At 42.7% G+C, this 72,089-nt stretch overlaps 6 protein-coding genes and 1 pseudogene across 7 annotated transcripts; 2 read left to right on the top strand and 5 right to left on the bottom strand.

Annotated features, from left to right (window-relative positions):
• Nucleotides 1-3,617: 3,617 nt before the first annotated feature.
• Nucleotides 3,618-4,397, bottom strand: LOC308310558 (THO complex subunit 4-A-like; the record flags this gene model as incomplete). Its single annotated transcript, XM_080756945.1, has 1 exon — nt 3,618-4,397. The coding sequence occupies one exon, from the start codon at nt 4,395-4,397 to the stop codon at nt 3,618-3,620; it is 780 nt and encodes a 259-aa protein (XP_080613071.1).
• Nucleotides 4,398-18,303: 13,906 nt separating this feature from the next.
• Nucleotides 18,304-18,710, bottom strand: LOC308311265 (histone H4). Its single transcript, XM_080757912.1, has one exon. The coding sequence runs from the start codon at nt 18,698-18,700 to the stop codon at nt 18,389-18,391; it is 312 nt and encodes a 103-aa protein (XP_080614038.1). The 5' UTR covers nt 18,701-18,710; the 3' UTR covers nt 18,304-18,388.
• A 1,333-nt stretch (nt 18,711-20,043) lies between these two features.
• LOC308311258 (histone H1-like) lies at nt 20,044-20,675 on the bottom strand (the record flags this gene model as incomplete). Its single annotated transcript, XM_080757905.1, has 1 exon — nt 20,044-20,675. One exon carries the CDS (start codon nt 20,673-20,675, stop codon nt 20,058-20,060), a length of 618 nt encoding a protein of 205 aa, XP_080614031.1. The 3' UTR covers nt 20,044-20,057.
• A 3,147-nt stretch (nt 20,676-23,822) lies between these two features.
• On the bottom strand, nt 23,823-24,233 carry LOC308311260 (histone H3.2; the record flags this gene model as incomplete). The annotated part of the gene is made up of 1 exon (XM_080757907.1): nt 23,823-24,233. One exon carries the CDS (start codon nt 24,231-24,233, stop codon nt 23,823-23,825), a length of 411 nt encoding a protein of 136 aa, XP_080614033.1.
• A 917-nt stretch (nt 24,234-25,150) lies between these two features.
• LOC308311262 (histone H2A-like) lies at nt 25,151-25,534 on the top strand (the record flags this gene model as incomplete). Its single annotated transcript, XM_080757909.1, has 1 exon — nt 25,151-25,534. One exon carries the CDS (start codon nt 25,151-25,153, stop codon nt 25,532-25,534), a length of 384 nt encoding a protein of 127 aa, XP_080614035.1.
• An 866-nt stretch (nt 25,535-26,400) lies between these two features.
• On the bottom strand, nt 26,401-26,778 carry LOC308311264 (histone H2B 1/2-like; the record flags this gene model as incomplete). Its single annotated transcript, XM_080757911.1, has 1 exon — nt 26,401-26,778. One exon carries the CDS (start codon nt 26,776-26,778, stop codon nt 26,401-26,403), a length of 378 nt encoding a protein of 125 aa, XP_080614037.1.
• A 14,486-nt stretch (nt 26,779-41,264) lies between these two features.
• On the top strand, nt 41,265-60,570 carry LOC308311158 (E3 ubiquitin-protein ligase rfwd3.L-like; annotated as a pseudogene). The gene is made up of 9 exons: nt 41,265-41,330; nt 42,632-43,399; nt 44,772-45,193; nt 45,234-45,387; nt 49,044-49,200; nt 51,631-51,807; nt 54,932-55,146; nt 56,581-56,804; nt 60,427-60,570. The product of its transcript is annotated as an E3 ubiquitin-protein ligase rfwd3.L-like (transcript).
• The last annotated feature ends 11,519 nt before the right edge of the window (nt 60,571-72,089 follow it).

Below are 72,089 nucleotides of genomic sequence, written 5' to 3'. Positions count from 1 at the left end.
AATGATAAACCTGCAATAACCACATGTTGGGAAAGCCTGCATGGGTATCGAGGCTATGTTGGGCAAAGCAGCCAAAAATCACCACAGGGAATGAACAGCGACGGTCCGACACACGCACGCACACACACACACACACACACACACACACACACACACACACACACACACACACACACACACACACACACACACACACACACACACACACACAGCAGAGAGTGGTGATCAAAGGATTAACTATACCATACCTGTGCCGTATCTCTTTTTTCGGGAGTCATTCATCCAAGGTAGGCCTACATTACGTGCTTTCATATTCAATGTTTTAATGTGATAACATTTGAAATGGAGAGGACGTAGAATACGCACATCGACAGGCTGGGTGCTGGGCTAAAGAAACTTCAGCAGATATTGGATGAAGGGTTAAACAGTCATGTTTCATTTAATTTAAATATTTTATCAATATTAATCTCATGCTTTTATATTCACTGAACTGAAATCAGACTTCTTCAAGAAAGTTTTGCATAATAACATAATCGACTCCTTATCCAGTTTTGTTTAGGGACGTTTAAGACACCCTTACATGTACAGTTTTTTGTCAACTTTCCTCTGTCAAAGCAGAGCGCGCAAGTAATCATTTCGCTTGGTCTCTTCAAAGTGACAGCCAAGTTTTTTTCAACCGTAAGTCTGTGCCTGGTTTGCTGGGACCAGTTACATACGTATACACACCATGTACTCTGGTCCCAGTTCTCAACGATGACGTAATGTGGTAACTGGTCCCAGCAAACCAGGCACAGACTTACGGTTGAAAAAAACTTGGCTGTCACTTTTTGGAACCAAGTAACCACAGTATACTGCTAATCAAATTACAACTACATACTCTGTATGTAGTTGTAATGTGATATGTAATTTGTAAATCTGTGCCTGGTCTGCTGGGACCAGACTACACAGATGACCATATCTCTTACGTCATCACTGAGAGCTAGTCATACATATACACACCGTGTATTCTGGTCCCAGCTCTCAACGATGACGTAATGTGGTATCTGGTGGGACCAGATTACACAGATGACCATTTCTCTTACGTCATCACTGAGAGCTAGTCATACATATACACACCATGTACTCTGGTCCCAGCTTTCAACGATGACGTAATGTGGTAACTGGTCCCAGCAAACCAGGCACAGACTTACGGTTGATAAAAACTTGGCTGTCACTTTTTGGAACCAAGTAACCACAGTATACTGCTAATCAAATTACAACTACATACTCTGTATGTACCTTTCGGAATTAAACACATTTCTCAAAAAAATGGTAAAGTATCTATCATCTCCGACTTCCACAATTATGATAATAGGAGATTTCAATGAAGACCATTATACTGAAAAATATATAAATATAAAGACCTTCATGTCAAGATTAGGCTTTAAACAATTAAATACAAATCCAACTACAAGTATTTTAGATCATATATTTCAACAAATTTGAAAGTATTATTACAGAAATTGAAGTTAGAGACACATATTACTCTGATCATGATTTAGTATTAATATCACTATAGTAGCCTACAAAATGAAATACATTTAAAACAATTGACAATTTACAATAAGTAATAAAATAATTATACTGTATAATATATTTTAATTCAGTTTATATACCTTTTTTTTCATCACATATCAATGATTCATTTTTCTGTAAAAAAGTAGTTAGGTTACGTAGCAAATAGTTACACGTAATGATTATACATTTCAAACGTTCCTTCACAGAGATACTGAGATGTGATAGTTTCCAGCGGTCGAAAGTACTTGCGCGCTCTGCTTGCGCACTAGAAGGCCATTTATGGCCTACTAGTGTGCAACAAGCAAGTATGCACTCGGCAGAGTGCAGTTCTAGTTTAAAATAGTTTTACCATATAATACCCTGTTTCATATTTGCTGCAGAGCCAGCAGAGATGTCTGGGTTTGGAATGAAAGTAAATCTAGTCGTTTGTGGTGAAGATTTCTTTTTTAAATGTACAACTTTCCAGTGTCTGCAAACACAGCTGTTGGCCCTGTGGAGACTTATCAGAGGGCACTTAATCTCACTCTGCTAAGCTCTTGTTTTGTGATGAGAAATCTGACATGTTTCAGGTAATTTCACACTCAAATGTATAATTCAATTCAATTCAATACCAATGGTGCCATTTACAAAAAATATGACATAGCTCAATAAAATGTAAAATAGATGAAACACCACACATTTGCAGGCAACTTATATAGCACAGTTATACTATATATATATATATATTTTTTTTTTGGACCACTTCTAAAATGTCTTATATATATTTTTTCCCTCAAGAAACATTGTGCCAGTATGTATATACATACTGTATCTGTTACGTTTATTTATTATCATATATCCCTAGTCCGGGTAGTCCCTACCCTAGTTATATTTTAGGGAGACAATTAGACCTAGAATGCCTGTGATCATTTAATTATACTTCGTAAATTTTCATGTATCACAGGCATAGATCGCTTGCACCCTTTCCCCCTCACTGTTTATTTTCCCTTTTTGCTTCCTTTACAGTATGATGAATTCCTGTTCTGTTCTTTAACTTTAGAAGTGTCTATTTGTACGTTTTGATTAATTGAACAAGGTGGACCCTGTTGTAAACAAGTGTAATGCTTAATTGGGTCGTCCACTCACTCACAATTAACAGTCTTTGTATTGAGTTTGTGCTTGAAATGCACTGTAATTCTGCAAACTGTTAATAAATATTTCAATCAATCAATCAATTAATCTGAACCTTGAATATAGGGCTTAAAGCCAATCCCAAGACTGAAAATGTTTTTTTGCAAATCTGCACTGATCTCATTAAATGACCCCTATGAAATCCTCAGGACTGAAATCAGTCCCCAGGACTGAGAACTTTAACCCCTTATGCACGTGACATCATCATACCCGGAAGTTATGCGGGAATGTCTACTGAGTGGCAAAAAACTTATTTCTGGCCTTGACAACCATACATCCAAACAGAGAAGTCCTGTTTGATTGCATTAAATTACTTTAAACAACATTTGTGTTTGATGAGGGGGGAAGGGCAGAACACCAACAACAATCAGCAATCAAACACAAATGTTTGGTCAACCCATGTGACTCCAATGAGTCACACTTTTCATTAAAAGCAAATGGCCCATTGTCATGTAAACTTGAGAGGTAAACTTGTTTAACCAAAAATAGTCACCCAATTTTATTCTAGTTTATGATGGAGTGATTTAAATCACACATTAAAATCTAGTTAATTCAGTTAGATGCATTATTATTACTGATTAGTAAATTAGATCAGTAAGACCAGATCCCAAAGCCTATGGTAATGAATAAAATTCAGTTTCTACATAACTGTGGATATGTTAATATAGCCTCTGAATATACACAATGCAAAAGGTTGGCTGTTCAATGCAGCACTATGATGTAATACATGTAAAGAGATTGTATTAGACCTAACCACTGTCAGTCCATGAATCATATAGCTCATATGCAAGCTTTAAGCACATGTTGCCTACTTTAATGGAATAAACTCTGTAAAGTGCATGTAGGTGGCTCTTAAAAGAGCCTTTGGGTTGTTGGTAGATCAATAAGCTCTACAAAGTGGTGTCCATCCTGGCATTGTATGCATCTAGCTGGGCATCAAGCTTCTCTGCAGAAAGCGGCTGTTTTTTGGCACCACCAGCACCGCGTCCGCCTCTCCCCCGGCCTCTGGCACCACCTGCTCCGCGGCCTCCACGTCCCTTCTGCTTGCCTCCAACGCCACCAACACGGGTATTCATACCTCCACCTCTGTTCAGACCCTGCATGGGAGGCCGTCGCTGGTTATCAATCTTTGAGGTGACGAGCTGTATGTTCATGGGGCACCCATCAAGTGGCATTCCGTTGTACTGTTTCATGGCCTTCAGGGCATCTGCCCTCCTTTCAAAGTGGACATCTGCAGTCCCCAAACCCCTTCCAGAGCGGTCATAATGGACAGCAGCCTTCTTCAGTGTACCAAACTCTGCAAAAAGTTCCTGGATATCTGCTTCAGAGACACCAAAGTCCAGGTTTGAGACAAGGAGCCTCCCTCCAGTTTCCACACCAGCTCCTCCACCACCAGCATTGTCGAACATGTCAAGCTGTTTAGGCCTGCTGTACGGCGTAGATCTGCCTCGACCCCGGTTGAGGTTGCCTCGGCTCTTCATGGGGCCGGAGCTGCCGGTGGCTCTCCCGGTGGCTCCCCCGGTGGCTCCCCCGGTGGCTCCCCCGGTGGCTCCTCCAAGACGGCCGCCACCACGGCCACCACTGCGGCCTCTGCCTCCGCGGCCTCCTCCTCTCTGCGACCTTTTCTGTTTGATAATGTCGTCTAAGGACATATCAATTTTATCTGCCATTATGCCCGAGCCTAATAACGCTAAACTTAGAATTAAATGGAAAATGGTAGTACAACCTAGACTTTAACTTGGTCCGAAACCCTGTCTCTCACTGAACGATCTTGCCTGGACAACGTTGAAGATTCTAAAGTGAATGAATGATGAGCTCAGATCCTCCTTGTTATAAGTGTGCTCTGAGGACCTAAGTGAGGACAGGCAGACTGCTCTGCAGTGCACTGGGCGGTGCCAAACCTGTTTTGCTGTCTTTGTTCTCACCAATGGTCTGAAACCGACATGGATTTAATTTGCACATTGACTGGTTGTAGCTGAAACCTTTACTATATATATATATATTATGTATGTTTGTTTGCAACATTCATGTTTTCACACTGTTTATTTGGTAATGTTGAACTATCAAGACTTGTAGCATCAGTTGACTGAGCCTTTTACATTGTCCACAGTGTTTACTGTGGCCTTTCCAGCCCTAGCCCTAGTGGAGTGAGGTATATTAATATTTATTATGTTTTCTGTTTTAGGTTTCATTCATGATTTACTTTAATTAATTGTATTTTGGGTTTGATGGTTCGTTTGGTTTGGTATATTTGGTTATGGACTTATGGTTTACTTGGTATTGTATTGGTCTTGTTTTGAAATGATTTGATTTATTGTATCACTCACACTGTATTATATTGACTATGAATTAACCATTGTATTGTTGATGGTAATCAATTGATGTATTTAATGCACAGATATTATTGTTAAACTATGAAATCATTGATTTGTAATATTTATTTTCTAATTTAGAGTTTTCACTGTGTTCCAATGAACACAGGGCCTTCTCCGTGGCCGCCCCTACCCTCTGGAACGCTCTCCCCAAACACATCCGAGATGCCCCCTCACTTCCTACCTTCAAATCTTCACTGAAAACCCACCTGTTCACAATCGCATTCCCATGCTATATTCCCATATTGTTATATGCACTGTTTTATTGGTTTAATTCTTTTAATTGTTTTTTCTAATAAAGTTGTCATTTTTTCTTGTCCCCCCATGGCCCCAACACATGTAAAGCGTATTTGAGTGTCATGAAAAGCGCTATATAAATCCCAGATATTATTAAACTGAAATAAAACCAAGGATTTAACGTGTGATCAACATGCAAATTATTTAAATCACCTCAATCACTCACTCAGACATTCCGCTGCACAGCTCTACCCTGTTGGGGAAGGGAGGCATTGTTTCATTGTATTGAACTCACACCAAAACCAGCAGTTGTTCACACTTCTGTACCAACTTACAAAGCAAGTCTAGAGTTTTGGTTTAAATCTAATCTCTATCCAGTAGCTTCTCAAAGCGCAGGTGGGGGTTGAGCATGTTTCTAGGCATCCGAATTTAGTGTAACAATTGTTATCAGACTAATCAGTAATTAATACATCACAGTACAATATAACAACCACATTAAGGTTTAAGGTTAACTCCCTCATGTATGGATTCTAAACATACATACTTGAGACAAACTGGCTTATATTTGAAATATTTCTGATATTACTAATAGTCCTACAACAAAACAAATGAATGAATGGCATTCCAATGTTGTCTATCTAACTTTATATATCACTATTACATATTACATTACCTATCCTTTCAAATGATACTGACAAGATGCTTACCATGATAGTGTGAGGATAGTGAATTTGTGATATCTAACCATGATGATGTGATACTGACCATGTGATTGCAATAATAACATATTTTGTCTCACACCAGCCTTTTTACAAGGTGGGACCGTATAAAATGTGTCGTTTTTTACAATATGTATACTGATCCTATCCTGAAGAAGGTCAGTAGACCGAAAGCTTGCTAAATAAATACATTGATTGTGCAACAGATCTGAGTGTGCAGAGCTTCCCTTTATTTTTTCTCATGTTCTCTTTGTGGCTCCAGCAAATCACTTAAGTTTTTTCAGCGGATGAGCGGTGGTTCTTTTTACAATATGTATACGTTTTTTCAGTGGATGAGCATGGTTCTTTTTACATTATGTATACTACAATAGCGTTGGCTACAAACTGAAACTGTATATCAACTATAAATATAATGTGTTAAAAAAACACTGATTAGTCAAATAATTCGTTCTGTATACACCATGTTATCACAATTGACTGATTACACATTATCAGTGGTACATGCAGGACTGTGTCAGTGAAAGCATAATCAGATCAGACACCAAAGTTTATTGAAGATTTAAACACGTTTTGTTTTCTGTAGTTGATCACAGTAAGTTATTTGTCCACAAATGGACCAAGTTTTCAGCTGACAATCTGTCATTGGAAGTCAGGATCATCTCCACCATCATGCTGACTTTAACTGGAATGTGTTTACTGGGGTCAGAAAACCTTTCATTTATATCAAAATTAAGGACAGAACAAGAGTAGCCTATAGTTTATTTATGGTATCAAGTCGCCATGAATGTCTGCCAAAGGGATTGTGAGTATTGTTGTTAATGTGACATAGTTTAAAATGGTTTAGAATAAATATAAAGGAGGAAACACTGCTCGGACTGTGGATGATGTTTTGAGCATATAACTTGAAAACCAGAGTGCTGTTTTTACCTAAGACATATTAATGAAAAAAATGCACGTGTGCATAACTGGTCAGCTCTTTGTTGCATTTCATAAAATAAAAGGTATAGTTTGTGATATGTTGTTTTAATCAAGGAGAAAAGTGGCACAGAGAGAAGATATTCTGTCTGTGTTGTCTGTTGTCTTTGTCACTTTATCCCCCATATATGGAAATTCCTGAATTTGCCCAAATTGTTGCGTCAGTCATAGTCTACCACATGACTGACGTAATAAATAGACTGTACCCCAAATACTGTGGCAATGGAATACTGCCATCATTATACCCAGAGCACTGATAACAGCTACTACACATGCATGTTGAGGCAATGTTTAGTTTTTAGACATTGTCAGGCAAAGTCATAATACAGTCATCGTATACGTGAGTGACCTAACGTGATCGACTGAGAGGCATAATCTATGTCATGCATTGGTGGACAGACTGTTCAAATTACGTAATACATGCTAGAAAACTAACAAAGTAATTCAACTACCCTTAGATTTTAACTTTTCAAATACAGATAACAACCCTATATATCGTCACCTTATTAAACTAATTGCCTAAATCATTTTTTCAAGGTTTTCAGGAAACACAAAAAACTGTGCCAAATGTAGAATATATTATATTTCTTAATTATTTCAATTCCAAAAACTATGAAAAAATATGACTATTGACATACAAATAAAGGTGTATGTCAATCATGTAACATGGAAGGATAAAATGACTTAGGCCAATATCTGAACATATCTATTTTAACTTAGGCAATTATAAACGTTATTTAGGCCAAATTACTTCTGCGGTAAGTGACTTAGGCAAAATGTTTTATTCCAATTATTTTTAATAGACCATGGTTTAGGGTCAGCCACAGAGTGTTTAAAATAATATCATAGCACAAAGACATTTGACACTGAAGGGGAGTGAATAGGAGTGAATGGGAGTGAATTTGGAGTGAATGGGAGTGAATTTGGAGTGAATGGGACTGAATGGGAGGTACTGTTACTATGGAACTGAATGGGAGTGAATGGGACTGTATGGGAGTGAATGGGAGGTACTGTTACTATGGGTCTGATACTATGGGACTGAATGGGAGTGAATGGGAGTGATTGGGACTGAATGGGACTGAATGGGAGGTACTGTTACTATGGGACTGATACTATGGGAGTGAACAGGACTGAATGGGAGTGACAGTCCCATAGTAAACAGTACCTCCCATTCACTCCCACTCACTCCCATTCCTCCCATTCAGTCCCATTCACTCACATTCAGTCACATTCACTCCCTTTCACTCTGAATGGGAGTGAATGGGAGTGACAGTCCCATAGTAACGCTACCTCCCATTCACTCCCTTTCACTCTGAATGGGAGTGAATGGGAGTGACAGTCCTATAGTAACAGTACCTCCCATTCACTCCGATTCTCACTTTTATTCACTCCCATTCAGTCACATAGTAACAGTACACCCCATTCACTCCCATCGTATCAGTCCCATAGTAACAGTACCTCCCATTCAGTCCCATAGTATCAGTCCCATAGTAACAATACCTCCCATTCACTCCCATGCACTCCCATAGTATCAGTCCCATAGTAACAGTACCTCCCATTCAGTCCCATTCACTCCCATAGTATCAGTAACTCCCATTCACTCCCATAGTAACAGTACCTCCCATGCACTCCCATGCACTCCCATAGTATCAGTCCCATAACTAAAAAACATTGCATGGATGCACCTGGGACGTATCCTCAGTGATGTATCCTGAGTTCAACAGGGTTTCGGGTCTCTCAACATCATACCCCTCACTCAGGTGACCCAGCCGGGGTTGATCAAGTCCCGACTTACGTCCCAGTAGCTACCCTCAATCAGTCCCACTAGGAAAAAACCAGGGGCACACAATCCGTTGGAACTATTCCAGAACTACTCTGCCAGGGCTGGGAGGTACACTTCTGGCACATGGAGGGACTAGGCTCTGTGGGTTGTCTCCTGGCCGGGCCCCTCCTACGTCTCACCAGGTCCACTCCTGCTCTCACCAGGAGTAGAGCGAGGACCTGTGCGTTGCACCAGAGTCCCAGCACCAGACAGTTCATTCAGGAGTGGTGGGCAATGGTTCCGCAGGGTCATGGTGCTGCGGTTCCGCTTGCTGCTTGCATGGCCCTCCCAAAGGCCTCAACGAGGGTTGTTGGACATCATCCTCACGGAGGACACAGGCTGGGGCGCAACCCATACTGCTCACCCGGGTGCTGTCTACATTCCGGCTGTCACCCGTCTCTCCGGTGTCACCAGACTATACCTGGTTGTCACATAGTCTATTCCTATGAGTCACTATAAATAGAAGAACTATAACTAAAAAACATCGCATGGATGCACCTGGGATGTATCCTCAGTGATGTATCCTGAGGTCAACAGGGTTTCAGGTCTCTCAACATCATACCCCTCACTTAGGCGACCCAGCCGGGAGTGATCAAGTCCCGACTTACGTCCCAGTAGCTACCCTCAATCAGTCCCACTAGGGAAAAACCAGTGGCACACAATCCGTTGGAACTACTCCAGAACTACTCTGCCAAGGCTGGGACGTACACTTCTGGCACATGGAGGGACTAGGCTCTGTGGGTTGTCTCCTGGCCGGGTACTGTTACCCATAGTAACAGTACCTCCCTTTCACTCCCATTCAGTCCCATTCACTCCCATAGTATCAGTCCCATAGTAACAGTACCTCCCATGCACTCCCATAGTATCAGTCCCATAGTAACAGTACCTCCCATTCACTCCCATTCAGTCCCATGCACTCCCATTCAGTCCCATTCACTCCCATAGTATCAGTCCCATAGTAACAGTACCTCCCTTTCACTCCCATTCAGTCCCATTCACTCCCATAGTATCAGTCCCATAGTAACAGTACCTCCCATTCACTCAAATTCAGTCCCATGCACTCCCATAGTATCAGTCCCATAGTAACAGTACCTCCCTTTCACTCCCATTCAGTCCCATGCACTCCCATAGTATCAGTCCCATAGTAACAGTACCTCCCTTTCACTCCCATTCACTCCCATTCTATCAGTCCCATAGTAACAGTAGGCCTACCTCCCATTCAGTCCCATTCACTCCCATTTTGAAAGGTGTGTTAAAATGGCCTAAGTCACATTTTATTATGACTTAGGCAAAATAATATGGCCTAAGTCTCCCTCTTGACATAGGCCATTGTTTTAATAGGGTGTAACAGGAAGGCCTTTTACATTAGGGCTTGGGCGAGTTTACCAGAGGTGGCCAGCATCACCAGGTGGTGATTTAGGCAAAAAAAAAAAATTGGCAAAAAATGACTTAGGCAATTAGTTTAATAAGGTGACGATATATATATATATATATATTGACATGAGGTGGGGTGACCAGAGTTTGAGGCGCATGTCGCTTTGAGGGAGTGAATCCTTAGCTTGTTAGCGATGTCCTTTAACCCTTGAATAATGTTTCCATCTGGTTTAATGTAACTCGCCATGGTATTATATATATATAAGACCATGGCGAGTTACATTAAACCATCTGTTGCAGTTTGTTATCTATATATCACATGAACAGTGGTCACTGGTAGCCGTTATGCCACCAACTGCCGTATTCATGTTTGAATACGGCCCCCTAAGATCTTCCACTGCTGGCCTGTTCGCTTTGCCTAAAAAAATGGCAACTAAAAAATACGGGAAGCAGCTTTTTGCTTCTACGGGCCGACGGCATGGAACAAACTCCCACTGTACCTTCAACAGGCAGTCTCTGTAGACATTTTTAAAGCACAGCTCAAGACCCACTTCTACACCCTTGCTTTTAATTGAACTTTTATTTTTTGTCCTCACTATATTGCATTAGGCCTACTGCTTGTTTTTTTTTAATGTTTATGCCTTGCTTTTCTTAATTTTTTTCTCCATTGCTCTGTAAAGCACTTTGAGCTGCATGTCATGAAAGGTGCTATACAAATAAAGTTGTATTATTATTATTACCTTACATACAAGTAATGCTTGCCTACAAAATGATTATGAACAGTGTATATGTGTGGCGAGAGACTTTGCTTTCTTTTAAATATACCCTTTACATTTTAGAATTATTGTCTGGTACTTTGCTGGGTATTTTATTGTATTTGTATATGTATGCATTGACCTGAGCAAAACAAATTTCCCTTGTGTATAATAAAGACTCTCTCTCTCTCTGAAAGAAACCGTCTCTGGTCAGGAACCTCCTTCCTTGGGAGGAGCTGTTCAGCCACTAGCACCGATTGGAGGGGAGCTCGTACACACTCAGCCCTCGCTCTCATTCATTGGTGGGGCGCACAGCCGCACATAGACAGTAGCAGTAGAACGTGTGCTGTTGAACATATAAAGGGTCTCGCGCGCCTCTCCACCAGCATATTTCTTCTATATTCAATTCCAGAAATAAACCTACACCAAAATGAGTGGCCGAGGAAAAACGGGAGGAAAGGCCAGGGCGAAGGCTAAGACCCGCTCATCCCGTGCCGGGCTCCAGTTCCCCGTGGGTCGTGTCCACAGGCTGCTGCGTAAAGGCAACTATGGCAAAAGAGTGGGCGCCGGAGCTCCAGTGTACCTCGCTGCGGTGCTCGAGTATCTGACCGCAGAGATCCTGGAGTTGGCTGGAAACGCTGCCCGTGACAACAAGAAGAGTGAGAAGCGTCTGACTGCAGGGCAGGATTGATCGATCAAGAAGTCTCTGCGAGGGGGGAGGGCATTGATCAGGAAGTATTGCAAGGGTGGGGGCGGTCCATGGGAGCTTGTTGTTGTCCGCATGCCATGTCCGCTTATTATAAGCGACTTGTATTATTATCGTTATTTGTATTATTATTAATATTATTATTAATTTAATATGCTGCTATGCTTCTAGCTCTGCTATTTTCAAACAGTTGATGAACATTAGATTTAAATGAGCTAATCTGTTGCAATTTGTTGAGTGGCTTCTTTTCAACATTTCTGTTGCAAAATCTGGCACCACTTACACTATTGGGTTACTTATATTACAGCCCGTTTGCTGCAGTTCTTTCCACTTTCCAGACTCTTCTCGTTCTTCCTCCGCAAGGTACGTAAACCAGCAAGACAATATTAATATTATAAGTATAACTTAATATAAATGTAAACGTTCTGCAGTGCAAACTATAGCCTTATGAACAGGAGTTAATGAGTTTGTTTTTCTTTTCTTTCTTGCCTGCTCGAGTAGCTTAGCCTCTAACCCTAACCCTAAATACCGGACAGATACAAAGGATACACCGGTAGCTAACACTCGAGTAATAACACAACAAGCAATATTCCGATTCTAACTTATGAAGCTAAACTACCATTAATGCACCTAGCGTTAGGAGTTAAACGGGTTCGTTTTCCCCCTTATATTCTGTTTTTGTAACATGCACTTGCATTATTTTGTTAGCTGTTATGTTCCATGAAATTAGTTAATGACACAGGAAAACTCTTCACATAGAGCATGTCTGACATAAATATGAAATAATTTCTTAAACATGTAGCCAAAGCAGCAGCTAGCATGGCTGCATACAACATGCATCCCTGCTTCTGGTGACATATTATTTTAATTTGTGAGGTCTGTTAAATGATGGATCATTTTTATTAGTTTAATACTTAAAAAAAAAGATTACTGTTATTGTTACAGCATAGGCAAATTGACAGATCTATGGACTTAATGCCTGTCTACAGATGTAGATTATCTGCTCTGCAAATTCAGTGTAATTGTTAAAATTGTCTTGTTTATTTTTATTAACAGATGCATCGTTCCATATTGACCACCAATGAGTCTGTACAGCTCAAACAATGTACAACCTGCTGTACACTGTACCACTGCTCATATTAAAACTGCAATCGCTTTTGAAGGTATGTAGGCTATAAGCTTGTTTTTTATTTTTAGGATGTATGTCTGGATGTACTGTAGAGAGGAGGCATTTTCATTATCTTTCAAATTGACATTGGGACTTATTCAGACTGTTGGCCTTGGCCAGGCAGGGTGTGTTATTCATGCACTCATTTCACCCAGGTTCCATCTCTGCAACGCATGCAATTTGTGTGTTCAGTCAGTGAGTCAGTCTAGTGACTGCCAGTGGTCTATGAAGGATGGATCTCCCCTTAAGTACATTTGAAATGTAAGAATGAGTTGGTGCTGTGTGTGTATATTATATACTGTATATTAATTTGTCATATTGTATGTCTCCCCTCCCTCTAGATCTGCGCATCATGCTGTCTTAACTGCAGATCAGATACATCTCAGGCACACTATCATTGTCCCTGCGGTGTAAGAACACCCTTTTAAGGGCTGATGCGATGAGAAATACCTGCCGAAGTGCAAACTCTATTCAGGTCAGCTGTCCAGCCCTCCTCAGTCTGCCAGCCCTGCGATGCACAGTGGTCAGTCTGCCAGCCCCGCGATGCACAGTGTTCAGGCGCCCAGCCCTTCTGAGCCCTCTACCCATTCCAGATGCCCGTACTGCTCTGCTTGGCTGCAGAGTGCATCCAAGCAAATGTACACAATGTTAAGGATGTTTACTTTGTAAAATGCTTTATCTGGGCTGAATTTGTTCTTTTGCCCACCTCTGGTGTATTATCAAACATTTGCAATGCGACTGTGTGGTAAACCCTTAATATAAACATAGATAACGTGGTTGTAATTGATACACATTCATTTGATTACAAAGTTGTATTCTTTAAGCAATAAAGAAAAGGATAAAAGGTTTTCACTATGTTGTGGCTCTATTGTTGTTTCCAAACACATGCAGTGTTGCAGGCTTTCTGCTTGTTTTATTGAAGTGAGTATACATACTGTTTTGGGGTAATAGTCTGAATATGCAAAACCACAATACCACAGTGTCGTAGGGTTAGTGGGTTATAGCCGGGTTTTAATAGGTAACAATTAATGAAAAGACAAAAAAATGTTATAATATACTGTACCACCATGTACCATAGATGGACATGACCAACATAATACACCAACAGACAGCCGGAATTGTCCTGGTCCCCATAGGCCTACTGAGTTTAGGAGGACGTAGAAACCAATTTTGACATGACCCCAGAAGAGCAGTTAAACATCTAAGTTAACCATCTAACCTCCCCGAAAAGGCCTGTCTGTCCTGAACTCTTATCCATATTTATACATTATGGATAATTAGTATGGACTTATTTGGCTCAACTGCTGTCATACCTCACATGGTAGTGATTATTGTTGGAGCGCAGAGTGAAGGTGACTGCATATCTTTTACACCTACTGCAGCAAGTGTAGGCTATATGTTACTACTCCTTAGTCCTTACTAAGTTACTACTATGACCAAACAACCTATTTATTATCCATCCAGATTGTTGAATTACTGTGGAACAAACTATTGAAGAGACTTTATTGATAGTGCCTCCTAAGAAACCAGGTGGGACCACAAAAGGGTTGCTCAACCTTATGCCTGGAGTGCTCTCCAGTGAATGTCCAGCAGTCTGTGATTAGGCTCTCTATATATATATATATTATAAAAGTCACTACAATATATATATATAGATTGATTAACATGCAGTTTGCAGAATTACAGTACATTGAGTGGACGACACCATAAAGCAGGGGTTACCAAACTTTTTTGGACCAGGTACCCCTTTTGGGTAGGCACTCGGGGGGACGCTGGGGAGGCACTGGGCAGACACTGGGGAGACACTGGCGAGGCACTGGGCAGACACTGGGGAGGCACTGGGGAGACACTGCGGGGAGGTACTCAGGGGGACACTGAGGAGGCACTCAGGGTCACACTGGGACAGTGGTGAGGCAGTAGGCACTCAGGGGACACTGGGGAGGTACTGGGGAGCCACTGGGCAGACACTGGGGAGGCACCATGGCGGACACTGGGGAGGCACTGGGCAGACACTGGGCAGACACACACACACACACACACACACATGATTTTTTTTTTTTTTGTCAGCTTGGGTACCCCCTGGCTATGCGTCGCATACCCCTAGCCCGCGGACCCCACTTTGGGAACTGCTGCCATAAGCATTACACTTGTTTACAATAGGGCCCACGATTCCTCCCGTCCAAAACGGCCCAGAGACGGCCGAGATACGCCGGGGACCCCCGCGGACCCCCACCCGGGCACGGGGCCGAGTCCCTGAGGGCGGCCCGGTCGCAACGAGATCCCCCCCGGCCAAAACGGACCAGAGACGGCCGAGATACGCCGGGGACCCCCGCGGACCCCCACCCGGGCACGGGGCCGAGTCCCTGAGGGCGGCCCGGTCGCAACGAGATCCCCCCCGGCCAAAACGGACCAGAGACGGCCGAGATACGCCGGGGACCCCCGCGGACCCCCACCCGGGCACGGGGCCGAGTCCCTGAGGGCGGCCCGGTCGCAACGAGATCCCCCCCGGCCAAAACGGACCAGAGACGGCCGAGATACGCCGGGGACCCCCGCGGACCCCCGCGGACCCCCACTTGGGCACGAGACCTTAGTCTATGCACGAGACCCACGGGGCCGAGTCCCGAGGAGGGAACAAGGGAACGCCCTTTTCTGTTTCCGTTTATCTGTTTCCGTTTCCGTTTTTGTGTTTCCTCTACTCTGGTTGATGTTGACTAACCCCGCCCCGTTGACTAACCCCGCCCTCGCAGAGACTTCTTGATCGATCAACCTGCCCTGCAGTCAGACACTCTTGAGAAGAGTCGTATCATCCCCCGTCACCTCCAGCTGGCCGTCCGCAACGACGAGGAGCTCAACAAACTGCTGGGCGGAGTGACCATCGCTCAGGGCGGTGTGCTGCCCAACATCCAGGCTGTTCTGCTGCCCAAGAAGACCGAGAAAGCCGCTAAGAAATAAATCTGCTTCATTCGTTTAACGAAACCCACAAAGGCTCTTTTAAGAGCCAACCACTCTTTCCATGTAAAGGTTAATTTCCAATGTCTTGCACAAGCGCACATGCACGCACGCGCAACACCATGCGCGTGCACGACACGCACTTGCTGGTGCGCTTAACCCTCTAACACCCGCATTCATTTCTACTTGCAAAAAATATATTTCAACCTTACTACTACTTTGTAGGCTACTACTAGGACTAAGACTAAAAAAGATGTTAAAAAAAAAAAGTTTGATGAAAAATGTATAATAATGATATAATGATATAATAAATTAATAATTTACATTTGGGGGATATCTTTCACAATAATGAATAAAACATGTTCTAGACATTCTAATGATCACAAAAAAAACATATTACAATTATTTTACCTACTTTTATTAGGGTAAAGGTCAAAAGTCTTAGGTTAAAAAATGTTCAAAACATTTTTTATTTGTGTGAATTTCAGCCTCTGTGGGGGGTGTTTATATGCAAATATCATGACTAATGCCATTGAAATGGCATTGCAAGAACAGAAAAAAAAATAATAATTTAGTAATTAATTAAAATAAAATTGTTGCTAAAAAGCAACGCTGGGTCTTAGAGGGTTAAATGCATTGTGTATAGTACCAGCTGTGCTTAATCATAATTATGTGCTCGGTTTGGAAAAGTTTGATGTAGTTTGTTGTAGGTAATAGTTTCATTGAAAGCTTATTAGTTGGCAAGTGAGCATATTTGAAGAAATACAAATCTAACAAAAATACAATTATATGCAATATAGGCTAGGCCTGTATGGTCGAATATGACATGATATCAAGGCATTTAAGTAATGTAATAAGTTGCTATAACCCCGTATGATACAAGTGATACTTGTCCAGACCATAGACCACAGACACAGGACCATATGCATTGGGGGACAAAGTTCTTAACAATGTGTTGCGACTGTAGGCCACTGTTTACTATGAAAACCTGCATTTCCCGTCAGTCAGTCAGTAAGTGTGTCATGTCACGCCTCCATATATTGTCACGCCTCATGACATCATGCCTCATGACACGTCACACCACCATATATGGCCGTTTCCATATATGATATAAGATCACGACACTGACCTAATCAAACCCTGGATAGCCATACATGGAAAAGACTGGATCATCACCTATATCTCCATATATGGAGCTGAGCCGGCCAGCAACTCTACATCTGACCTCAAACCCTTAGGTCTCCATATATGGAGCTGACCTGTTCTGACATTCCATATGTTGATCCTTCCCCACCCGTCCTTCCTCTTCGATGTTTCCTTTTTGACTGATACCTGTCCATTCAAACTCTAGACCCAAAGTTATTAGTAGAGTTCTCAGGCCCAAAAATGAAGGCCCGGCCCTACCTGGGCCCTCATCAAACCCTGTACACTCAAGACACTGCCCCCGCTGCCACCCTTCGATCTCCATATATGGAGCTGACCTGTTCTGACATTACATATGTTGATCTGACCTCATCAAACCCTGTACACTCAAGACACGCTCCAATGCCAGTACAGAATTAATTCCATATGTTGATCTGACCCCCCCATGCCAAAGCACCAGCGCTCGCCCAGTAGTCTGCCATCACCCAGGCAGATGTGTGCACGTGACCTCACTTCTCGCCCTCAGGGCGTCTTACTGGTATAGTCGGATTGGCAAGATGGTCTACTGTTATTTATCTTTCTATTCCCACAACAATATAGTCTCCAGAAAAATATGGCATATTTTGGACATCATTAATCATGACTAATACATTTTTAAGAAATGTAATGTATTTTTTTTTAATGTAATCGTTTGACAGCCATAATACTACACACACACAATTGGTAATATTAAAGTGGAGACGTTTAGCAATGTTGCTCATTCCACGGACGTACAAGCTGTACCTCGTTGTAAAGTTGACTAATCAACGATTAAAATGATGTAAAACACAATACCAATTGGTATTATTAAAGTGGAGAAATAATGGACCAAAGTTAAGTTTCCGGTCCCTCACTTACCTCACAGAGCACAGCCCCCTCACGGAGCACGTCTCGTCTGCGAGACTGCAGCTGGGTGCTATTGTGTCGTCAACAGCAGCCAAAAGTAGTACATAAGGGACCCAATATACTAAGAGGTCCTATAATAATACTTTAAGAAAATGCATAGCGTATTTTGCTTTGATCCTGTGTCATAGTTGTTGCTGTTATGATGCACAGCTCTCATCTGTATTCATAAAAGTACTTTGTCATTAATGTATACGGAATCAAATAAAAAAAATATATATGCAGAGAATTTTTAGCTTTATGGCCCATGTCCCAGTTTGTGCCAGTTATTTAAGCACGCTCCACTACAACAGTTTGTTCAGACTAGTCAAAGGCTACTAAAAACTCTGATTGCAAAATCCAGGATTTATTTTTCAGGGCAAACCAGTAATATACTACCGTAGTTAAGTACAAATCTTCAAAAGGTCCTAGAAATTGTATAATGGAATCTGCTCTGTAGAGAAAGTGTGGGCGGCTCTTAAAAGAGCCTTTGGGTTGTTGGTAGATCAAGTCAGCGTTATTAACCTCCGAATCCGTACAGAGTGCGTCCCTGTCTCTTCAGAGCATAGACAACATCCATGGCGGTCACGGTCTTTCTCTTGGCGTGCTCGGTGTAGGTGACGGCGTCACGGATCACGTTCTCCAGGAACACTTTGAGGACACCGCGGGTCTCCTCGTAGATCAGACCGGAGATACGCTTCACTCCGCCACGGCGAGCTAAACGGCGGATTGCGGGCTTGGTGATTCCCTGGATGTTATCACGTAGCACCTTGCGATGACGCTTGGCGCCTCCTTTTCCAAGACCTTTTCCTCCCTTGCCTCTTCCAGACATCGTTGCTTTAGCAGTAGTTCAAGATGTGAATGATTTGAGAAGCAGAGCCTTGCCTTTTTATGTGTGTTCTGAGGACGTAAGGGAGGACAGGCACAGAGAGAGCTGCGTAGACGTTGCCAATGTGCACCCCCCACACCCACACACATACTCCTCCCCCTTGGTCACATCAACCATTTGTTTTTACAGTAATATTGCTATTCAACTCTATAATCATATAATTGCTGTTATGTTTTCCACTCCAATATTGCTTTCCCTGTTTTTATTGGTTTTATTCCTTGGCATTAATCTTCTTTTTAACTCCCTAATAAAGTAGATTTTTCATGTTGCTTCTTCTTGCCCCTCATGTGTAAAGTGTATTTGGGTGAGTACCCAAATACACTTTACACATGAGAATACAATTTACACATGAGGGGCAAGAAGAACCTGAGAAAAAGCGCTACATAAGTTTGAGATATTATTATTAAATATCAAATTTTATTATCATGCAAGAGACAATAAAGACAATCATTTATATGTAAACATTTGTAGAAACCATTGGAAAGCATAAATAATAACATTACATGACTTCATGGCTTATTTTCCTATGCTGTACTCTCGATAATTCTAAATACTACAGCATGCAGAGGAGAAGTCATAATAGAACCATCTAAATACTACAGCATGCAGAGGAGAAGTCATAACAGAACCATCTAAACACTACAACATGCAGAGGAGAAGTCATAACAGAACCATCTGAATACTACAACATGCAGAGGAGAAGTCATAACAGAACCATCTAAATACTACAGCATGCAGAGGAGAAGTCATAACAGAACCATCTAAACACTACAACATGCAGAGGAGAAGTCATAACAGAACCATCTGAATACTACATGCAGAGGAGAAGTCATAAAAGAACCATCTAAATACTACAGCATGCAGAGGAGAAGTCATAACAGAACCATCTAAATACTACAGCATGCAGAGGAGAAGTCATAACAGAACCATCTAAATACTACAACATGCAGAGGAGAAGTCATAACAGAACTATCTAAATACTACAACATGCAGAGGAGAGGAGGGACGCTAATTGGGGAACCCTAGTCCTTTATTTTATTTATTTGGAACTACCATATATCATTGTACACTATTCAAAATTGATTTGAACCAAACTGATTCATGGTTTATCAGTGTGAAGATAAATGGCAGATTAGAACTGGCCTTTTATTAATTGCGTGGTGTTTGACTTCTAACAAACAGGTATAAAGTGCCTGCTGCTCACATGAACACCATTATAGTGAGGATAGGATACTCTTATAAAACAATGTGGTTGGCTCTTAAAAGAGCCTTTTGTGGGTATAAATATGGAGCAGACAGTTTACTTCTTTTTGGGCGCTGCCTTCTTTGCTGCCTTGGGTTTGGCAACCTTCTTGGCTGGAGCTTTCTTGGCTGCTGCGGGCTTCTTAGCCACTTTCTTTGGGCTCTTGGTGGCCTTCTTCGGGCTTTTAGCTACTACTTTTTTTGCGGCAGGCTTCTTGGCTTTCTTGGGTGATTTCTTGGCGGCTACGGGCTTCTTTGCTACCGCCTTCTTGGGCGATTTCTTAGCCGCTGCGGGTTTCTTGGCTGCAACGGGCTTCTTTGCTTCGACTGCTTTCTTAGCTGCAGGCTTCTTTACCTTCACCGCTTCTGCCTTGTTAATCTTGAAGGAGCCAGACGCGCCGGTGCCTTTGAGCTGGACCAGGGTGCCTTTGGTGACCAGGCTCTTGACCGCGGTCTTTACGCGGACCTTGTTCTTCTCCACATCGTAGCCACCGGCAGCCAAAGCCTTCTTGACCGCAGCGAGAGAGACACCGCTCCGCTCCTTGGAGGCGGACACGGCCTCGACGACCAGCTCAGCGACGCTGGGGCCGGTCTTCTTGGGTCGGGGAGCTGCTGCTGCCTTCTTCTTGGCTGCCTTGGCCGGAGCTGGTGCTGGTGCTGGAGCGACTTCTGCCATTATTCTCTCGGATAGTAGATTGCTGTTCCTTCTCGAAAGTAAACTCCCACAGTGTGATGCTGAACGCTCTGAAGGGGCTGGACTTAAACGCCACATGAGAACCATCTAGACTCAACATACACAGCAGCTCTTCTGTAGTATCTTAATGTGACACTTTTGTGTTTTCTCCTCAATTAAAACATCATATAACTATCTACTGGGTATATTATTTAATGCAACAAAGAGCTGATCAGTTAACACACATGCTCCTTTTTTACATTAATACATCTGATATGAAAACAGCACTCTAGTGTTTAAGTTATATGATAAAAAACACCACCCTTCCACAGTCCGACACAAGTGTTTCCTATCATTTGTATTCTAAAACAATTTAAACTATGATAAATTGACAATGATACTCAAACTCCTCTTAGCAGACATTCATGGCGACGCAATAACATAAACTATACTTTTGTTTTGTCTTCCGTTTTTCTATAAAAAGAAGGTTTTCTGACACAAGTAAACACACTCCAGTTGACAACAGCATGGTGGAGTTGATACCACATTCCAATGCCAGAGGTTGTAATACTTTTGTGGTCAAAAACGTATTGCTATCAAAATACAAAAAATATGTTTTCATCTTCAATCAACTGCAGGTACATTATGTCTTTGGTTATGGCAAACATAAGCTACACTGATACACTACTTCCATGCTTGATGATGTGAGCAGACAAATCTGACTTTGGAACATGATGTTGCATGTTGGCATGCATTATTTTACTTAAACTGGTGTGTACAGTAGACTATACCTTTGTATTAATACAAAAGTATTTGTTGTAGTGTCGTGACATTATGGACAACATGGAGACTATAATGTATTTTATGGACACTACTTCATATGTATTCTTTTCAGAGCCACCCACACTTTCTTTCAATATTTATTCAGCTAAGTGTCATGATCAATGAGGCCATTAATTAAGTACTTATAAGTAATCCGTTCTCAACAGTGATATCAAAGTACATTATAGTAGTAATGGATGGATTCATGACAGAGGTGGCAGTGCATATTTAGGTGAGGTGACTCTGAGACAAGCTTGGTTAAGGCCTATTCATAGTCTAGAATTTGGGTGGTGAGGTGACCATGCCCCATGCCAGACTGTGAAGAGTTGGAGACCATTATGACACTTGCTCATAGAAGACTGCAATAGGTCAAAAGCAATCTGGAGCAAGATGCACGATATAGGCGTGAGGGTGCCATGTCACAGGGACATTTTGTACGGTATTTTTTAAACAAATTTGAGTAACTTAAAAGGAGAAAAACAATGGACCTGAAGAGACTGCACACGCACTTAAACTGGCACACTTTGGCACTGTAGGGTTAGTAGTAGTAGTAATTTTAGCACAGCCCAGACAAATGTACTTTGTAACATTTATGTAAATATATTTTTTGCCCTTATTCTGCCACAGTGAGTAGTATTCTGATGTGAGGACTCCCGGTTGCGGTATGTCTACATGTTTTATACTTTTAAATGTTTATACTGAGTGTGCGGTTCTGTGGGTGTTGTTGCATGCCAGCGGATAGACACACATGGCACCAAAGCATGGTGCTAATTGTTGGCGAGTGGCGAGACCTTCAGAACAGCACATGCAGGTGCAGGCATTTGGGCGTTGGGGGGTGCTGCGGATAGTACACATGGCACCCAAGCATGGTGCTGTTTGCTCGCGCTCTCTGGCGCCTAAAAGCCTATTCATAGTCTGGATTTTTGGTGGTGAGGTGACCACCGCTCCGGTGGTGAGGTGACCACCGGAGCTGAAATAACGCTGAGCGGCGGTGAGTAAAAACAGAGAGAAGGGCTGGAGCGGTGGCGGTGGTTTGCTCTTCACCGCGGCTCGTGACGTCATGTTGTAGTTCGGTGGTCACGTAACCACCGAAGATCCAGACTATGAATAGGCCTTTATGGTTATGGAGCCTCACACAGCTGGACTCAAGTAAACATTAAGAAATGAATGCAGTGATGTGCAGATCAAACTGTTTTCATTCTCCAGTATTGCATGTGTCAGTTCAACATAAAAGGAGTAAATCTAAGGTTGTGATTCTCTGGGTCAGGATGTATCCCCCCCCCCCCCCCCCCCTAGCGATGCTGATTAATAGCAGAATAGCAGATCTACAAGATCACACAGAGTCACAGACTTGCAGTATTGTTATTATTTGCGGGGCACAAGCCCCATCTATGTCGAGCCTTTAGTCAAGTCAAGTCAAGTCACCTTTATTTATATAGCACATTTAAAAACAACAGAAGTTGACCCAAAGTGCTTTCCATATAAAAATTACATCATAAAATACATTAAAATAAACGTTTAGCAATACTTCATATAAGAAAAATACAATATTAGAACATTTAAAGAGCATGAAACAACAAAAAAGCCTACTGATTACAAAAAGGTTTAAAACATTTACAGGACTAGGAGCTGAAGGCAATTAGTGTGCACGTAAACAGTGTGTCCTAAACACAAACATTTAATGCCATTGACAATGAATGGCCAGTTCTGAGTGTTTGTGTTAACACAAACATTGAAGACGAGGACATACATTGTGATTGGCCAGAATGAGATGATGTATGATGACGTATAAGAGCGCCCCTCAATTCACACGGGTGTGATTTGTTTGCATATTCAGTATTCTAATGTCATTTCACAAATATGTTTCCTTTGCTTGGTGTTCTGTGTAAAGCACATTGAATTGCCTTGTGGAAATAAAATTGGCATTGCCTTTCATAGTAAACCAAAAAAGTGATTACTTACAAATGAATGCTAAACTAATGATAATAATTTCATGTGAATGGGTGTCTGAGATAATAGTAAGGAGCACACACAGGTAGCAGTTTTAATGACTTATTATAGCCTTCACACAATGTAACTCAAATGATACAGTATTTGTATTGTTTTTTTGTGCAATGGCATTGATGAATAAACACTTTAATGTGCACATGAGAGTTAGTCAAATTTTCTCAGCACACATTACCAAATTAATAATTGTCATTTTTGGCTCATTGTTCAGTTAGTTAAAAGTGCATAACTAGTCAATACCAAAGGATAATAGCTCTTTAAATAACACATGTGGTGGCTCTTAAAAGAGCCGTTTTGGGGTTGTGACAGTGACGGATTTGTTTAAGCACGTTCTCCGCGGATACGACGGGCCAGCTGGATGTCTTTGGGCATGATGGTCACCCTCTTGGCGTGGATGGCGCACAAGTTGGTGTCTTCAAACAGACCGACCAGATAAGCCTCTGCGGACTCCTGCAGAGCCATGACGGCGGAGCTCTGGAAGCGCAGGTCGGTCTTGAAGTCCTGGGCGATCTCCCTCACCAGGCGCTGGAAGGGCAGCTTGCGGATCAGCAGCTCGGTGGATTTCTGGTAACGACGGATCTCCCTCAGAGCCACTGTACCGGGACGGTAACGGTGAGGCTTTTTCACTCCGCCGGTGGCCGGCGCGCTCTTACGAGCTGCCTTGGTGGCGAGCTGCTTCCTGGGCGCTTTGCCCCCGGTGGACTTACGAGCTGTCTGCTTAGTTCTGGCCATTGTCTGTTGTATAGAGGTCTAGAATAGAATGACTAAGCAGAGCAAACTGCTGATTTTATTAGCGCCACGGAGACGCCGTCGTCCTATGATTGGTCAGTGTTCTGAAACCTCCTTGTTTGGGGAGGTACCATGCATCACTGGCACCGATTGGTCAATCTGACTGGGACTGCTGTAATATAGCTAATAAATACTATGGAATACCAGGGGCCTATTTCACGAATCTTGGATTAACTAATCGAAGGGCATTTGTTCTAGTTTGCATCTCCATGGACACCTTTCCTTTTGTCACTAAACACAAGGATGTATGTGTGTAAAATACTAATGCAAAATATTAATGTGGTCAATCTTACATGTAGGCCTATGTGCTTTTGGCACAGAAGTGATGATTGTGGACTAGAGCTAAAACGTGTCTTGCACTTGAATATTATATGCAGGCACTGAAATCCATGCTGTGACACTAAATGTATTATGTCAACTGGGGTTTCTTAATCTTATTTACATGTGGTCTGTTTGTATGGTTCTTAACATTTCTCTCTCTGTAAAGCAGTTGTACTGACATGTAACTTGAGCAAACTGCTGCATTTTATTAGCCTGGTTTGACAATCAGGCTAGCATTTTATCTCACTAGCTCTGAGAGGCAGCAGTGCAGCACACACACTTTCAGTGTTGTTGAAGATGTGTGGTCAGGAACCTCCCTATTTGGGAGGAGTCAGAGTTTACACTGGGAGGAACCGATCACTCCACTAGCAGTGATTGGTGGGAAACTCATACACACTCAGCCCGCGCTCTCATCCGTCTCTATGATTGGTGGGGCGCACAACCCCACACTATACTTTACTAAGCTGAATATATAAAAGGTCTCGCACGCCTCTACCCCAGCACATTTCTTCGAGTGCTTATTATTCTACAAAACCAAAATGAGTGGTCGAGGCAAAACCGGAGGAAAGGTGAGGCAGAAGGCCAAGACCCGCTCATCCCGTGCCGGGCTCCAGTTCCCCGTAGGTCGTGTCCACAGGCTGCTGCGTAAAGGCAACTATGCCCAGAGAGTCGGTGCCGGCGCCCCGGTCTATCTGGCGGCTGTCCTCGAGTATCTGACCGCTGAGATCCTGGAGTTGGCTGGAAACGCTGCCCGTGACAACAAGAAGAGTCGTATCATCCCCCGTCACCTCCAGCTGGCCGTCCGCAACGACGAGGAGCTCAACAAACTGCTGGGCGGAGTGACCATCGCTCAGGGCGGTGTGCTGCCCAACATCCAGGCTGTTCTGCTGCCCAAGAAGACTGAGAAAGCTGCCAAGAAATAAACCTTCATTTCGACTGACCAAACCCCACAAAGGCTCTTTTAAGAGCCACCCACTGTTTCTATATGAGGGTCATTTCTGATATCGTCCACATTATATAAATGTATCAATTATGCTATTTAACTTCCTTGTTAATTCCTCTAGTATTATTTAAATAAGTAGTAGTAAAATGAACCTTGTCTCTAAACATTGAGGTTATGAAGAGATTACAATTATACATTTATTATTTAAAGATCATGTGTGCCATGCATGCAGCTGTTTTGACACACATTGGCCTATGACAGACCTTTTAATGAAGTCTTATTTTTACAAGCTTCTTTAAAGTTGTTCATACACAAATGCCACTTACAGCAATCATTACCTGGTACTTAATATATATAATATAATTAAAACAAGCCTTGTATTATCATTCAGCGTCAGACGTCTGACCTGGTTTAGCTGACAGGCTGTGAAAAGGCCATTTGCTTATAGTGTTGAGATATGATCTTCAGTGAAGTCAAGATATGAAGAAATTAGACGAATTATATATTTTTTTAGATCATGTGCCATGCTTGCAGCTGTTGTATTGTGTATATTTTATATATTTTTTAACTTGTGGATCATATGTTCATTTTACATGATTGCTAGTGTAGTAGAGTAAATTAAATTAATTTCAACAGGCTTATGAATTAATCTGCAGTACTATTAAAAACTTTACATGCCCAGTATTAGCAGTTATTCAGAAGAGTGTCAGAAGACTGACCTGGACCAACTGGTTTAGCCTACAGGCTGTGAAAAGGCCATTTGCTTATAGTATTTGAATGAACTCTTTCAAGGAAAAGATGAGTGGTCCTTAAAAGGACCGTTGTGTTTAGAGCAGACAGAACAGTTTACTTGGAGCTGGTGTACTTGGTCACAGCTTTGGTGCCTTCAGACACTGCGTGCTTGGCCAGCTCACCGGGGAGCAGCAGGCGGACGGCGGTCTGAATCTCCCTGGATGAGATGGTGCGGCGCTTGTTATAGTTAGCCAGTTTGGAGGCTTCACCGGCGATGCGCTCAAAGATGTCGTTGACGAAGGAGTTCATGATGCCCATGGCCTTGGAAGAGACACCGGTATCGGGGTGGACCTGCTTCAAGACCTTGTATATGTAGATGGCGTAGCTTTCCTTCCTGCCCTTTCTGCGCTTCTTGCCGCCCTTCGTGGCGGTCTTGGTGACGGCGCCCTTCTTGGAGCCCTTCTTGGGCGCTGGCTTTGCTACTTCAGGCATCGTGCTTGTATTCAGTAGAATAGTTCAGTTGCAGTGAAGAATGTGTAAGAAGACGCTCTCGTACCACTATTTATACAAAGCCAATGCAAATGAAGCGTGGGACTCCTAGCATATGATTGGCTGATCCTGCCACAAAGAGACTTTGTTTTCTGTATTATGTTTTCCGCTCGTGTGCTCTATTGTCCCTGTATCATTGTGAGGGGCTAAATATACTAGCCTCTTTATACATTATTAATATGTATTGTAAATGTATAATTTAAAGCCCCTTTTTATCATAATGTGTTTTGTTTTGATTTTGCATTGACCCTCCTTTTTGACTGCTGTTGCTGCTATGACACCCACATTTCCCCATTATAAAGGTATATCTGCATATTCATTTGCCACAACTTAAAGGTCCGCTGACATGCCCCGAAATTAATATGGGTGGTACAGCACATCACGTGGTCTGACTGAAAACAGTTTGAAACAGTTTGAAACGGGGCTACGGCGCTAGCAACAAGTGGCTATAGGTCAGGCTAGCGTTTTTGACGGTACATTTAGCGTCATATTGGCTATAAATGTAATTGAAAAAAAATATTTTTTCGCCAGAAATGCTTAGTTTGAATGCAATTGAGGTTGGCGTGGGGTTTTTTAGGGGAACTGCAGCACAAGCGCACATTTTGGACTGGAGTCCCATGTTCCCCCGGTCGCCAACACCCCTGTCTGCCCGCTCTGAGACCTCTCAGCCCCGCAGCGCGACAGTCGCGACTACGGACGGTCTGCTGTTGTCTGGCCGCTGTGAGAGCAGCGCGACTACTGTTCTTTTCCCCTCTCAGCCGCAGGCTGACATGTACACCCTCGCTCTCACTCTGTAATACCGTAGTTAGTTACCACAACATTGTTCAAGTGAACTATAGTGTGTTTATGTTTGTATTCATTGTAATAATAAATATCGCTATGCCGAGGCATAGTCTTGCGGACGAGATCATGAGCCTCTACGGGGGACTGGGCATGTGTGTACACACACAGCATAGCAACTTATGCTACTATTTTGGTGTCACATTTAGCTTGAATACTGGGTGAAAGTCTCATTCAAAAAATTAATTTTTCGCAACATTGTTCAGGTGAACTGTGTGTTTATGCTTGTTCATTGTAATAATCAATATCGCTATGATTATTTTATTTATCGCCGCGTCGCTCCGCATGACAACATACAGTCTAGCCCGTCTCAGATGCAGGCTGCACACACACGGACGGACGTATAGTCTCTGGTCAGGTCCCCGCATTGAACTGGGCATGTGTGTACGCACACACACACACACACACACACACACACACACGCAATGGCACGGAATCTGCCTCGGGCGTCTGTAGCTCTCTTCCCCGCTGTCATGCACTATAGCCGTGTGTGTGTGTGCGTACACACATGCCCAGTCCGTGTGTGTGCAGCCTGCATCTGAGACGGGCTAGACTGTATGTTGTCATGCGGAGCGACGCGGCGATAAATAAAATAATCATAGCGATATTGATTATTACAATGAACAAGCATAAACACACAGTTCACCTGAACAATGTTGCGAAAAATTAATTTTTTGAATGAGACTTTCACCCAGTATTCAAGCTAAATGTGACACCAAAATAGTAGCATAAGTTGCTATGCTACCACGGCCACCAAGCCCGGCGAGCCCGCATAGAAGTCGTTGGGGAAAGCTTTCGCCACTCTGACGTCAGAATCATGATAGCATTGTTTGATAGCAGTTATTAGCTCCCGAGGGGCGTGTCAGTCTTCCTTTAAGCTAACTTTACCTAACTATACAGGGAAACACTGTATTCTGAATATTGCAACGTAAGATAATGATAAAACCTGACAGAAACCGGCCTGCTGAAACCAGGAACCGGATTAACTATAGCCTACTACATTAATTAACATGTTCTTTATTGGCACCAAATTTCATTCATTCAGAGAGAGTACAAGCTTTACCAGAAGTATTTTATTAAATTCATCACATAAATCAAAGCTTGGAAATCCATATAAAAATATACTGCTTGTCATCGTATAAAAACATCACATCAAATACATACATCATAATACATCATCAATACATAATACATACATCAAATACATTTAGCTCACAGCCACTTATAGGCGCCAGGGAGCGCGAGCGCCACAGTACCATCCTTTGGTGCGATGTGTACTATCCGCGACACCCCCTAAAGCCCAAATGCCTGCGTCTGTATGTGCTGCTCCGAGGGTCTCGCCACTCGCCAACAAATAGCACCATGCTTTGGTGCCATGTGCAGGGACAAATTAGCCATAGGGCCAGTTGGGCCGCGGCCCAGGGGCCCTTGGCTCCCAGGGGCCCTTCGCGGGAAACTGGACCGCGTCGCGCAGTACTGGGTTTGAGGCACTGACAAGGGCCCCTGGAGCCCGGCCTCTAACACCCCCCAGAATGGGGGGGTGGGCCCTTTGAGGACCAATTTCAAATGTGTGTGGGCCCCTCCTCTGCTCTGTATTCTCCCTCGGTCTGAGCCTGAAACGCAGCGCAGGCTCCTGGGGGCTGGGGCCCTACAGGCTGGGCGTCAAAGTGGGCCCTTTGCGGACCACTGCTCCACCGTACTGTGAAGCAGTGGTCCTCAAGGGGCCCACTTTGAGAGGTCCCATTGAGGAGGGGCCACAGGGGAGCCTGAAACGCAGCGCAGGATCCTGGGGGCTGGGGCCCTACAGGCTGGGCGTCAAAGTGGGCCCTTTGCAGACCACTGCTCCACCATACTGTGAAGCTGTGGTCCAAAGTGGGGCCCACTTTGGAGGTCCCATTGAAGAGGGGCCACAGGCCGCCGGGGGCCTTGAAGGCTGTAAGTTAATGGGAGTCACTCCCACCCCGTCCCTGACCACCAGGAGTTATAGGTATATCCTGAAGCTATAAAGACTAGAAATATAATGGATTATTATGTTGATTACTTGTTTCAGGCAGATTTGCAAATATGAATATGTTGTTGCCTCAAAATGCTCAAATATATTATGTAATAATTAAATATTGTGATTTTTTTTGTGCAGCACCAAAAACTTTATAGGCTATCATCACTTATTACTTTAAATAAATGTTGTCATAATTGTTGAGAAAATTACATATTTTGTATTTGTATTTTGTTACCCTTATTGGCCTTGGACCTTAGTGAAATGAATAAAATTATCAACAGAGAAATTTCGTCAAAATTCTGCTAAATATGACATAAATTAAACGCCATTGACATTGAAGGGAAAATGTATGTCATATGTAAACGAGCAAATCAGCTAATCAATCACAGGCAACAGGCATTCTGATTGGCCAGTATGAGATGATATCTGATGTATGATGACAAGAGCGCCCCTCACTTAACATGGGTGTGATTTTTCTTTAATGAAGTGATATGAGGTAGGGGTGGAAATAATATGTCAAAATATTATATCACTATCTTTTCAGCAATTATCACAAAATAGTGATATTCATCATATTGTTATGTTTGTTTTCATATAATATATATAATCAATTTGTTTTATGCTAATACTTTGTAGATAGATCGATAGTAGCTCTGTTCCATTCCATAGCCTACCTCTAATACGTACAACACATTAGAGCTATGGACCAGAGCTAGATAGATAATATGTTGCTCATGGATGGATAGACAGGCTATCCGTTTTTATCCTGCTATCATGTTAGTGTGACATTCAGACAGTGCAGAGGCTGCTCGATGGTGAATTAGTATTGTAACATTCTCCTTGGCTTTGACTGACTGACTGATATTAATACGGTAATCCAGCCAGTTCGGTCATTCGCATTATCATTTACGCTGGGCACACGCTTTTGTAAGCAAACGCTAAACAAGGGTTGTTTTTGATAAACATCAATCCGTCCACTCCATGTGTGTGCGCGCGCGTGCGTGCACGGCTGCACGCTGTTTCACCCGCGTTTGGTTAAAAGTAAGATACGTTTAAACTTTGAACATTACAAACAAACTTTGCAAGCAATTCCTTCTGAATCTGTGCTATCATGCTAATGCTATGCTGCATGCCTTATCGCGCACCGGCGCACGGTCGCGCACTGTATTTTGTGTTCTCATCTGTGCGCTGTGCAAATTGCTAATAAAAACCTGATAAATGTTGCGCAGGGGGGCCCTCAAAAATGATCGGCCCAGGGGCCCTTGAGAGGCTAATCCGTCCCTGGCCATGTGTGACTATCAGCTGGCATGCAACAAAACCCCCGGAGCCACCCACACTCAATACCAACAATTAAAGGTATAACATGTCCAAGAGGGAGTCCTCACATCAGGATAAGGCAGAATAAGGGCAGAAAAGATATATATATATACGTTACAAAGATTATATTTGTCTGGACTGTTCCAGACATGCTACAGTGCCAAGGTGGGCCAGTTTAGGTGTGTGTGCAATCTCTTCAGATCCATTGTTTTTTTCTCCTTTTAAGTTCCGTTTTAATATGTTTAAACACAGTGTTTGCATCAATTACTAGGTGGTCTATTGACATTTTACACCGAGTTATCCAGATCCTAAAAATTGTCACACAAATACAAACCCAAAATATATCATAATCTTCTTTTCTGCAGTTAAAATTACCGTACAAAATGTCTCTGTGGCATGGCACCTTCACACCTAAATCGTGCATCTTGCTCCAGATTGCTTTTGATCTCTTGCAGTCTACGAGTAAGTGCCATATGGTCTCTAGTTCTGCAGTCTGGCATGGGGCATTCCGTCGTGGTTACAAAGCAGCTCCATTTAACCACTGCTCTAGTTGGAAGTGGGCAGTTAACCACATAACGTCCTGCATCTTCCCAGTGACGAGGCCACTGTTAAAATTATTTACTAGGTTTTTACTTTCTTCAAAGGTGCAGTGTTTAAAAAGTACCATACCTCCATATATCTTATTACTTATATTATTTTATTTGATTGGGTTCCCCAGTTAATATTTAAATTGCTATGTTTTGTGGTAAAGTCCCCATATGCCAGTTTATAGTATGGCAGTGACAGTCTGCCCCTGCCCCTCTGTTTTCTCCATGTTTTGTGGTCTCCTACCCAAGCTGCTCCACACAGAATGCCCCTAGCCACATTTTTACAGAATGCAATCATTATTTTGCTGCCGACGTCCATTGCGCCAAGGCCTCCCTCTTTGACACTTTTAAACATAAAAATCCTTTTGGCAACCTCCCGGTTGTTTCCCCAAATCAAGCGTACACACATCCTATTAATTCTTGTTATGCATTTCTCAGGTGGCGGAAAAATGGTGGCCAGGAACAATAACTTTGACAAAATAAATGTTTTTACAATCTCTATTCTCGATTTATAAGTTGTGTCCCTAACTTTCCATTTTTCAACTTCGGCATGTATTTCCATTTCTTTTCTGTCCCAATTATTTTTTGCACAGTCCCTATTAGCAAAGAAAATGCCAAGTATTTTCATTTCCTCTTTCACCTCCATGAGCAGGGCCGGCCTCCGATCCTCCTCTCCTATCCAAATACATTCCGTTTTGGTCTCATTTAGCTTGGCCCCCGCGACCTGCTCATAGAGGTGGAAGTGTTCTCTGACATAATCCAGTTCTCTCTGCGATTTTATAAAGGCAGTTACATCGTCCGCGTATGCGGACACCTTGGCTACCGTTCTATTAATCCGAACTCCTTGTATTCGGTTATCATTTTTTATTTTATTTAGTAATGGGCTGATGGCCAGAACGTAGAGCGCTGCGCTCAGCGGACAGCCCTGTTTCACCCCTTTCTTTATGTCAATGTAATTAGACGTCCTTCCATTTACTTTTACCGCCACCTGAGATTTTGCATACAACATTTTAACCATTTTTATAAATACCTGTGGAAACCCATATTTATCTAAAACACCCCATAAATATTCTCTATTTACAAAATCAAAAGCTCTCTTTTGGTCAAAGCCAACAATAAAAAAGCCAGGCTCATGACGTGAGTTTATCATCTCTCTGATCCTATTTAAATTGTCCCACATCATACGTCCTTTAATGGCGCATGTCTGTTCTTTTTCAATTATTTCGTTTAATACTGTATTTAGTCTTATCATTATGATTTTGGCGAGTATCTTATATTCTATATTAGTTAGTGTGATCTGTCTCCAATTATTTATATCTATTTCATCCCCTTTTTTAAAGATCATCGAGATGGTACCCTGATAAAACCCGTCATGCATTGACTTCTTAAAACACCCGTCATTAAATGCAGAGGCCAAAATATCAGCAAGTTCGTTAGCAAAGACCTGATAAAATTCGGAGGGTAGGCCATCCGGGCCGGGAGACTTCCCTCGGTTTAACAAAGAAATTGCTTTTTTTACTTCCTCGCTTGTGAAATCACCCAGGAGTGTGTCAAAGTGCACTCCATCTATTTTTTTCACCTCTGATAAAAAGGCCTCTGCATCCAACAAAGTACCATCACCACAATACATTTCCTTAAAATGTTCCACAATCAATTCCATTATTCCATTATCATCATTTACAATTTGACCATGTTTATTTGTCAGTGCATTTATACAGTTAAACTCCTGTCTCTCTTTATATTTCTCTATAACTTTTCGTATGTTTGCTGGTTCGTCCATATCGAAGCCTGCTTGTACTTTAGCTGCATTAAAATAATCATTATTAAAAATCTTCAAAGTGCTAGTAATGTCGTCTACTTTTACATTTGAGTTCAACATATAGTTGCATTAGTTTATTATACTCTTTATTCCGTTCCATATTTAAATATTTACATTTTAAAATGAGTTGCCTTTTTACGCATCTCTTCATCTCTTCCCATAATTTGATTCAGTAAGGTTTTGCCTCGTCCACTCATTTTGTAGTAGGTTAGGTTTATGAATAGAATAATAAGCACTCGAAGAAATAAAGGAGTGTTCATTTTTTTCATTTGCTGCTTTCTTTCGTTTTAGGAATTTTAGCTCTTTTTGACATTCGAGAATGGGGCTAAATAGGTAAAAAAAGAAATACAACATTTTATGATGATTTATTTTTATTATTTACTATAGTCCTAATAAACCACAGGAAATTAAATCTGGCCACAGAATTGGCCAAACTGAATGTGAAGGAGGCCTACTGGGGGAAGCCATATACTGTGTGTCATGTTTGTTACATTCTATAGAGGGTATGTGCATGCATAAAGTGAATGGCAGATCGAGTGGCAAAGTGAATTTAATGTTGTTTAAAGTAATTTAATGCAATCAAATAAGACTTTTCTGTTTGGATGTATGGGCTGTCAAGTCCAGAAAGTAGTTTTTGCCACTCAGTAGGCATTCCCGCATAACTTACAGGTATGATGATGATGTCACGCGCATACCCTGTGATTTATTTTTTAATCGCCATCAAATTTTGTAAAAAAAAACATATTTAGCCCCATGCTTGAATGCCCCTGCCCCCCTGTCAAAAAGAGCTAAAATCCCCTAAAATGAAAGTAATTAATACTCACCTTTTAGTTTCTCTAATAACTTAAACCATGAACCTTAAAGTCGCCCTTTAAGTGAAAGAAAAAAGGCCAGACAGTACTAAATATATCAGTCATACTTTGGTTGTATGGGTACCTAACCAAATGTTCAAGACGACATCTTGAAGAAAATGTTCTCTGTAATATGTCATACAGAAGTAGTGGAAATTGTCTGAACAAAATTAAAACGACACCCTAAAACTGGATGGATATTGTTCTAGAAATTCTTTAGACAGAGCTAGACTGGGCTAAATTCTTGCCCTAGATAAAAAGCCTCTGTTAAAACAGCTTTGAATTGCTCCGAGGAGCTCACGTGTTTTATCGGAAGCGTAATGGTCCTGCGGCACATGCACTCACAACTGGGAAACAGACAGTGTGCTCCTTAAACTCTGTAGCGCAGTCGTGGTTGAAGTCGATAACTACCCCAAAATCCTTCTCTGAGGGAAGTAGTGGGATGTGACCTTGCCCTGTGATCCACTGAAGAAGCCTTGCAGGTGTGATGGGACTTGGTTCTTCCATGTCATCTGCCTGCCCCTGATCTTTAGCTATAGAGCAGTGTTATGACAGTTTAATGTCCAAATTACATACTTACTATTACAAACAAAACAGCTCACACCCTGCCTGACTGGGTTGAGATTTTAACATTCAGGAAGAGAACGTCTTTTGGTGTTTTTAGCATTATGTTATACTTTTGCTATTGAAACATAGCAGATCTACAAGCTCATAGCACGGGACTACTAGCTTGTAGATCTGCTATTTTTCTTTAATCGTGAAGATGTGGCACAAACTTTGAATCTATTCTTTCAGAGTAGTGATGGGAGATTAATCGGCAAACACATCGGTATCGGCTGATTTTAGTCGTTTATAGATGCATCGGTTCGATTAATTAATCGTCCGGATTAATCAGAATCATTTATTTGTCATTTTCCTATGTGCTTGCATACAAAAGAACATGACATATCGTTTCCCCTCAGTTATTGGCAGTGCAACATAAAACATAGAGCCTATTTAAAACACAAGCTAAAAACTAAAACATTTAAAAAGAGCCCCAGTATGTATGATGACATGCAATTCATATGGAAAAGTTAAGAGTTACCAACACCACGCACAACCTATAAATAAGTAAAGTGGCATGGTGCTATCCTTAAAAACAAAACGTTACCAGCACTGTTTTTTTAAAGTCCTATTGTGCATCCAAAGTACATTTTTTTGTCCAGTTCAGTCCAACGCTTCATTCATTTTGCCGGGGGAGGGGGCGCAGCTCGTTTACGAGCCGGGGGAGGGGGGGTAGGGGGCGCAGTTCGTTTAAGAGCCTCACTGCACTTGGGAAAAAACTGTTTTTCATCCTAGTTGTCCTTGCCCTAATACTCCTGTACCTTTTCCCTGAGGGTAGGAGCATAAACAGGCCGTGGGAGGGATGATGAGGGTCCCAATTGATGCTGGTGGCTCTTTATAGAGCTCCAACAAGGGGGGAACAGAGGCACCAATGATCCTTCCAGCTGTCTCCACCACCCGATTCAGCTGGTGTTGTTCCTGTGCCTTGAGGCTGCCGAACCAAGAGGTGAAGCTGTAGGTCAGGATTGACTCTATATGGTGCCCCTGTATAAGGTGGTGAGGAGGGGAATGGGAAGGCCCGCCTTCCTGAGCCTCCGGAGGGGGTAAAGTCTCTGCTGAGCCTTCTTGATGATGGCTGTGGTGTTGATCGTGGAGGTCAGATCGTCTGCCAAATGCACCCCCAGGAATTTGATACTATTAACCCTTTCCACATGGGCACCACCGATGGTCAGTGGTGTAGGTGGCAGCTGCTGGCTCTCCTCCTAAAACCAACCACCATCTCCTTTGTTTTGTCCACATTCAGAAAGAGGTTATGCGAACTGCACCACTCTGTAAGCAGATCCACCTCCTTCCTATAGTCAGTCTTTCTTTACAGATAAACAAGTCCAAAGTAACAGCTTGAACATATCTACAAGCTCACAATATTAAATATAAGGTATTTAAGTTAAATCTGACTTGCCTAAGCAGTGCAGACTTTGCAGCCAAATATATAATCTCAATGTGGGGGTCCTTGATGCATGAAAATGTTTGAGAACCACTGTTATTGAATAAAAAATAATCTTATTGAACTGGGGACCCCCAACATAACCTGCCATCAAGGAGTGTTGTGCGGGAGGAGGAGGACGAAGGCTCTACATCCTCCCGGTGGGGGCTCCTCACTGTTGTTGTATTCAGTTTTAGTCATTTTGATCATCTGAAATGTTTTAGTCTTAGTCTAGTTTTAGTTTACTAAATAGTGTAAGATTTTAGTCGACTACAATGTATTTTGGTTTCGTAATGGCTGATTGTACATTTGGTTGCATGCTGAAAATAGCAGATCTACAATCTCACAACGCCTCACAGTGCGACACGTTGTGAGATTGTAGATCGGCAGAGCACAACCAAACATAAAATGCCTTGTCTTTTAGTTCTACTGGATATATTTAGTCCTTGTTTTAGTCATGATAGCTTAATTAGTTTTAATTTTGTTTGTATGTTATTTTTGTCAATTTTTGTCATTTTTCATCATAGTTTTTGTCAACGAAATCAACACTATCCTCACACACACACACACACACACACACACACACACACACACACACACACACACACACACACACACACACACACACACAGCAGGTGTATTACTGTATTGTAATGATTCATTCATAAATTACTATTGTAATGATTCACTCATAAATAACTGTGTTGTATTGATTCATTCATAAAAGACTGTATTGTAATGATTCATTCATAAATGACTGTATTGTAATGATTCATTCATAAATGACTGTATTGTAATGATTCATTCATAAATGACTGCATTGTAAGGATTCATTGATAACGTACTGTATTGTAAGCCATATTTTTAATCACCTTATACTGTATACTGAGAAGTGGAAGCATTTGATAAAACTTTAATTGGCAATAGTATTGTTCCAGTCTATGAATTAACAATTTTGCTGACCTGTGGGAAAATAATGTATGTGTAGGCCTACCAGATGATAACCTGATCATATTCTGATGATACTAATATTTAAGGTTTGGAGGAGGAGGCTGCAGTTAGCACTGGATTTGCTCACTATGATGTAAAGTTCTCCATTCATTGTCAATGGGAATTTAATGTTTGTGTAAGTCAAAAATCACACCCGTGTGAAGTGAGGGGCGCTCACTTCACATGTGTTGATTAGGTGATGTAATGGTGATGTAAAACAAAAGGTGCAAAGACAAACATTAAACACCGTTAACAATAAAGAGACAATATGACGTAAATGACACATTATGGTGTAAATGGTCCCTTCATTGTCAATGCGTTTACAAAACAAACATTGAACTAAAGCCTAACATTGTGTGTCCCTTTAACTAGAACATAAGAGGATCGGCTCATTAACCCATTTTGGGCGGGAACCCCTTTTAACAATAATAATAATGAATTGCATTTTTATAGCGCTTTTCCAAGTGCTCAAATCGCTTTACAATGGTTCATTCATTCATACATTGGGAGGTGAAGCGGTAAACAGTCGACGCCAGCGTCCTCACTTCCCACATTCACACACCAATGGTGGCGAGCTCACACCGACCGACTCATTGGACGCAATGCAGGGTTCAGTGTCTTGCCCAAGGACACTTCGACATGTGGACAGGAGGAGGAGCCGGGATTCGAACCGCCGACCCAGGGATCATTGGACGACCTGCTCGTACCTCCTCCACAGCCGCCATTTTGGTGTTTCAAGCATTATGTTATGCTTTAGCTGTTGGAAAATAGCAGATCTACAAGTAGATAGCAGACCTCATAGTGCGGAACCGAGTGCCGCGCTACGAGCTTGTAGATCTGCTATTTTTGAAAAATCGTGAAAATGTGGCGCAAATCTTTGAATATATATTCTTTCAGAGCGAACGTTTTTAACTCTGGGGGGGGTCCTTGAAACAACATATTTTGAGACGGGGGTCGGTGGCCAAATACAGATAATTCTGGGGGTCCTTGACAAGAAATATTTTGAGAACCGCTGACACAGAAACATGGGTTTTTCAGAAAACTACAAGCTCGTAGCACGCCACTCGGTGGCACGCTACGAGCTTGTAGATCTGCTATTTTTCAATAGCTAAAGTATATAAACATTAAAACATAATGCTTGAAACACCAAAAGGGGTTCCCGTTCAGAATGGGTCTCCTTTAACAATCACATCTCAATGTTTTTTTTCAATAATCATCCAATCTAACTCAATGCAATCCCCATAGAAGACATATCTTAACAAATACTTTTATACTTCGTATGCCATCATATTTATGGCAATAAAACAAAGTGAACCACGTTTTAAACTCCACCAAGAGTTCACCAAGTTAAACTGTTACTAAACTGTTGAAAGTTAAACTGAACTGAAGCAACATAAAAAGATAAATGACAAATATAAATAAACAAATTCAATTATGTGTACCCTTTCGTTTCAATGCTGTCGTTACCTTGTACAACCACTAGAGGGTAGTGTCATGCCATACGTTGGCGTGCGTTCAACTTGCGGCCATGGACCAAAAGCTTTCTCTCTGGGGGTGTGACGATATTGGCCAATCAGCAAGCGTTGTTGCCAACAACGAAGCGACCAATGGCGTGTTAACGTGCAGCTCATGTGGTTCATTTGGCTCATGTGGCTACACACACGACTTTTATCATCACTTCTACAACAGCTACAGTCTACTGTTGTTTAAGGTAAGAAACTGTAATGATTATTACATTGATACTAAACCTACTGCAGCAGCAACAACAACAACAACAGCAGTGGTTCCCAAAATGTTCATGTCAAGGACGCCCAAAATGATACTAATTTATAGCCCGCGGACCCCCATTTATAAATGCCGAGGACCCCCATGAGAGAATATTTTTGTACGGCAGTGCATCCGGAAAGTATTCACACTCCTTCACTTTTACCACATTTTGTTTTGTTACAGCCTAATTTCAAAAGGGAGTAAGGCTCTAATTGCCTCCAAATGTGCCTCAATTTAGCACTAAGTCAAGAGTGTGAATACTTATGTAGGCTACATGTGTTTTTCCAGTTTCTTATTTTTTATAAATTAACAAAATATTCGAAAAAACATTTTTCACTTCATCATTATGGGGTATTGTGTGTAGATTTATGAGGAAAAAAACGAATTTAATCCCTTTTGAAATGAGGCTGTAACAAAACAAAATGTGTGTGAGAGAGAGAGAGAGAGAGAGAGGTGGAAGAAAAGAAAGGAGGAAAGCACCAGCCAGAGAGCACCACCACCACCATGAAATATCTGTGTGACGCAGTGTTGACAAACGTGCTTCTGTTTAACAGTTAACAGCTCTGTATTGAGTTTGTGCTTGAAATGTAGCCTACTGTAATTCTACAAACTGTTAATAAATATTTCAATCAATCAATCAAAAAGTTTAACGTCATCAAAGTCCCCCTTGCAATGCACTCCCTTCCCAGACCCCTTGTACTGCAGTGGAGTAATTAACTGCCTTCCATTCCATTTCACAAAAGTTTTGCTCGTGTCGTACGTTACGTTCCAGTCCAAAAAAAGCGATTGAGAAACCTGTGCAATTTCATCCAGACCAAAAGCAATGCCCCCGCTGTTAATTTTGCATCGCATTGTAAACAACTGTGCCTCGTTATAGCCACACAAGTTTCTAATTTGCGGTCACAGACTTTTCAGTTGTGTAGATTTAACTGTAACAGAAAGTTCTATCCAGACCATCTCCCAGTCACGGAGCTCGGACTGACACAGACACATAGACGCGACGAGTCGACGACGACGCGCAGCATATCCAGCTAGAAGCCAGAAGTGTTGCCAGTATAACTCTATGGCAGAAACAAGCAACCTAGGTATATACAAAATAAGCCAAAAAGAAGCAACACTGGTCGTTTCTGGCCAGTGTTGCCACATCTGTTTATAAGCGATTTTGGGATTACTTTTGTAGATTGAAAAAATATTGGGAATCCTTTGCTCTTGGCATGAAAATGTTTGAGAACCACTGCTCTAAAATAATATTAGACAAAGTTTGAGCCACAAACACATTGCTCTCTCTCTTGTCCTTTTGCATAAATTAAATAGGCCTATTCATGATTCTGCTTATAGAGAAGTAGCCTATGTTAGTTTGTTTTATGGAAACAGTTGTTTGTGTTGAAAGTGCTAATTGCACAGAATTATTAAAAAGAGCTAAAATGGGCAAGCCATAAAATAATGCACATTGCACTCGTCTTTTCATACGTCATGTGGAAATAAGGTAAATAATAAAGTAACATTAATCTTGTCATTTTAGCAACCGGCCCCTGGCCCCATGCCATTTTCATAATGTGGCCCACATGTTCAGCTATTTGAGTATTCCTGGTTTACTGTGTCAGAAAAGGACACCAAACTCGCAGTTTGCAAGGTGTGAATTCACAACGCTGTGATCGGTATCGGCAATATCGGTATCGGCAGGTACTGTGATCGGTGATCGGCCCCAAAAAACCTGATCGGAGCATCTCTATAGACTAGTACTGTTGTTGCTACTTTGAATCGGCCTCATTAAGGCTCATTCATAGTCTAGGTTTTCGGTGGTGAGGTGACCACCGAACTACAACATGACGTCACTGAGCCGCGGTGAAGAGAAAACCACCACCACCGCCCCTCAGCCCTTCTCTCTGTTTTTACTCACCACCTCTCAACGTTATTTCAGCTCTGGTGGTCAGCTCACCACCGAAAATCCAGACTATGAATGAGCCTTTAGTGTCGAAGTGTCCTTGAGCAAAGACACTTAACCCCTTAAATTGCTCCTGATGTGCTGGTCGGTGCCTTGCATGGTTTCCGTCGCCATCGGTGTATAAATGTGTGTGTGAATGGGTGAACGTAATGCACAATCTATATAAAGCACCTTGGATGAAGGTGCTATATAAATGCACCATTTACCATTTCTATATAAAATGCACCATTTCCTTTGTTTTCTGCTACTCCGGGTGTTTGCAGCCTTCCAGAGAGACCGCGGACGGAAATGGCGTCTCCTTTCACTCGCCTGGAAGAGGAGCTCACCTGCCCTGTGTGCTGCGACGTCTTCAAGGTTTCCTGACATTAACCCATTTTAGGCGGAACGCCTTTTGGTGTTAGCATTATGTTATGCTTTAGCTATTGAAAAATAGCAGATCTACAAGCTCATAGCACGCCACCGAGTGGCGCGCTACGAGCTTGTAGGTCTGCTATTTTAGAAAAATCGAAGAACGACTGACATAGAAACATAGCTTTTTCAGAAAACTGTCCGGATGTAGAAGACATTTTTAGAATCTGATCTCAGGTCAGAATGAAAACTGTCAGGATGTAGAAGACATTTATAGAATCTGATCTCAGGTCAGAATGAAAACTGTCAGGATGTAGAAGACATTTTTAGAATCTGATCTCGGGTCAGAATGAAAACTGTCAGGATGTAGAAGACATTTTTAGAATCTGATCTCAGGTCAGAATGGGTTAAGTTTAATTTATGTTTTATTTTAATTCTCTTATATGTTTTATGACCTCAATTATTACACTCACACAACCGTAAACTTTGAACATTCAGTGGACTTTCTGCGGTCTCGCGTTTTTCTCGGTGTGTTTTAAAGCTTTTTGAGCTGCAGTGAAAACAGGCCTCAGCAGTGACATCTGCTGGCAAATCACCATTGTCATATATGGGATATTTTTTAGACTCTTAACCCATTTTGGACGGGAACACCTGTTGGTGCTTTAAGCATTATGTTATACTTTAGCTATTGCAAAATAGCAGATCTACAAGCGCATAGTGCGGCACCGAGTGGCGCGCTACGAGCTTGTAGATCTGCTATTTTGGAAAAATCATGGAAATGTGGCGCAAATCTTTGAATATATCGTATTCTTTCAGGGTGAACGTTTTTAACTAAACTCTTTGCTGGAACATCATATTTTCAGATGGTGGTCAGCGGGCCAATTTAATATATCTTTGGGGGTCTATGAACGACACAGAAAACTGTCAGGATTTAGAAGACATTTGTAGAATCGTCCTCAGGTCTAAATGGGTTAAACAAGGACTGTGAGTTGAGCCAGAAAACTCCAGACCACAGAAAATCTTCTGAATGTTAAAAAGTTCACGTTTTCTTTTTTGGGTTCAATTAAGCTCGGAAAACATGAATAAAATAAGAGAAATTACAAAAAAAGCTTGTAGGTCTGCTATTTTTTTATAAAATCGAAGAACCACTGACATAGAAACATGGCTTTTTCAGAAAACTGTCAGGATGCAGAAGACATTTTTTAGAATCTGATCTCAGGTCAAAATGGAAAACTGTCAAGATGTAGAAGACATTTTTAGAATCTGATCTCAGGTCAAAATGGCTTAATGTCTCAATCCTTCTCAAGGACCCCGTGGTGCTGACCTGCAGCCACAGCTTCTGCAGAGGCTGTCTGCAGGAGTGGTGGACGGAGAGACCCGTGCAGGAGTGTCCCGTGTGCAAGAAGAGGACAAAGAAGTCCTCCGCTAAACACCCGCCGCCCACCAACCTGGTGCTGAAGAACCTGTGCGAGAAGTACCTGGAGGAGAAACGCCAGAGTGCGGCGGCTGCAGCGGCCGCGGCGGCAGCGGCCGCGGCGGCGGCAGCGGCCGCGGCGGAGCTCGACCTCTGCGCCGCGCACAGGGAGAAGCTCCGCCTCTTCTGCCGGGACGACGAGCGTCTGGCGTGTCTCGTGTGCCGGGACTCCGACAGGCACGCCGGGCACAAGTTCTCGCCCGTGGACGAGGCATCGGGCCGCCTCAGGGAGACGGCGTGGGAGTCGCTGAAGCCGCTGAGGGAGAAGCTGGAGGTCTGCCGGAGGGCGAAGGCGATATGCGACCGGACGGGAGATCACATCCCGCTCCAGGCGCAGAGCGCGGAGACGCGGATCAAGGCGCAGTTCGAGGAGTTCCGGCGGTTCCTGAAGGACGAAGAGCGGGACAGGATCTCCGCCCTGCGGCGGGAGGAGGCGGCCAAGAGCCGGACGGTGGCGGAGAGGGGGGCGGAGCTGGACGGGGAGGCCGCGTCCCTCTCGGACACCATCGGCGCCGTGGAGGACCAGCTGAGGGCCGAGGACCACGTCTCCTTCCTGCAGAACTACAGGACCATGATGGAGCGAGTCCAGCTCACCCTGCAGGTATCTAATAATATGGGCCCGTCACTATTTACTACACTAGCCCTTACCCGTTGTGAGACGGGCGCAGTACACCCCCCCCACTGCGCCCTGGGTGCGTTTTCGCTTTTTTAATTCACTAATAAATTAATTATTAATCATTAACGTGTCAAATGACAGACAGACAGACAGACAGACAGACACACAGAAACACACACAGAAACACAGACAGACATTGACTGAATTATAGTATGATTATCTTTTAATACTTTTAACTATTATAACCGTCAATAGTTTCCATGTTGGAAAAATATCCATACGTTTTCAAAAATAGCAGATCTACAACCTTACAACACGACACTTTGTGTTGTAAGCTTGTAGATCTGCTATTTTTCTTTCCAAAACATTTACTAAATGGCAGAAATATTTGATCTACAAACACGTGGCATGTTGTAAGCTTGTAGATCTGCTATTCTTACACCACATGGCGTGTTGTAAGCTTGTAGATCTGCTATTCTTACAAGTGGCGTAAAAATATATTAATTGTTAAAAAAATATTAAAGCCGGTGTCTGTGATTTAAATTTTTAGATTTAAGTTATTCGTCATATCTGCCTTGTGAAAACCAAGTTGTTAAAAAGCAACTTTATGCTTCCTAAGGATAATGTGAGTGTCAAAGCAAAAATTTAAATAGTTTGTATTAGCACGTGCAATCCATACATTGTGGCGCTCCGCGCCTGTAACACTCTCCTACGCGCATGCACGCATGCACATGCACGCACGTCACGCAGACAAATGGACACTCCTACGTCACGTGCCCGGGCGCTACGAGAATGAATGAATGGAACGGGAGCGCGCTTGAGGAAGTGACGTGCGTGCATGTGCATGTGCGTGCGTGCGTGCATGCGTGTAGGAGAGTGTTACAGGCGCGGAGCGCCACAACATTCAATAGGGCTGGACCAGACAGACATATGACATCATCAACTTGCGACAGGAGCAGTTCCTATTGAGTGAAATATTCTCTATTTATGAAAGAAATACAATATTTCAAGTGTTTTAAATTTTAGTTATAGAGGGCAAGTATAATGTTTTAACCCATTTTGACCTGAGATCAGATTCTAAAAATGTCTTCTACATCCTGACAGTTTTCTGAAAAAGCTGTTTCTATGTCAGTCGATTCTTCAAAAATAGCAGACCTACAAGCTCGTAGCGCGCCACTCGGTGGCGCGCTATGAGCTTGTAGATCTGCTATTTTTCAATAGCTAAAGCATAGCATAATGCTAACACCAAAAGGGGTTTCCCGCCCCAAAATGGGTTAAATGCAAGAAGCACAATTCAATTGTTTAATCGGCAATGATCTGTGTGACCAATTAAATCGTCTCATCGACTTTCCGACAGCCCTACGCGGAACCCCAGGTGGTCTCGGGGTCGCTGATCGACGAGGCCCGACACCTGGGCAACCTGGCGTTCAGCGTGTGGGACAAGATGAAGGCGATGGTGTCCTTCAGCCCCGTCACCCTGGACCCCAACAGGGACGACCCGGAGTTCGTCCTGTCCGACGACGTCACCGGCGTGAGGCTGGACGTCCTGAATACGGGGCAGCGGCTCCCCGACAACCCGGAGCGCTTCGACAGGTCGGACGTGGTCAGGACACTGGAGGAGGAGCAGAGTCTCAGGAGGAGGGCGGAGCTAGAGTCTGCTCAGTGCAATCTGCAGCTGCAGGTGATGACCGATGGACATCAACATTGTCTGTTAATCTTTTAATTTCGGGTTGTGTGACAATTATTTTTTTGAATTCCTCGCATGCACCTCATAACTTGGTGTTTGTTTGTACTTGTATTGTAAAAGTCTTCCTCCCAGTTCCCCCAGAGAGCCGGGGAAGCCTCCAGGAGCACCCAGGGGGCCCAGTACAAATTAAACAAGGCTGTGTTGGTGTCCAAGACGGGAGGCTGCAGGGTGCTCGCCTACTGCGAGCCGCTCACCTGTCTGCTGGCCTCCCAGAAGTCTCCATCTGGTAAATATATTATATATATAGGCTTTATAGCTGCCTATATTATTGGATGACAACAAAGTATGTGTTATGTGTAAAGACCTTCCTCTTTAGTAAGGCATTTGCCTAGTCAGACGTTTAAGCTGCCCCGTATGCTTCTTTTAACCTTTTAGCTGCTTAGGTGTCCACAGAATGTTTTAACCGTTTTCATTCTTATTTTTCTTTTAAATATTTCTGCCTGTAGAGGAGTGAATGATGGCAGTTATCAGGGGCAGCAGAGAGGGGAGGGAGGCTATAACCAGGGAGGATGGCAGGGGGTCAAGTTGGCAAGTGGAAGGCTTGGATTTCCGGATGAGTTTAGCTATATCAGTGGCAGAGGGGAGTTCAAAGCAGGAGAGAGGTAGAGAGGGGGGGGGGGGTGTGGGGTGGGGAACAAAAGGAGGTGGACAACTGGACATGTGAGGGGTCAGTTGCTGATGAATAGTGGCTATTTTTGTATTAAAAAATGACATCAGGGAGTTGCAGTGGTCAGTGGAGTAGAAGTGTGGGGGGAGGGAATTCGGGGGGCGGAGTGAGTTATTTACCACTGAAAACAGGGCCCTGGTGTTACCAGCACCAGCAGTGATTTTGTCCGTGAAATATTGAGATTTGGCTGAGGAGAGGGCATCTTTGTAGAGAAGGATGTGGGAGTGGTACATCTGTTTGTGGACAGTGAGACCAGTTTTGCTGGAAAGCCGCTCCAGCTGGCGACCTTCTGCTTTCAGCTGACGTAGGTGGGGGGACAACCAGGGGGAAGAGTCTGGAGACCATCATTGTAGGAGGAAACCAGTTGTTCTGAGGTGCATGGGGGGGTGATGGTGGGAAAACGGTCAATACCAGTGGTGAGGTCGGTTTGATTAATGTTTCTGATATTGCGGAAGGACATAGTGCGTGACAGTTTGGATTTGGACAGTGTCAGATTTAAGTGAAATGAAATATCTGTACCCTATACAAACTGTTAATACAATAATCAATTAATCAGGTACAACTGTTGAGCAGGTGTCAGAATGAGCTATATATCTAGCTGAATTACATTTTGGTGGGCTACCAAGATGAGACAAAATTACAATATATTGATTTCTTCATAACCGCAGCAATGTTATATTTACGTTCCATCTCTTCTCCCAAAATAGCCGATCTACAGCTTATGGAAAGTGGTTTCCAAAGTGGGTTATGGGGACTCCCAGGGGTCCTTGAGAGAGTTCCAGGGGGTCCCCAGCTAAATGATAGTTTGGAACCAAATGGATCCATAAGGGTCCACACTCTCAGAGTTAATTAACATTGATTTTACAATATAAATTGGGGGTCCCAGAGACAGAAATGCCATCAAATGGGTCCATCCATGGACTAATGCATGTCACACTGGCGGTCCGTGACACTGCTAGATTCGTAAAAGTTTATGGGGTCCCTGGCATATCTCTTCAAATGCGGTCTGCGGGCTAATTTGGGGGTCCTTGACATGAAAAGGTTTGGGGACCACTGGCCTGTAGTTAGCTTGCAGATCAGCTATTTTCTGAGAACAGGTTGTATATCACATATATCAATATCTACAAGGGACGTTCAATATTTAGGGACGTTCCAATTCCCCCTACCCCTTGACACTCATTATGTAGGGGCAAGGGGAATGAGGGGTATGGTTTAAACAAGGAATTGGGAAAGGGCCAAAGACTGCAAAAAAGATTCTGCAGGATTGCCACATACAGTAATTGTTCTGCTCATTTTGCCTACCTTTTCAAACAACTTAATATTTTACCAAATTTTAATTTAATTAAATACCAAACCTGCAACTTTATTTTTCAAAGTATCGTTCCAGTCAGTTTAATTTCCTTTGCCCGGTAAAGCCTCTTTCAGTTCAACAGTGATGTGCACCATTTCAATACAAGACAGGCAAATCCTTTACATCTCCCAAAGTTCCATACTGTACTGTAGGGTTGGGTGACGATACGAATACATCGTCAATCGCGAATATACGAATCCAATCGCCGAATATTTCTATTAGGCGATTTTTCGGGACGATTTTTTACCTATAAAGTGTGAGCAACATGTGAATCAATTTGGGCCAGGAAAGTAGTAACAGCGGCCGGGTGGAAATCCCCTCCTCCCGTTATAATGGTATGGTCCGTCCCCGCAGCCGTGATGCCGAGGGAGCCGAGCCGAGGAAGGCTACTGTACTGTAGCCTACATGTTGTTTACGCTCCGGAGTCCAGACCCATGCAGTTTAATAATATACAGTCACAACAGAATGCACACTGCTGTCTCGTGTCTCATCACAATCCCAATGCGCCACCCGTGAAGTCGGGGGGAAAAATAAAAAACAGGCTGGTAGTGTTAGTATAGATGAAGTTCAGTGTGTTGAATAAGTAGCTACACGCTAGCTTAGCGCTTAGCTTAGCGTGTAGCTACTGATTCAACACACTGAACTTCATCTCCGCCTGTAATCCAAGTTATTTTTTTATTGACAACGTGAACGAACCCCGACACCAGCGCTGCAAAAATAGACAGATCTACAAGCTCTCAACGCATTAGCGAACGGTGCTGCAGAAACAGGCAGGACGCGATGCCTTGAGAGCCTGTGGTCTGTGGATCAGCAGCAGCATGTGGGCACCCCTCTGAGCCTCCGACGCCGTTGCGGGGAGGCAAGACTTCTCCAGGAGAAGTTACTAGGGCAGGCAGGCTACATGTTGCTGCCTGCGACGGACAAATAACACTGTCACCAGCCAGTGGTTGTGATGTTAGCTTAGCTTGCAGCTGCTTGTCTGTTCCAACTTCACTTCATCTAAACTTATTTCTTATTTTGTTACCCTGGCTGCGCAGTTGTGCTGCAAAAACAGACAGATCTACAAGCTCTCAACACGTAGCGAACAGAGCTGCAAAAACAGGCAGGACGCGGCGCTTTGAGAGCTTGTAGATCTGGCTTTTTTGCGACCTGCAGTGAGCTGTTCTCACTTTACTTTTATGACACGAATACATCGTCAATCGCCGATTTTTGGACAGACGATGCGCGATTTAAAAAAATTGGCATATCGCCCAACCTTACTGTACTGTGTCAGTTCTCCATCAGATACAGGGGGGCCCAGCTATGGAACAGCTGTACAGTGATCTCATCAAATTCTACTTCATTAAATAATTTCAAACATAAGCATAACCTATTTAATTGGCCGGATCACTTAATTATATGTTTTTGTATTATCTCTTATTTTTATATACTGCAATTGTGTATCTTGGAAATTCTATATTGTTTACAAACGTGTTCTGGATGTTTTATTGTGTCTTACATTGTGACTTAGATAGAGGCCTCGCAAGCGAGTGCATGTGTTTGATCCGACGGAGCATTGGTGTGATCGACAACCTACCTCAAACCCGCACCCTAACCCTAACCTCCCCCGGGGCAGCACACCTAAACCTAACCCCAACCCTCTCCCGACCCCCAGCGCACCTCTGACCAATGGTCCGTCGGATCATAGTATGCCTCCCCTCGTAAGCTCCTTGGGCTTTTTTATACTGTGCTAAATAAATATAAATTAGATTCAAGCCCATACTTTGTGCTGTGATGGAACGGTCTTGACGTCGACATGAAATGTCAAATTACAATGAAAACGATCTATTTAGTCCGGTTTCTTTTAAATCCTCCCTCCCTCCAGGTCCAAGTTGCGGGGTGGCGAAGATCAGCGTAGTGAACACGAGGGCCATCCAGTACGTTCCCATCCACGCCAAGCAGATCCGAGGCCTGGCCTTACAAAGACAGACCGAGAGCCTGATGCTGTCTGCGTCGCTGGACAACACAGTCAAACTGACCAGGTATATACACACGACACACAGCCTGATGCTGTCTGTGTCGCTGGACAACACAGTCAAACTGACCAGGTATATACACACGACACACAGCCTGATGCTGTCTGTGTCGCTGGACAACACAGTCAAACTGACCAGGTATATACACACGACACACAGCCTGATGCTGTCTGTGTCGCTGGACAACACAGTCAAACTGACCAGGTATATACACACGACACACAGCCTGATGCTGTCTGTGTCACTGGACAACACGATCAAACTGACTGAGGAGTAAGGAACACAACACAACACAACACACAAACACGAGTGCAGATCAGGTGCCGTGCTTTTATTTATTTTTACCTTTTACACTTACATGTTGAGAACCGTTTCCACTCTTTGCTTCCATCTCTTCATCACTGGTCACTACTTGGTTGCACGCCAGTGAAAATGGCAGATATACATAATAATAATAATAATAATAATAATAATAAAGCGTTATTTATATAGCACCTTTTAAGAACAAGTCACAAAGTGCTTAACAGAAATATATAGAGAAAAACATGGATCAACATGCTCCCAACGCGTAGAAAAATGAGACTTGATCTGCGTCCCAGCGGGCAAAAAAGTATAAATGAGTGTAAAACTCGAGGGGATTTTAAATTCTCTTGATCTAAACATCTTCGGTCTTATCTTTTTGTCTGCAGAATGTATAACACAAGGCATGCGTATACAGGACAACGACGGCCTGTGACTTGTAGAATTAGATGGTGTGTGTGTGTGTGTGTGTGTGTGTGTGTGTGTGTGTGTGTGTGAGGACATAATAACTGACCCTCTCACCTCTGTTAGAGTAACAGTGACCTACAGTGGACACACCTAAGGGTGCCCGGCGGACCGTGTTGGATATGTTCCAACATCGGCAACATTAACACTGGACTGGACTCAAACTCCAGGGGAAACTGGCTTGCCTTCCCCATGCTGACCACTCTGTTTCCCATTCATTTCTAAGGAGCACTGCTCTCAATGAGGACATTATCACCTCATCACAGTAAAAGCTTTAGGCTACAGATCCTTCTCACCAAACTCAACCTATCCCTCTGGTTTCCCTCCACCCATGACCCGCATTGCTTGCATCACACAGGGCTCGTTACAGAAACCATGTCACACATTCGGGCTTTTCATAGCATGCCATGACAGAATAGTTGATTTCATAACAAAGGACATAAGCCCATCGCACACCGTCTGCGGCGCGGCGCGTTGCTGCGCGGCGCCGCCTGGAAAATAGAACTGTGTTCTATCGGCGCGACGGGCGGCGCGGCGCGACGCGGCGGACGGAGCCGGTGTGCGATAGCTTCATTGAAAATAATGGAGGCGGCTGTGTCCGCCGCGCGGCGAACGCAGCCGGTGTGTGGTGGGCTATACACTGTATCTAAACATGTTGCACTGTGTGTGCGAATGTACAAACATTCCTGTGTCAAACCTTCGATGTTTCAACTCTGTACTGAAAATACTGACATTTTTGCACATCTCTCTGCTATTACACCAGATGTTGTTGTGGTCAATGAAGAGAACAGATCAGTTTTCATTCTTGAAGTGGCTTGCACCTTTGATTCTAGCTTAGAGGAAGCCTTTATGACCAAAGTCATTAAGTACTAGCCTGGCTAATAAGCCAGACTAATATCACACAACAATTCTTTTTGCCAATGGCTGATTCGGTCTGGCTTATTAGCCAGGCTAATTAAGTACCAGCCGCTCCTCCAGACCATCATAGAGCTAGGCTATAGGTGCTAATTACTTGTGTTTATATTCGGCAGCCTAGTGTGTGTGTGTGTGTGTGTGTGTGTGTGTGTGTGTGTGAGAGACTATTGTAACGTGATTGTATACATACAGTGCATATTACTGTATACTTTTATATTTATCAACAGCATTTCTTGCTCTGCACTATAGGCTAGACTAGATTGTATAGGATGTATGCATCTGTATTAACCAGCTCAGTGGCCTTGTGGTTTGAGTGTCCACCATGAGACTGTAACTGGGTCGCGGTTCGATCCCCGGCCGGGTCATACCAAAAGCACTCAAGCATCAAGGGTTGGATGAGGATAAATCCCTGCGACTTACTGGCGTCATGTCCAGGGTGTACTTGTACATCATGTCCATGGGGTGTACTTGTACATCAAGCTGCCACAGAAACACGGGATAGGCTCCTCCCCTATATGGGCCTCATGCAAGGCTTACTTACAGTATGCATCTGCATTATACTGTAATTCTTGAAAGTGTATTTATTGTGCTTAAGGTTACTAACATGTACTGCTGTGTTGGCTCTGGCTGCCGCAGCAGACAGGATCAATAAAGGTATCTTTATCTATCTATTGATCAGTTGTGCGTGTGTGTGTGTGTGTGTGTGTGTGTGTGTGTGTGTGTGTGTGTGTGTGTGTGTGTGTGTGTGTGTGTCAGTTTGATGTCCAACATGGTGGTGCATACGTACGACACGGGCATGCCCGTTTTGAGCTGCTGCTGGTCTCTGGACAACAGCAACTACCTTTACGCCGGTCTGCTCAGCGGAGACGTGCTCGTCTATGACATCAGACACTCCAGCACGCACGTGCACCAGCTGCAAGGGCCGCGCTCCAGGTAAGTTAGTTAGTTAGTTAGTTAGTTTAATTTATTTAATATTAACACCAGCACGCACCAGCTGCAACCGCCACCGCCAACCCATTCTGGACAGGAACTGTTATTTTGCATAATGTTACGCTTTAGCTGTTGAAACATAGCAGATCTACAAGCTCATAGCGCGGAGCTTGTACTGTAGATCTGCTATTGTTTTTAAATGTGGCACAAATCTTTGAATATAGATTCTTTCTTTCTTTTCTTATCGAAACCATTATTTATTCAGCATTTGAGCCACGGACCACCATTTGATTACAGTCATAATGATGACATGTTTAGCTATAATTTAACTCTTGAGAGCGTAAAATATAACCAAAATGTGGTTTTATATTACGGTATCAAGAGTTACAGATGCAATAAGGGTCCATTTGGTTAACAACCCTCCATAATTTAACTGGGGAACACCTGGAACCCCCTCAACCACTGGTTGAGAACCACTGGTTTAGAGCAATTTAGTTTTCTTTTTGACTGCCACAAAAGACTCCAGCTAGTCCCTTTACTGTCGCCTCGGACGCAAGCGTCTTTTATTTTGAAAACCTTCACTTTCACGTCCTAAAACAATCAGGAAGCAAAATCGCCAATAACTAATCTAACAGACTTTTATCAGAAACGAGGTATCGCCGTTTTAGTATTGAGCCCCTAACATCCGCGTTCTGTGCAATCACCTAAACCTGAGATCGCGGCTATTACAGCCACCTAAGCAGCAGCATGATCTTGGTGCATGTAAATCCACCGAGCCGAGGGGAACGCTGCATTATTCTGAATCAATAAAAACAAATCCTTATCACGTCAATCACGTCAACAGCAGAAATCGACATTGGGATTCATCACGTCTAACTGTGGTCTGTGTCTCTCTGTCTGGAGCTAATATCACAAACTGAACAGAACTCTTGTGTATAATTGATTGACGTCATGAAATGGCAGACGTCACATGAAGTCCAATATCCACATTGGAGCCACTGTGTTTCTATGGCCCCATTTACATGCAGAAATTCATTCGGAATGAATGGATTAATTCCAGTCATCAGAATAAAAATGCTCATGTAAACACCTCAATTGGAATAGATTCCGAATACATTTTAATTCGGGTCTGGAGGGGTGGTATTACCATTTGAATCGGTATAGATCTACCATATAAACACTTTATTCCGAAAGCTACTGGGAGTTTGGAATACATGTATTATTTTACACATGTCTGCCCTTAGTAGACTATAGTGCTTTTTGCCCATGTCCAAGCAGGGATGGCCATTTGGAGACATTTTATGCGCGCAGATTTTATGCGCGCAGATTGCGCTATTTTAGCCATAAAAATAAATCAGTTTTTTTCCCCCATAATAAAATGCGCTATTTACAAACCCATCAGTGATTGCCAATTGCAGTGTAGCTGCAGTGTAGTTGTTGTGAAGCTATGTAATAAAATGAATATTAGTATTTAAAAAAATCATTCCCAAAAAATATATATTTGTCATGAATTAAAAACAAATTAAATGATTTTCAATGAGTAATTCTTTTTGGAAAATCTAAGAAATTCTTCGCACTGTGACAAATGTAATGCAATAGATGCTAATCTTCTTCACAGCCCTCGGATACAATTAAAGATATTGGATATTGGATTTTGAGTATTCATATTGACCCCAATCCTGTACTAATTATTCTGGGTTTGTCAGACTCCATGCCTATGTTGACGAGAGCACAAAAACAACTCTTCTCATATGGTCTGATTACAGCAAAAAAAAAATTTTTTGACTCACTGGAAAAAAGGAGGAGGCTCCTGCATTTAAGCATTGGCTAATCAAAATGACTAGTACACTTCATCTGGAGAGAATACGGTAGAAACAGTTTGATAAGGTTTTGTTTACTTGAGTAGAAACAATTAATAGACAGGATAGCATTGATATGGCTGACTGCACGCCATTTTCTTTTCAGATGTTTTCCATGAGCTTTCTATCATCTTATTCTATAGTATGCAGTGTCACTGAGTGGGAGGGTTGAGGGTTTTCTTTCTCTTTTTTCTTTTCCTTCATTTTTAGTTTATTTGTGAATTTAGGCATTTAGCAGACGCTCTTGATCCAGAGCGACTTACATTATAAGCAAAAACAAAAAGAATGGCATACATCACATATATAAAAGTAGTTATCATGAATCATGTATAAACTAAGAACGTAACAGTGGAGTATCTATGTCAACTATACATACTATACTATATTATATATTATACAATATGCAAAATGCATTTCTAGTGCCGTCTACGTAACGAGCTATAAGTCTGTCTAAAATACTATCTAAGTCTACATAAAGTTCTATATAAGGGGCTAGGCTAGGACAAGTGCTACGGGCCATGGTGGAGTCTGAAGAGGTGGGTTTTCAGACTACGGCGGAGGATTGAGTGAGGCTGCAGTTATGACTGTGATGGGAATTGCATTCCATAGTTTTGGAGCCAGAAGGGAGAAGAGTTTGGGACGTGTGGAGCGTTATCCCGGCGTTTTTAGTGAAGGTACCTCCAGCTTCCCTGCGTTGGCTGATCTGAGTGCGCGGGAGGGTTTGTAGGATACGATCATACTTGTGAGATATGGGTTATACCTTTGGTTGCTTTGAATGCCAGCAAAAGAGTTTTGTATTCTGTGCGGGCAGCGACCGGGAGCCAATGGAGGGAGCGGAGAAGGGGGGAGACGTGTGAGAATTTTGGCTGGTTGAAGACCAAGCGAGCTACGGCATTTTGGATCATTTGGAGGGGCTTAAGTGCACATGCCGGTAGGCCAGTAAGGAGGGAGTTACAATAGTCAAGTTTTGACAAGACTGTTGTCTGGATTAGGAGCTGGGCTGACTCCTGGGTGAGGAAGGGTCTAATTCGTCGTATGTTATAGAGTGTAAACCTACAGGATCGAGTGACAGCTGTGACAGCTGTGACAGCTGTGTGTTTTGAACGAGAGCTGACTGTCCAGGACAACACTAAGGTTCCTGGCTGTCGGGACAGACTTTACCAGGGCGTTGTACAGTACAGTACAGTACAGTACAGTACAGTACAGTACAGTACAGTACAGTACAGTACATCATAGTAATGCACAGCTCACGTTGTTTCTCCTCCCAGGTGCCCAAAGACGTCTCTGTGCTACGTGCCCAGGGCCGCCTCCGGCAGCTTCCCCTGCGGGGGGCTCATCGTGGGCACCCTGGAGGGGGCCTACTTCTGGGAGCAGGTGGACGGGACCACCTACAAGCCCCACAGCCTGCCCCTGGAGACCAGCAGCTGCACCGACATCCAGGTGGACACGGAGAGCCGCCACTGTCTGGTCACGTACCGGCCAGGTGAGAGAGACTGTCTAGTGACCACCAAACCGTGTACAAAGGGTGTCCCTGCTTTAGGCTATAAGGGTTCCTTGAGCTGCGCTCAGACCTGAACAGTTAGAGTGGCGCGATTTCATACAAAGTCAATGCAAAGACGAGAAGTTGTGCGAACGGGCACGGTGGGAACGAAGCAAACAACCGCCTGGTATCTTCGCCCCGTCTGGTAAACTCCAACTGAAGCAACCTTCGCGTCCCCACACGAATCCAAGCATGGGACCCCGTAAATGTTTTTGGCTGTTTGGTTTAATCCATCCAGTTCCAACTGACAAAACTAAACCCTTTCCAAAGACATAGGAACTAGTTTTGCTACTCATAAATGATATGTATTGGTCCATTTGGTTACGCTGCCAAAGTTAAATAACGGTGTCCAGGCATGGCGATATAGTAGAGGCAGCCGGCGGTACCAGCAAGGGGGGGGTGCAGGCCCGGGCCAATCTCGCCTCAGGGCCTGTGGAACACTAACCGCCACTGACTGTGTCTACAGTCAATCGGCACGCAACACTAGCAAAGGGCCTTTTTTTCTTATCACCGCTGACTGACGACCAAAGTCAAGCGATTGAAGCGACTCGAAACAAATTTGAACGCACCTCGTGTTTTGTCCTGAGCATGGCTAATTGTCAGCATGTTGACATCTGTGGCAATCTCTTCAGTGTTTGTCAAGGCTTCACACCTCATTATACAAAGGATGTTTCAAATAGCAGTTTATTAGGGCGACTGTGGCTCAAGAGGTAGAGCAGGTCGTCCAATGATCCATGGGTCGGCGGTTTGAATCCCGGCTCCTCCTGTCTACATGTCGAAGTGTCCTTGGGCAAGACACTGAACCCCAAATTGCTCCCGATGTGCTGGTTGGTACCTTGCATGGCTTCCGCCGCAATCGGTGTATGAATGTGTGTGTGAATGGGTGAATGTAATGCACAATCTATGTAAAGCGCTTTGGATAAAGGTGCTATATAAATGCACCATTTTACCATTTTACCATTTTATTATAAAGAAGGGAAATCTTGTTGAAATATGTTGTCCCAGGGACAAAGGGAGAAGCAAATAATTTGAGTTAAAAATGTTCGCTGGGATATATATTCAAAGATCTGCACACACGATTTAAGAAAATATATAGCAGATCTACAAGATAAAAGCTTGTACCACGGCACTCTGTGCCGTGCTATGAGGTTGTAGATCTGCTGTTTTTCAACAGCTAAAGTTTAAAATAACGGTTCAAATTGTTAAACACAGGGCCTTTCTGTGTGGAGTGTGCATGTTCTCCCCGTGTCTCCTAGGGTAGGTAGTAGGTACCCTCACAAAAAAACATGCAGTAATCCATTACATGGCGCATTCCTCCTCAATCCTCCTTCATTTTTGTCTCTTTCCAACTCTCTCTTTCTCTCTCCTGCACCCCAGGGCGCTCCAACCCGGTGCTGCGCAGCGTACTGATGGAGCTGAGCAGGACGCCCCAGCGGGACGCGGTGGCCCAGGAGCCCGGCTGCTGCTCCTGGAAGCCGCTCCGGACCTTCAGCGCCGGATCCTCCTGCAGGCTGCTCACCAAGAACGCTGTGTTCGGCAGCCCCTCCGGACAGGGCGCCACGCTGGTGTGTGTCGGAGACGAGGCCAGCAACTCCACCATGGTGAGAAGAACACTCCCCTTAACACGCCCTTTAACACAATCAGTCCCGGGATTCCTTCAAAATAGGAGCTCTGGTGTGCTGGGAAGACATGGCCACTTTTACTCTGACCACCCCCCCACCGGAGAAATATTTTGCTTGCTTACCTTGCTCTCGTTTCCATTATATAAATAATCCAAAGCGTTCATATTTCGAACGAGAGGCGGATGAGTCAGAAATGAATCGCTTAGTATTATCGATCAGATCAAAACCACGGAGAGCGCCCTAGATTAGGAGAGACGAGGCATTCTTTCTGCCGCGGTAAATAGGAAGTGAACGGGACCGTGCATGAACAAAGAGCGAATCATTTGGTGGCCTTAAAAAAAAAAAAAAAATCTGAATATTCTTCTCGTTTGGTATCATTGAAGATGCGCTAAGACGTGTACACACATCATTGCAACCCGTCGATTGGGTTAGACTAAATGTGTTAAAAGCAGGTGCTCCAAAGAAACATTGATCAAAAGCAAAAAGAGGGCGTTGCACACTGTAGCTCCCTGTCTGTGACTTATTGTGGCATCCACCTCATAAAAGTGACATTTTGAGCACATTGCTCTTCCTCTGACGTGAGGCTTAAGTCTGAAGGAGAAACGTCCCTTCTATGAGGTGGAGGCCACAATAAAGTCATAGACGGGGAGCAAACAAGTATTTTGCTTTTGATCAATATATGGAGCAATTTAAAGGACAAGGGGTTGAATTGAAAGCTCGTGAACAGGCAGGACTTCTGATGGGCTCCATCCATGAAGAGGCCTGGTCCATGGTCGCACTCTGCAGTCAATTGGGGGTTAATATTAGAGGTCCACGGAACTGCGAAGTGGAGGACGAAAAGAGACTCCGGGTAGGGATTCCCCGGATGTTGGGTTAGTGGCAGGCCTTACTGGAGCCTATACAGTGTGTATTACACTCCGGCACTCCGGCACTGCTGGGAGACAAACCCACACAAACAATGTACGACTATGGTATTTAGCAGATACAAAACACAGGTGCAGGTTTTGGCAGGAGGTTCCCCTTACTCAGTTCTCACCCTTATGACTTTGTCGGGTGAGCGAGTACTGAAGACAAGTCTAGCTATAGGCTTTGTCGTAGAGAAAGGTTTTTAACCTAGTATTGAATGTGCAGAGCGTGTCAGCCCCACGGACTGAAGCTGGGAGAATTAAGGATCCACAGCTGAGGTGCCTGGGACCTAAACGCCCTGCCTCCTGTTGTAACTTTTTATATTTTTGGGACAGTAAGCATTTTTACATACTGTAAACGCACTGGTATTCTATTTGGTTTTTAGGGATCGATGAGTTATTTGAGATATTGTGGTGCCTGACCATTGAGAGCTTTGTAGGTGAGGAGAAGAATGTTGAACTCTATTCTGTATTTAACCGGTAGCCAGTGTAGAGAGGCAGCCGCAGCATTTTAAACTAGCTCTAGGCTTTTCAGAGACTTACTTGGGCAGCCTGATAATAGCGATAATAGTACGGAGAGGAGGTTATTATCTGCTGCAGTCAGGAGGTCATTTGCGACTCTCAGCAATGCCGTCTCAATGCTATGGTTTGCTCTGAAACCTGACTGAAAGCCTTCGAATAAATTGTTGTTATGTAGAAAGTCACATAACTGTTTGGCGACTGCTTTCTTGAGGATTTTGGAGAGAAATGGAAGGTTTGATATGGGTCTATAGTTAGCTAGAATGCCTGAATCAAGAGTAGGCTTTTTGAGGACAGGTTTGATTACAGCTACCTTGGCTTAAAGGATTGTGGCACGTAGCCTGTCACCAGCTACATATTGATCATATTGAGCAGGGATGTACCAAGTTATCATTGAAGTGAAATCAGAGAGCTCGATTGGGGAGAAACTGTCCATATATTTGGGTGTGCGGCCATCTCTCTCATGAAATCGTTACTATTGAGAGTTGTAGGGATACGTGAAGTGTCAAAAAGGAACTTGGGGTTACTTTTGTTGTCCTCTATTAGGGGTGAATAATAGGTGGCTCTGGCATTGTCGAGGGCCTTTTTGTAAATTTTGAGGCTAGACTAGTATACATGATTCTTTCTGTTTGGTTGAGCGCCATTTTCTTTGAAGTTTGCGACGTTCGCTTGAGATTTCTAGTTTCCGAGTTGTACCATGGGGCTAGCCTTTGTTGCTTTATTACCTTCCTTTTCTGGGGAGAGACAGAGTCAAGTGTCATTTAAAATGAGCATTTGACTATCAACAAGAAGGACTATAGGTGTGGGGGTCTTCTATTGTGTTGAAATATACCGAGTTGATGGCTAATATTTAGAGCACCAATTAAGATGATTTTATTAGACTCAAGGACTTGATAAAAAGTCAGAGAACTCAGATATAAATAGTGTGTAGGTGCCGGGAGGGCGGTACACTGTGATGAACATTAGGGGCTGTATTGATTTCCAGCTTGGGTGTGAAAGGTTGAGAATCAAGCTTCCAAATGATTTGTAGGTGGCTTTGGTTCTAGGACTAATTGTTAGCCTTGAATTGAAGATGGCAGCAACTCCACCTCCAATTTTACCATTGTCTCTGGGGATATGGGCATTGGTGTGACTTGGTGGGGTGGCTGTATTTAAACTGACATATTCTTGCTCACAGTGTTGCCAACTTAGCGGATTTGTCGTCATATTTAGCTTCTTTCCAGACCCCCCTAGCGACTGAATTAGTGAAAAGCTTCTGGCGAGAAATCTAGCTTTTTTCCCCTGGTGAATTGGGGACAAATCGTGTTGACAGGCGCCAGATATGCGCCAGAGATAAAATCATTTTTTTTTTCTCAGCCTCAAATCCGCTAAATTGGCAAAACTAAAAGTGGTCGGCGCGTCTGGTCTGGCTCACAGGTCACAGCAGGCTCAGTGGCTTCCTCGGCTCGGTTATGTGCACACTGCACAGACTGTCTACCAGTGCTTCCTCCTTTCTTGCTCTGCCTAGGCGAGTGCGCTCCGGTGCGGTATTTCCGAACGCGCCCCTCGAGCTCGACAGAGCAAGAAAGGAGGAAGCACTGGCAGCTCAGTTTAGTCTGCTAGTAAAAATAAAATACACACTCGGATGCATAAAGTATTAACCTTCTAATTCCTGTATGGATCGGAACAAAATAGCGTTCTAAACATTAGTTGAATTGAGGTATGTTTTTTTTATATTACAATGAGTTTAAACGATGTGTTATCAAATGAAGAGATGATACAAACTAAGTGCACATAAATGACAAATGTTTTTCTGGGCTGGCTACATATTTTCGTTGCTAGGGGCGCCTAAAAGTCGCTAGGGACGCAAAAAAGTCGCTAGGGGCGGCGCGCGCTACGCGCGCGCATATCCCACCCCTGGCGACTTTTAGCTACTTTTCGAGGAGCCACTAGCTACTTCCGTCACTGGAGAGTTGGCAACACTGCTTGCTCACCCAGCCACGTTTCAGTCAGACAAAATAAGCGAAATGACATAACAGGCACAATTGGGAACAATTGTTTAGGAAACTGCTGGTGTTGTGGTCTCCTTTCAAACCTGTTTCACAAATCACATAGTATGTCTTGGCCATAGCCTACACATTATTTCAGGCGTGTGAGATATTTTGATGTTTTGCTTCAATCCCTGTACTCTCTTCTAGGTGTGGGATGCAGGGAGTGGTGCTCTCCTTCAGAAGATACCCGCTGGCCAGCCGGTGTTGGACATCAGCCCCTTTGTCGTCAACGGAGACCACTACCTCGCCTCTCTCACAGAGAAGACGGTCAAAATATATAAATGGGAATGAACACTAGTGGAACGTCATCAATCTGAGCGGCCAAGACGGAGATCTCCGCCCTATCAAATCCCGCTCATCGCCCCGGACGGAGATTAATCAAAAGACGGAACATTAGCAACCGAGCGCACCAGTCTACTGCGTGGGAGCATCGATTGGTCAACATTCAGAGGGCTAGCTGTATTTTGCGTGTCTTAAGTACCAGGTCTTATTCCCTAACTTGAGTAATCTAAAGACCTGGAGGCGTGGTCAATGCTCTTTGGCCACTCAGAATAGCCAAATGGCATTGACCACGCCTCCAGGTCTTTAGTTTACTCAAGTTAGGGAATAAGACCTTGTACTTAAAGGGTAAGACCACTTTTTTTGAGGTTTGGGTTGTGTAGTTACTTTGTCATGATGCAACTCCAAATGTGGACAAGAAATAAAAAAATACTGCTCCAGTGATTAGAAATTGACAATTCAAAATATGCTCCTCATTGACTTACATTGTAGCTAAAACAGCTCTCAAAGTCACTCTTTTAGTACGTAAACAAACACAAACAAAGTTGATTCAGACAATATAGAGCATCACCAAAACTTATTTTTTCATAAAAATGTTAGATTCCTGTTGATTTTACTATTTGAAGATCCGGATCCACGGATCCAGTCCGGGCTTTCTTCCCAATAAAATGGACAAATCAACAGGAAGATAATTTTTTTATGAAAAAATAAAACTACATGAGTTTTGGTGATGCTCTATATTGTCTGAATTAACTTTGTTTGTGTTTGTTTACATACTAAAAGAGTGACTTTGAGAGCTGTTTTAGCTACAATGTAAGTCAATGAGGAGCATATTTTGAATTATCAATTTCTAATCACTGGAGCAGTTATTTTTTATTTCTTGTCCACTTTTGGAGTTGCATCATGACAAAGTAACTACACAACCCAAACCTCAAAAAAAGTGGTCTTACCCTTTAAGACACGCAAAATACAGCCCTGATCAATGTCATTTCCGCTTGGGACATCATCCAAACTGTTCCCCCTCCAATTTTAATGTATGGGATCGAAAATCTTAAAATGTGAATAACTCTTGATCTAAATCAATAATTGCAATTCTAACTAAAAAAAATGTTTCTGGCGGCCCATCGCGGTCCCGTCACTAGTCGCGTTAGATGTAATCATACCTACTTCGGTTGCCGATCCTCCAAAGGGTCTTTTGGCTACATGTACTGTAGCTACTTTTAGCTCCTTCCAAGAGCTGTTTATTATGTTTATTTGCTATGCAAAATTATGCAAGTTTGAAATGCATGCCCCACCCAGTTGTCGGTGTCCCTTTTATTCCCATATATGGAGTTCTTTGTCAGACAGCCACACTAAAGACTACACATAATGTTCACGCAGGTTTACATTCTTTACGGCGACAATCTAGGATAAAGGACTTAACGGGAAGTTAACTTTCACTATCTTAACCCATTCTGGACGGGAACCCTTTTTGATGTTTTAAATGGGGGTTCGTATACTAATGCATGTCAAACTGGTACTTGAAATTAAATGGGTTGAGAATCACTGCGTAAAAGTCTTCTCTTATGGGGGTTGCTGTCATATATTTTCAAACGGGGGTCCGCGGGCAAATGAGTGTAAATTTGGGGGTCCTTGACATGAAAGCATTTGGGAACCACTGGCCTAAACTATATTGGTGTATGTTTTCTGTGCCGCATGGGGACTAACATTACTTATATACTGTATAAGATCACAGAACCTTGAACAGAAGAACCAAACATTACAGTAAGTGATTGATTGATTTATTAACATTTTGCAGAATTACAGTACATTCAAGTACAACTCAATACAAAAAACTGTTAACTGTGAGTGGACGACACCATAAAGCATTACACTTGTTTACAATAGGGTCCACCATTTTCAATTCATCAAAACATTAAGAGATGTACGAATACACAACTATAGTCAACAGCAAATCATCATAGAGGAGGTAAAAAGGGAAAAGAATCATATACAGTGAGGGGGGAAAGGGGTGGGTGGGGATTCAGATTTTACAGGGGCCAGTTTCGAATTGCAGCCATCCGTAGGTGCCCTTTGAGTGCAGTTTTGAAGGAGTCAAGCAGGATTTGCATGTCTTAATGACTGTTGGTAGGGCGTTCCACATTTTGGTGGCATAGGAGCGTAATTCATTTAGACCCTTGTTTGTGCCGAATCTGGGTTGCACATAGTATGTTGAACTCCCTCTGGTGTTGTGCGTGTGGACTTCGTTGACATTAAGGAAGTATCTAGACAGGTACATGGGTATCTTGGTGGTGTAGCGAATCTTGTGGACTAGACCCATTGCAAGATGCTGTACTCTGTTGTCAACCCTAAGCCATTCCAGCCTGTCAAAGTGGGCAGGGGTGAGGTGGGTTCGGGGAGTGAGGCCAAGTAGTAGCCTGACCAGTTTGTTTTGGGAAGTCTGGAGCCTTGTTTTAAGGGCCTTTGAGGTGCTGTGGTACCAAGAGGTGCATGCATAGTCAAAGAAACCTCGTACGAGGGCTCCTGTTAGGGTTTCAAGGTGTTTTTGTTGACCAGTGAGGAGTTCCTGTATAGGAATCTTGTTCTTTGGTTGACTTTTTTGATTACGTTGGTGGCCATTTTATCACGGAAAGATTTTACTCCATGATGGAACCTAGGTAGGTAATTTCATCTTTTCGTGTCATTTTCAGTTCTTCATGACCCAATATTATTTATCATCTTATTTATCCGTGTTTTTACAAGATGTCATGTCAGTAGTTTTTCTAATACCTTCCCAATAGCCCACATCGTGGCTGCTGACGTGGGGATAGGTTAGCCTGCTATTTCAGGAGACTATTATAGTTGATTGTCTAATAATGTTTGGTGAGTTTTTAAAGTCTAATATAAATATAAATCAATATAATGAAATATTGTGCCCATTTAAAGAACCACTCGAATTCACAATCAGAACACTTTATGTTATTATGCTCATTTGGAAAACAAAATTCTACTTCAAAAGTTGTGGATAGCATAAACAATAAGTTGAAGGGAAACTTCAACTTATTGCTTCAACTTATTGCTTCAATTAACTTATTGCTTCAACTTATTGCTTCAACTTATTGCCGGCCTTGCCGCACACGCCTGCGCCGCAAGGCCGTGGCAGGCGTAAAGAGTGTCCCTTATATTTCAAGTTTTCAAAGGTGGCAACCCTAATAAAGGTGCAATATAAATGTGATATGGACACAAATAACATAGTTCTGTGTGATAGAGGGGTAAAACATTTACGAAAGTTGCACTAATATTTTAGAAATAGGTCAACGATAGAAATTACGTTAGTTTTGTGGATTAATTTACTTTTAATGCGTAGCCCCAGTGCCCCCACAAAATGACCGAAGCTACTTAATATTCACCAAAACCAGAGCAGAACTCCCACCATACGGGACTCTGGCAATCAATTAATACAGTTGCAACCACTATATTAATGACAAGTATTTCATACAACTTAAATTATCCCAACATCCAGAACAGACTTCAAAAGGTCTAAGGTCATGGTCAAAATGACATAATCAGTATTATCTCTGGAATGGAGAGACCTGCTGTAACAAGAATTATACTTTATGAATGAGCATACAGTGACCCTGTGTCCAATCATGGAATTTGTAATTTTAATGCAACGTGTTGATTTCTACTTCGAATAAGAAAAGGACCTGCAAGGCATGAACTCACTTCGTTTTCTCAGCCTCTCTTCCGAAAAAGAGGAAGTTAGAGCAGTTTACTAAAGAAGAAGTTTCAAAAACCATGCTGAGCCCCCCCCCCCTGCACCTACGTATCTCTCTCTCTCTCTCTCTCTCTCTCTGTAACTATTAGTTCACTATGACCACGAAGTAGAAGGTTTTTCGGAGCCGTTCAAGAGAAGATGAAACTACTCACCGTGGCCTGCGTTCTCCTCTGTGAGTAATTATTTATAGTTGAACTACTATTATTAAGATTATGAGTTTGAATTCATTACATCTGTAAATGTACTATTCTACCCCGGATTTGAACCCGTTTTCTGAGTTTTTATGTGTTACCATTGAGCTAATAGAGCCTGCCAGGTCAGATCCTGTGTCTATAGGTGAGACATGACCTTTGACACGATCTAAATGTATAGATAGAAGAGCAGGGAGACAAAATTCAACCTTTTATGAGTTATAATGTTATATTAATACATTTGGACAATGGACAAAATTACATTTAATTAATAAAAAGAAAATGACATAGTGACGCAGTGTTTTTATTTTATTAAGGATCCTGACCAAGGTTTTCACCTCGCTGTATATTTACAATTTCAACAATATACATATAGATACATATTATATATTATAGCAATAAAAACCTAAACAACAGGCCAACGCACAGCAGTGATGATGCAACTATATACAGTACAGAGACACCATCATAAAATGACATATACGTTCTTCTCCAATACATCAAACTATGCATTAATGTGTAGCCTCAGACAGGGAAATTATCATAATGGCACTGGCAGAATGGCAGCAGGCCCAGACAGAAAATATATATCATAACTTGAGCGGCCCCCTACGGTCGCGGCCCACAGGGAATATGCCTGCGGTATACGTCCTATGGCCAGTCCACTTTATGAAAGCATTTCAACCTGTTCTTCAGAACACCGTAAACACACGTACACATGCTACAAAGGGGCGTTACTCAGGACTGTGTAAGTCGTGGGTTGCTGCTGCTGTCAGAACCCCAGGAAGCTGCATGACGTAATCTGAAACCTTTTGTGGGGTATCAGCAGTGGAAGTGCTTTTGGAATGGCCCTCTATAGAGACTCCTCAACACGCAATTCCATTGGCAAGATCTGATGAAAATGGATATCAAATAAATGTAGATATTTGATTGAATCAAGCAACTTAAAAACTGTCTGTGGTGAACACAAAAGCCAGGGTAGATGTTAGAATTGCCCCAGGAGTGTTTTACAGTCAAAAACCCCCATTTTGTTCATTTGTTCTAATTTAATTTCAGTCAGCGGTCTGATGGTGTTTTTTTTTAATTTATTTTTAAAATGCAGATATGTATGCAAAGTGTATTATTGTCTCATCAATTCATTCATTTTGTATTATATGTTTTTATTTTCAGTGGGAAGTTTCTTCTCCTGTGGACTCAGTGAAGGTAAGGATACATGTATTATCTATTGTCTTTACTCATATAAATATCATATTTACACCTGTCACACACTTCATCCTGGATGGCTTAACCCATTCTGACCTGAGATCAGATTCTAAAAATGTCTTCTACATCCTGACACAATTTCCGAAAAAGCCATGTTTCTATGGCAGTCGTTATTCGATTTTTCAAAAATAGCAGACCTGAAGCATAACACAATGCTAACACCAAAAGGGGTACGTTCCCGGTCCAAAATGGCTTAATTCTATCTAGGGTAAACACAGACATGTGTGTGTGGAGGATTCATTGACATAATGACAATTGGCCAGGTTGTAAAACATAAAATAATATTGTCTACTCTAAATAAAATGAAATAAAAGTTAGGAGGTAAATTGCATTAAGTAATGATGATGGAGTTATCCGCAGGAATATATAAATATTAGAGCAGTTCCAAAACACCAGTGTTTGTCATAACCAGCCACATTGTATGATGTAAATGTATACATTCCAGTCAAATGCTCCATTATGTCCTAATGTGAACAACAGATCAAGCAAAAGCCACACTGACAGCTGAGCAGACAGTGTGTTGATCATTTACAACACATGTTTATTCACTGTGGTTCTGTATCCATAAAGATTACATAACCACAAGAATGTCCTGTATCAAAGATCACTTACTCACTGACATTATGTTCATGATAATAACATGACATTAATATGATGGTTTAACTGTGGTTCTGTAGTATTTTAGCCATAAAGAGATGAATGTGCATGATGGATGTGGGAAATAGGACTTGATAATCAGCAGTGCTTCAGGGCGGAGGGAGTGGTGTGTGTGCGTGTGTGTGCGTGCGCAACTGCGCATGTGCGTGTGTGTGTGTGTGTGTGTGTGTGTCTGTGTGTGTGTGCGCGTGCGCGCTCTTGTGCATAGCTTTGTGTCTTTGTACCACGGAATGTGACGATTTGATTGGCCGAGCACGGAATGTGATGATGCATGATGATGTATGATGATAAGAGCACCCCTCACTTCACACAAGTGTGATTTTCTTTCTCTGTCATAAACCACACAGATAAACCAAGGCCTACACTGGCATCAAGCAGATACAGGGTACGGCTATATGACAGAGTGACTCTCACCTGTACTGTGGAAGACAGTATACCTCCATGGGACATCTCCTTTTACAGATACTCTAGACCAGGGGTGTCAAACGCGACGTCGTCTTCTGCGGCCCGCCTGCCTCAAGCAGCTATTATATACTTTTTTAATAGCCAAAATATACTAATAAGTAAGGCTGCATGATATATCGAACATGTACCTTCATCAGAGTGGAGAATATAAGTATAAATCAAGTTGAGCAAAGCCACTCTTCTCTGCCCCTCTCTCTAACAGACACAGTTAACGATCGCTTGGTAAGTGCCTGCCAGACAGACAATCAGATGAAATGAAGGCAGGTGTAGAGTAGAGTGTAGACTAGTGAACTGAACATGTTCTCTTTATATCAAGTACTTCATACCAGCCCCTTATGAAACTACTTCTCCCCAAATCCAAATGGATTTCATTTTCCATCCTGAATGGCAGTAACTAGCATACAATGAGAACTGAGAAGATCTCCACAAATGTTTACTCATCAAAACTGATTATAAAACTTAGCATAGATAGATAGATATATAGATAGATTATAGCAGTGACTGACTGAGACATCGAGCGTGCGTCCGCAACTGGTTGTGGCCCCCATCAAGTGACCTTTTGACCAATGCGGCCCTCGCCCCAAGTTGAGTTCGACACCCCTGCTCAAGACTGATGAAGACAGGTCGATCAACCTACACATTCCATCCCTCCAGTTTCTCAGAGAGAGATGCATATCGGTGTCGAGGAGGGAGAGGAAACCCACCATACTACACACAGTACAGCAACTCAGTTTATATCACTGTCTCTGGTGAGTTCTATACAAACTATAATCTAATGTAATCTCGTCTCCCTGCAGGGAGTGTGTTTAACAACACACCCTCCCTGTTTGTAGTACACAAGTGATGTACACAAATCGGTAAACGCATCATCTCAGAGATATATTCCATTCTAATTGGCTATATGATTGCCTGCCAAATTAAACAACAGTGACATCATGTACCTGCAGGACTGACTTATCTACAAGAGGGTCTGATAGCAGGACTTGTTGTGACTGTAGTGACAGTACTGTCCATGTCCCTGCTGCTCCTGCTGTGGCGACGCAGAACATCTAAAGGTGAGAAACATATAACAAGCTGACCCGACTGAACGGGAAACACATCCAAGTGGAACAAAGGAGTCCCGGATGCACTACAAAGTACAAAGCCTTTATTTGTGTTACTATATGACAATGAGAGACTTTAATTGAGCTGTGCGTAAAAGGAACCATACTTTTTCTACATGAATATAACCATTATAACTATATTATAAGTACCATATAACATTAAATTCTACAATATATATATATATATATATATATATATATATATATATTTAAAAAAAGACTCCTAATGTTGTTGAAATGTCCTCTGGGACCCATCTAAAAGACCACCCCTGGGTCCCGGGGCCCATTACTTTAAAAACCTATTTACATCACTGCCCTGCATTAGATGGATTACCTCTAGATTGCATTCCATGGATTACACCTAGATTGCAATCACTGAGAAACTCTCATGACATGACAATTAGAAGGTTTAAATACTTGTGTTATAAGGTGTTGTTTTTCATTTACAGGTCCATGTTGTGTCAGGTGAGGACTACTAAGTATTACTCTGTCTACTCATCAACATGACCGCAGTAATAGATTACATCTTCCCTTTTTCTCCATTACTGCTGATAAATAATATGGATCTTTTAATTGCAGACCCGCTCAGTCTCAGGGAACCAATCAGAGTGCGTCTCCTGATGATGTGTACTGCACACTGCAGCACGGTCAGTCTTTCAACCAATCACGTTCATTAAGGACACCTGTGACAACTGGTTCTACTGTACTTTGCATCAATTAATGTCTAACTTAAAATAAAATAGATCTTCATTATTTCGACATTTAAAGTACATTTTGGAAGTTCAGTTGTGTTTGTTTTTCCTCATTTGCACAATAGAATAGAAAACCATCACTGAAATAACTGAATTAAGTACCACATTAATGCATGTAATTTACTTTTAGGCGACACAAGCGTCTATGGGAAGATAAACCAGCCTGATGATGACTATGAAAATGGTACAGTATAAACTTTTTTAAACATCCAATCCAATTATTTAAATCTGAAATATGAAACATGAAGAAGAAAGTGACTTTAGTGAATTCATGTTATAACGTATATTGTTTTTAATTCACAGATCCAGCTCATGTCAGGTAGGTACAGTATTGATCTCTGTATATTCATCATCATGACAGCAGTGGATTACATCTTGGTTTATTCTTCATCACTGATACATATTTATATTTGAATTAACAGAGTCATTGAGTCTCAGGGAACCAATCAGGCCTCAGCTACAGGCGACCAGGTGACCAATCAAGGAGGAGATCCAGATGATGACCTGTACGGTCAGTATGGTCACTCTTTGAACCAATCATGTTCATCAACCCATTAACCCATTAAGACCTGAGGCCGTTTCTACAAAATGCATTCTAAACCAGTAGTTATTTGGACTTCATTCTCATTTCATTTCAAACTTTGGCTATTAAAAAATAGCAGATCTACAAGCTCATAGCACGTCACTTCGGGCCACACTATGAGTTTGTAGATCTGCTATTATTAATTTTTAATCGTGAACATTTATATAAATCACAGGCACAAAACACATTTCTAACAAATCCAATTAATCTGAACCTGAAAATGAATTCCTAATGACTCTCCTAACATGAATGTTCCACAATGACACCAAGGACCCCCCAAAATGATTTCGGCCATGGACCACGCTATCTGAAAATGTCTTGTTCCAGGGACCATTATTGAAATAACAATTATAAGCATCACATTAAGACTCATTTCGTTTCCCTTCAGGTGACACAAGTGACTATGAAGTAATCAACCACCCTGATGACCAAGAGAATGGTAAAGTATATATTATACACGTCTATATTTTATAGATTCAATCACCTGATTTTAATTCAGCAGACTGTAGGCTACTCTAATTCCATACTGTTTGTATTACAACACTGATTAGTAGCATCAGAGTCCAGAAGCAATCACATTTTGAGCCTAATAATGCCGTGAACGCAGCATACAATTTACTATTTACAATGTAGGCATTTAGCAGACGCTCTTAATCCAGAGCGATTTACAGTCAGCAAGAGCAAAACATGGTAATACATCAAATAAGTGTTTGTTGTGTGAATTTCCACTCCAGTGAGCGATATGTGAATAATACAGTTGTTCACATTCCTTTTAGGGAAACACAGACTGTGTTTTATATACTGCATGTTTAATGACACAGTGTTACTGTAACTCTGTTTCATTTCCTCAGATACAGCCGTGTAGGAAAACCAAAGCCAACACCACACGTGGATAAAGACACATGGATCTGCACCAAGGTTTACGTTAGCCGATATATATCCACCATTGACCCAGAACATTTTTAATTGACCGTTAAATAGGATAGCATCTCGTTCTTAGCTAGTAGGTTGGATATTTTTGATGTGCAACACTGTCGTGCGACGAAGCATAGGTCAGCTTCACACAGCTGCATCTCTCTCCTCCTGAGTAAAAGCCTTCTCGGTTCACTCTGGCGTTTATACATGATAAAGATAGAGTGAGAAGCAGTCTGGACCCAAATGACCATAATAGAACACTGTTGTGGATATGAATGTACTGTATGTAGGTAGGGTAAACATTTATACATGTATACCCAACCATACACATTGGGTATGAGTGGCAAAGTGAGTCAGTGGCAAAGTGAGTTTAACATTGTTTAACGTCGTAATGCAATTAGATAAGACTTTTCTGTTGGGCTGTATGGGCTGTCAAGGCTACTCAGTAGGCGTTCCCACATAACATCCGGGTTTGATGATGTCACCAGCATGCCCTCTATTGGGACACACAGGCACACACGTGCACACAACCAATGTGCGTGTGTAATCAAAATGCATGCGCACACGCCAAATGTAATATATCTAGGCCTAGTATCATTCTTAGAGTCATTGCTGATGTGCGTAATGTATTGTGTATTGTTGCAACTACAGGTCACATTTACTATGAAATTGTGCCTTACCCGTCAGTCACTCGTTATCCCCATGCATACATGGGAATGCATATATGGTCTCGTGACATCACGTGACATCATCAGGGATGGAGATCCTCATGGCAAATTCGACCTGCTGTCGCAATTAAGCCCATATAAATGGAGATCCCTGATGTCATCACTATTGGCCAGCAACTCTACGTCTGACCCTAAGATCTCCATATGGATATATGTCAGAACCTGTTCAGACATTCCATATGTTCATCCTTCCCCATCCATCCTTCCTCTTCGATGTCTCCCTTTTGACTGATACCTGTCCATTTAAACTCTAGACGGGGCCGGCCCCAAAGTTATTAGTGAAGCCACACCCGGCAGCTGGCGAAAACTATAGAGTTCTCAACAGCCCCGAAAATTAAGGCCCGGGCCTACCTGGCCCCTCATCAAACCCTGTACACTCAAGAGAATGTCCCCGCTGCCACCCATAGATCTCCATGTGTGGAGGTGACCTGTTCTGACATTCCATTATGTTGATCTGACCCCCCCCCCTCCACCCCTCCATGCCAAAGCGCCAGCGCTCGCCAGCAGTCTGCCGGTTTTAGCGTTGTCCCAGCGGTCGTCCCAGTGGTGCACGTTGACGCACGTCGTTCCACGTTGTCCCAAGTGATGGAACTCCTTGCAACCGTTTGGACCCAAGGAGTTGCATGGTGACCCTTTGGTGTGGTTTATTGGGCTTTAGACTCACTCAATTGAGAAAGGACACAATCATGTCACCCTCCGAGGGAACTGGGATGCAACACTGTACTCAGTACTGTACTTAAAGTGGGACTCATAAAATGTCCCTCGGACGGACCCCATCTAAAAGACCATGCACACCTGGGCCTCGACCAGGGATGGGACCCGTAATGGGACCCATTACATTGAAAACCTATTTTCATCACTGCAATGTTTCTAAACATTTATATAACTTTAAAATCCTTTGTAAATCGGGAAAATAGGTGATCTACAAGCTCACAGGTGGTCGCATATCTACACATTTTAAGCTTGTTGGTCAGCTGTTTTCGTTTTTTGTTCTATGAAGAATTGAAGATGATGGCATTTTTTTATCAGTATATATTTGCCTGTACTTTGGTCAAATAAGTGTTTATATTTGCATATTTTTTAAAGTAGGCTATGTGAAGATGTATATATATATTAG

This window comes from Protomyctophum bolini (assembly GCF_963924005.1).
Source record: "Protomyctophum bolini genome assembly, chromosome: 23".
NCBI lineage: Eukaryota > Metazoa > Chordata > Actinopteri > Myctophiformes > Myctophidae > Protomyctophum > Protomyctophum bolini.
The sequence above is the reverse complement of the archived record's forward strand: the minus strand, read 5'-3'. Positions and strand labels throughout refer to the sequence as shown.

What these genes read in the sequence shown, in the direction of transcription:
- LOC308311265 (XM_080757912.1), bottom strand. Translation starts at nt 18,700, where the DNA reads ATGTCTGGAAGAGGCAAGGGAGGAAAAGGTCTTGGAAAAGGAGGCGCC.